Here is a 72,089-nt window from a genome sequence, read left to right as displayed (position 1 = left end):
GTTTATTTCGACTGTTTCGGCCAGAGCCTGCCCTGGATACTTGCGAATGTACATGTTGCTTGCGCTCGTATGTATACAGTCTTGTACAAAAAACGAGAAAGGAAGCAAGAAAGACATACAGAGACGAGAAGAAGAAGGGGGGGGGGAGAAAAGGAAAAGAAAAACAAAAGCATGCGCCGGAGAAATTTCCACGGGCCACTGCGTCGTGCAAGTGGCGTCGTCAATGCTTATATCTCTGGAAGCATTGCGTTCTGTGTGTGTTAGGTTGGTGGTACCTTTAATGTCGACGGCGTGTATGAATAGCCGCCTACGGGAAAGGCTGGTGTTTGCGGAAGTGCACGTATAACGACTTACTCGCGTAGCAAGTATTCGTCGATAACCTTTTTTTTTTTACCGACAGTCACCATTCAGTTGTCGGCGGCCTTGACTGGACGACAGTGGTTGCTTAATTAGTTGGGGTCTTTCGTCTATAGTTCCCTCCCTTCGCATATTGTTCCTCAACAGGACGGCCACGCGGCTCCGGCGGGGCGGCGCGGGCAGAAAAGGTTCATTAAGGAGTTTAGATATAACTCATTACTACGGCCACGTCTCGCTTCGAGGGGGACACCGCGCATTGCCGCAAGGAGAAGCAAACGGGCGCATTGCCGCAAGAAGAAGCAAACGGAGGTTTAATGTAAATACCAGTGTGTTCAGGAATTCTGCGTTGGGGGGGGGGGGGGCTCATGGGTGTGTACGCGGTGGCTGTTAGACATGTCAAGTTTAAAACCATTGGAGGGTTAGCCAGATAGAGATGGAAATAGACGACAGTAGTACTCAGATGCAGTAGTGACAATAAAAGATATTAAAAGACTCACGGAGAATCCACTTCACTGTTTTCAATGCTACGGCCACTTTTCGCCACCAGGCCTGCCGAAATATATATATATATATATATATATATATATATATATATATATATATATATATATAGATGCTGAAGTGAAGTGGACGAACGAACGAAAAACGATGCTTTATTGCCAACGTTGCGGCCGGGGACCGGCCTTCGTCAGGGCACACATGCATATGACTGTAATGCGTACGTCTTAAATAAGGACATGGCAGGGGGCGCCCCCATTGTGCATATTCACTGCTAACAAATTTTTACACAGAGGCATTCACTGTTAACAGACAGATATTCAGACATGCGCAGTATTTTGTATGGTGATAGCATAAATAGCGAAGTAGCAGTACATATTGAAAATGTGACAAAGCAAACCCAAACATAAAATAGCGATAGTATGTAGGGTGGTTGAAATATCACCACACTTGTGACACAATGAAAAAATAAAAAAAATAAAATCTATACAATGTTGATAAGTCACATTTGTTTGCAACGAAATGTACACGAGCAAAATACCAGCGTCGACGTCACATTATGATAGCAAGTTTACATGCGCATTCTGGTCACCTGAATGATTGGGCTGATGTCACCGAAGATTCGATCACGGCAGCAAACAACCGTGCACGCGCACTACGATGATTAATTTATCTCTTTTACTGGCAATAATGTTAACCTGCCCGGATTCTCGTTGATCCCAGATGCTATGGCATTAAACTTATGAATCAAAAAGATTCGCGAACCTCCTTTCGTAGTGCGATTTAAACCCGGATTCGAGTATTGTGGCGGTTAGGTTGTCAAAAGAGTGGCCTGGCGTAGCGACGTGCTTGGACAGGGGAAGGCTAGGCAGGCCCAAGACATGCGACTTATGATTATTAAAGCGCAATCGGAAAGGGGTCTCCGTTTGGCCAATGTATTGAAGGTTACACGTTGAGCATTCTAGCAAGTAAATTACATTGCTCGTGTCGCAGTCGAAATTGCCTTTTATTCTTAAAGTAAAGTTTGATGCAGCGCTCTTAACTCTTTGCGATGTCGTCATTTGGGGGCACACCTTGCAACGTGTCTTGTTACACGGATGACATCCCACATGGACAGGCGTTGTTACTTTAGATGATGTTAGTATGTCCCGTAGGTTTCTCGATCGTCGATAGACTGCTCGTGTAGGCTCTGGAAAGACGTCTTTGAGACGATTGCTCTGCATTAGTATGTTATAGTGCTTTTTAAGAATGACGTTAACATTTGGAATCGACGCGGAATGTGTCAAAACTAAATTGGTGTGTTTTCGTTGCACAGTTTGTTCGCCCGGTTTTAGAAGCGCCCTGCGGTCCATCGCATCGGCGCGCATGATCGCGTCATTGACTATCTGAGGCGGATATTTTTGTTCAGTTAGGGCATCGCGAAGCCTATCGCAGTTTTTAGCAAAGTCCGCATTTTCAGAGCACAGCCTCTTGAAGCGAAGTGCTTGACTGTAGGGTATACTAGTCTTACAATGTTTAACATGGCTGCTTTTAAAATGAAGATATCGGTGAACGTCGGTTGGTTTCCTGTATACCTTCGTAGCTATTTTTTCGCCACATAGCGACACTGTGACATCCAGAAAACATATGGATTTCATCGAGTACGACTGCGGGAAAGTAATGGACGGATGAACCTTGTTGAAATCTGCAATAAAAGTCAGGAGTTCTGCTTCGCCATGGTGCCAGATGAGGAAAATGTCGTCTATAAAGCGTTTATAATAGTAGGGCTGTAATTTACGCGTGGAAAGAAAACGAGTTTCTAGATGGCCCATAAATATATTCGCGTAATTGGGACCAATTTTGGTGCCCATTGAAGTGCCACTGACTTGTACGTAGTGTACACCGTCGAACTCAAAATTGTTAAGCTCTAGGATGAGTTTTAGTAATGTGGCTAATGTAGAGCTATCAACAGATTTGTCAAGGGATGAGTCGTCGTAAGCATCTACCACTGCACGAATGCCGTCGTCATGCGGAATGTTAGTGTAAAGTGAGGCGACATCTAATGTTACCAGCAGTGAATCACCAGGCACATTTAGGTCGATAATGTCAGCCAGGAAGTGGGAAGTGTCCTTAAGATAAGATGGAAAAGTGGGAGGAAACATACAATAAGGCTATCGACATAGCTTGACAGCACTTTACACTAACATTCCGCATGACGACGGCATTCGTGCAGTGGTAGATGCTTACAACGACTCATCCCTTGACAAATCTGTTGATAGCTCTACATTAGCCACATTACTAAAACTCATCCTAGAGCTTAACAATTTTGAGTTCGACGGTGTACACTACGTACAAGTCAGTGGCACTTCAATGGGCACCAAAATTGGTCCCAATTACGCGAATATATTTATGGGCCATCTAGAAACTCGTTTTCTTTCCACGCGTAAATTACAGCCCTACTATTATAAACGCTTTATAGACGACATTTTCCTCATCTGGCACCATGGCGAAGCAGAACTCCTGACTTTTATTGCAGATTTCAACAAGGTTCATCCGTCCATTACTTTCCCGCAGTCGTACTCGATGAAATCCATATGTTTTCTGGATGTCACAGTGTCGCTATGTGGCGAAAAAATAGCTACGAAGGTATACAGGAAACCAACCGACGTTCACCGATATCTTCATTTTAAAAGCAGCCATGTTAAACATTGTAAGACTAGTATACCCTACAGTCAAGCACTTCGCTTCAAGAGGCTGTGCTCTGAAAATGCGGACTTTGCTAAAAACTGCGATAGGCTTCGCGATGCCCTAACTGAACAAAAATATCCGCCTCAGATAGTCAATGACGCGATCATGCGCGCCGATGCGATGGACCGCAGGGCGCTTCTAAAACCGGGCGAACAAACTGTGCAACGAAAACACACCAATTTAGTTTTGACACATTCCGCGTCGATTCCAAATGTTAACGTCATTCTTAAAAAGCACTATAACATACTAATGCAGAGCAATCGTCTCAAAGACGTCTTTCCAGAGCCTACACGAGCAGTCTATCGACGATCGAGAAACCTACGGGACATACTAACATCATCTAAAGTAACAACGCCTGTCCATGTGGGATGTCATCCGTGTAACAAGACACGTTGCAAGGTGTGCCCCCAAATGACGACATCGCAAAGAGTTAAGAGCGCTGCATCAAACTTTACTTTAAGAATAAAAGGCAATTTCGACTGCGACACGAGCAATGTAATTTACTTGCTAGAATGCTCAACGTGTAACCTTCAATACATTGGCCAAACGGAGACCCCTTTCCGATTGCGCTTTAATAATCATAAGTCGCATGTCTTGGGCCTGCCTAGCCTTCCCCTGTCCAAGCACGTCGCTACGCCAGGCCACTCTTTTGACAACCTAACCGCCACAATACTCGAATCCGGGTTTAAATCGCACTACGAAAGGGAGGTTCGCGAATCTTTTTTGATTCATAAGTTTAATGCCATAGCATCTGGGATCAACGAGAATCCGGGCAGGTTAACATTTTTGCCAGTAAAAGAGATAAATTAATCATCGTAGTGCGCGTGTACGGTTGTTTGCTGCCGTGATCGAATCTTCGGTGACATCAGCCCAATCATTCAGGTGACCAGAATGCGCATGTAAACTTGCTATCATAATGTGACGTCGACGCTGGTATTTTGCTCGTGTACATTTCGTTGCAAACAAATGTGACTTATCAACATTGTATAGATTTTATTTTTTTTATTTTTTCATTGTGTCACAAGTGTGGTGATATTTCAACCACCCTACATACTATCGCTATTTTATGTTTGGGTTTGCTTTGTCACATTTTCAATATGTACTGCTACTTCGCTATTTATGCTATCACCATACAAAATACTGCGCATGTCTGAATATCTGTCTGTTAACAGTGAATGCCTCTGTGTAAAAATTTGTTAGCAGTGAATATGCACAATGGGGGCGCCCCCTGCCATGTCCTTATTTAAGACGTACGCATTACAGTCATATGCATGTGTGCCCTGACGAAGGCCGGTCCCCGGCCGCAACGTTGGCAATAAAGCATCGTTTTTCGTTCGTTCGTCCACTTCACTTCAGCATCTATAATTCTACCGAATCCAGGAAGACCTTCTACATATATATATATATATATATATATATATATATATATATATTTGCTCATAAGCCCTGACGAAGACCGGTCCTCCGGTCGAAACCGTTGGCAAATAAAATTAAGACAACCGCTTAGTTGTGTCTCTTCTCTTCCCAAGTACGTTTGGCCCATTGGAAAAGCTTCTTCAGTATATACAGTATATATATATATATATATATATATATATATATGCGAGGATGCAGTTCATTGGATCCGGTGGGAGATGCAGTTCAGAAAGGAAGACAAAACGTGCGAAACAAGTTTTACTAACTTTTCGGCAAGGGGGCCTGCCTTCGTCAGAGTGAATGTGAAAATAACTGTCACTCTGACGAAGGCAGGCCCTGCTGCGTCAGACTGACATGACATTTCGTCATGCACTGAATGTAGGCTTCTAATGCATTCACTATTCCTTTAACAACAGCGTCAGGCAATAGAATCCTAACAACGAACACTTGTGCCATGCCAAACGCCCGTTAAATCACTTTTTTTTTTCTATAGAGACGGTGTTATTCTATTAGGTGTCTTGTGTTAAAGGTTTGAATGAAAAATACCAATCAGCACTTGTTTTTGAATGGCTCCAATTAATATTATTTTAATCCAGTTTCCTAATGTGCAAGTTCAAAAAAGAATTCATTGCCTCAGAGTGGCTTCCATTCCACTCAAACTAAGCCACACTTAAATATCAATGGCATCAAAAATTCTAATCACTCGCGTCAACACGTCTCATTATTTTCCAGCGCACGCTGAACCATCGACTAATGTAGAGAGTTGGACAGAACAAATAGGCTTACTGCATTGCTAGAGAAGGTCGTGCCTATGACAACATTGTCTCATTCGCCGACAGAATCTATCAAAAGTAAATATTGCAGCCGCTGAGCGACGTCGCTCGCCTGCAGTAGCATGTGCGTCTGATATGGAGTGCTTATTTTGCCAATCCTTTTGCTATATGCTTGTTGCGTTGGGAACCTTTACTTTATGCAGTTGACGACCGATGCATGGCTTCATCTTCGCGCAGTTTCATATAAAGTTAGGACACTGTCTTCGTGTTATGAAATAATCGGCGAAAAGATAGAACGCTTTTGTCTGTACTCTTTCTCGCTTTCCGGAAGATGGCGGCGTGCGTAGACCAAAACCTCAGTGTCGCCTAAGAAGGAGCGGTGTATTTTAAAGCATTAAAGCGGAACTTCTTGCGCCTTCTGTGGACTAGTGAAAAAAAAGTAAGGCGTCCGCAGAAAAAAAAAAAAAAACGCCCGGTAAATAAATAAAAAAGCTCACAGGGTCCTTATGAATTTGTCTACGTCAACTCGTAGGTGAAAGGCACCCTCTTCTTCTTTGTACCTCTGTTCGCTGTAGACTGTATGCATCCCCCCAGAAAGCTTTCTGGGCCTCACGTGGTTTTGCAGTACCTCCTGGATCGAAGCTGTTGCAAGCTCTCTGCACCTCACCTGGTTTCGCAGTGGCTCCGTGATCGACCCACCTATGACCAAGCGGCGACTATCATGTGATGAAGACATCACGTGACCTCAAGTCGTGTCGCGTCATAGTTACGTCAGAAGATTTGGCGATCTGTGACTTTATGATGATGTCATCACATGATGTTCGTTTTTTTTGCTTTACTTCATGGAGACAGTGACGTCGCCGACGGCCACTTTTTTCGTTTGATGAGGCATCTAAGGCTATCGCCTCGCTAAGTTTTCTTCGCAGGGCGGGATTTGAACCCGGACCCCCATGCACCCAAAGTGATTGACTTAACTGTTGAGCCAAACACCCATGTTTACAGGCGATGAATATTATGGCGAAAGCCTTATATGCCTCATTAAACACGAAAAGTGACCGTCAGCGTCAAAACGATTGATGCAAAAACTCATCTGAATAGATTGCGGCTTGATGACGCCAGAACTTGCGCAAATAATGTCTTCACTCTGACGTCATTATAACGTCACATCCCGCGAAATTATCGCATGGTCCAAAGTGGGCCATTCAGCATGATGTAATAGATTTTGAGGGAGCACGATATAGATTGCATAAACCAAGACCGCTGAAGTCAGTGATATGTTGTTCTAGAACTACAGACTTAGAATAGCATAGTTAAGAAAATATAATTTAGCAGGGTGGTCAAAATACTTTGAATATCTTGACAAGACCGTGGCATTGAATTAGGTGCGTGATTGTTAGCAAGAATATTAGGAACAGAGCTGTCACTTTCATGTTCTAATACTAGCCAGTTAATAATTTACCAATTATCGCGAAATCTGGGGAATTTTGGCATCAAAAATAAGTAATTACTTTGAAGAAATATTTTTTTACTTTATAGTCCATTTGATTTCATCGTAATCCTTTTGGGATTTGTACTATACTTTGGGTCATGGCCAGGGCTGCTAGACATGTATGGGCTCAACAAATATAAGGATTCGAAGGGGACTAGTTGGTATGCACCATTATTCTGTTGACTCACTACACTGAAACATCAGCACAAAACGAGAAAACAGGACACATGTGTGCGCAACATGCGTCCTGTCTTGTCGTTTTGTCTGGTGTTTCCGTATACCGCAGCAACCGAATAACTCAACAAATATGATTTTATTTTATTTCATGCACGTCGCTGTAATCTAATTCTTTATTTTTCTCATCTATTGCAGGTATTCGAAATGAGCTATTTAAACATTGTCAAATGGTACAGGTGCAGCATCATTTTTTGTCAAGAACGGTTCATAGAAAATGTCGTTATAATTATTAGGTGGCGTAGGTTTTGGTACTTTCCGATGGAGCAACAAATGTCGTAAAAAGTATCTGTTCTCAAATATACCCAAATTAAAGGGGTGCATTGCAAAATGTATTTTTCATGCTGAAACGCATTTTTATAATAAAGGAAGGGTCACTTCCTCAATTACAGTGCTTACATTTGTACGCTAGTAATAATGCTAATATATCCACCTTTAATACAGCATAAATATAAACACATTGAAAATTTAGCAGACAACATGCATGCCGGCCATTTATTGCCGATATTAATCATTGGTATTTATCATCATATTCTTGGAGAAGGCACTGGAAAAAAATTGGCCGCGTATCTGCGTGCTTCGCTGCAAATGTCGTGTAAAGACGATAGAAGAGGCGCTGTGTGAGATATGGACGCCATCTGGCAATACGTCGGGAAACATGAGTGCTGTGTTGCGTGCTGGTAGTCCCGGCGCAGCAGCAGGCGAAGACCGGCGGTGACCAACGCGACCGGCGGGGACGCCAGCCAGCCCGAAAACGCGGTTTGGCGCGAAGCGCTGACGCAGAGAAACGTCCGCACTCAACGAGTACTCTCCACACACTCTTTTATTTACACGTCGCCTGGGTAAAACAGGAACGCCAGAGCGGCGCCCACAACCGGCAGCCTGAAGGCCGCCCACAACGCTGCTTTTTCATTTTTTAAATATTTTTTTTCACCTTCTTGGCCTTCTCAAAACTAAAGTTTTTCAACACCAACCCATGGCATTCGTACAGTGCAATACAGAACCGAAACCGAAACACAACCATGAGCTCGTGCGAAGGGCACGGAGGAAGGAAAATTTCAGCGCATTCGCATTTTCAGCTTTGTTGAAACAGCGCTCACTAGACGACGACGAAGTAAAAGAAGGCACAGGACAGGCAGCGCCTGTCCTGTGCCTTCTTTTACTTCGTCGTCGTCTAGTGAGCGCTGTTTCAACAAAGATGAACGCATACCAACTCGCTCAAGCTTCCATTCTTATGCATTTTCAGCGCAGCTTAAGAAACTAGGGTCCTTAAAATTACGTATGTATGCATTTTCTATTAAAGGAACACGCCACCTAATACTTACCTAGTGATGTTGCACCGCAGATATGCATGATATTTACTTTTTGATCGACAACGTTCACAAGTATGAACAGCCGTACCAGTTCAAGACGGCTGGCCCTTGGGCAAGTGGTTCAACTTTGGCCGAGTGGCTGAATCGAGGGACGTGCCGACAAACAGAAAGACAGACAGACAGAAAGACAGACCAAAATTTCTGCGTTTAAGTTCCCCAAGAAAGACTATCGTTTTAAAAACCTGTCCTTTATGGAGAAGGCTTGATGAGAACTCATAAGTCCGTCGACAGAAAACAATTTCTACGTATTCCCCTGTCGAGTGTACTGAATTTGCCAACATCTACTATGTGTACACTGCTCGACATGACCAATGATATACACATGGGTCAACAGATTGCGTTCGACGCTGTATAACGGGCACATGGCTTATAACACGCGTGCGGGATAAAGCGGCAACAATTATAACACGTGAAATTTGCAAGTTTTTCTGACGGCTGACCACTCTTGGATGCATTTTGTATGCCGAAGCATGAGCTTGTACATCGGCAAACGTTTGAATAAATGTCGACGGACTTCAGCTCTCAGGAAGTGCACTCTGCCTAAGCTTTACCCTACCGATCATATCACTCAAGCGGTCGTTGACAAAAAAAATATGACGCGGCAAATGATTGCAGATGCACACTAATGCAAGCGAGGAATCTTTCTCATTGTCCAAGTTGAATAAAGGCGTCTCGAAGAAGAACATTCTTATCGAGAGTGCAAACGCGGGGCTCACACAATGAACTGCACAAACGTGCTATGCGAGTGCGATCGGATGCGGCGTGGGCGCTGACTCAAGAAACCGAGGAATCTGCAATCAAATTAATAAGTACTCTCTGGGCTACGTCACTGCTGTTTATGCGCAACCTGTTTAACTTCAATTGAAGTGCAGCGAAATTATTTCCCGTTAATATTGATTTCATGTCTGTGGGATGGTGGCTGCAGAGTACTCGAGATGGCGATTGTGCAACGCCCAGAACTCGGTCAGTGACGAAAGAGTTAAGCAATTACCAAACGCACTGTTTACAGCGAACCATGCACCCTAGAGAGTTAGTAACACGGTTATGCGCTGGAATTCCTGCCCCAATAAGGACCTGGTTGATTGATCTGCGATGGGGTTAACTATTTGAACAAGCGGGGCAACATCGACCTACATGCAGGCGTCATTATTCACAGGCCTTTTAAGTCCCCACGGGGAATAGAACGTGGCCGCTGAACTTGGGCACTCGCGCTGCGTTTAGGACCCCATAGGTCCGATAAGTGCGTACTGCACATTACTGGTGCAGTGAAAACGCATGATAGGATAAATATCAAACAATGCTACCTCGTTCCCCTTGCATGCATGGCATTTCGCAGCATACTGTACTGTATAATCACTCCCTATATCACTATGTACAGAGCGTCCAAAATATCACGCAGCACAATTAAAAAAAGACGAGCGTCGTTACGCGAAGCACATCTACTACATATTGTTGCCAGTATACTGTAGTATTCACTACTAATTTTTTCGCTGATGAGTTTTAGTTAATTAGTCCTAATTATGTTTCGGACTCGATAAATACTCACGTAATCATTAACATATCAATGAGGCGTGTGTAGGCACGCTCAAATAACATCTAACTACGCCCTTTTCAGCAATGTACTAATTAAGCGCTCGTTTTTGTTTCGGCTGATAAAAAAAGAAAGCACGCGAAATATGAAAAATAACACGTGACCACACTCCCACCCGCAAAAGGTGGGAGCGTAGACTCCTACGTTTTGGGATGATCCTGTTTCAGGGCACTCCTTCCTCATGCGCGCTTGATAGTCACGTGCCAATTCGTGGGCTTTCTTTATCGGCCGAAAAAAGCGAACATGCAACTAGTACGTTGTTGAAAATAGCGCAGTTAGATGTCCATTGAACATGCCTACATATGCATCATTGACAACGTAATACCCAAGTGAGTATATGTTGAGTTATAAGCACAACGAGTACTATTTAACCAAACTTCATTAACGAAAAAATTAGCAGTGTCTACTACAGTAAACTGGCAACAATATGCACCAGATGTGCTTTGCGTATTGACGTTGCTGTTTTTTTTTTTTTTGAAATCGTGCTGCGTGATATTTGGAAAAATCTGTATAGCACTCCCACCTAATTTATGACAACCATACAACCTAAAATCAGCCTCCACGCAAAAGTGGTTGCACGATCGAAAGGTGTCATGGAAGCCAAACGTTGAAGACCTCTTGTAGAGTGTACGGTCAGAGTAGTTGCAATCCCGCTATTCTACAGGAAGACATGTACCGGAGAAACATGTCTTTAGCTGAGCGGGCGATTCCACGAACATCACAGCAATCGTCGTCAGAAGCAGGGCAGCAAAATGTCATTCCACTGCGGCGCGCGCACCCTAGATTTCGGAAAATGCAAGGTCATAGGAACTTACACCAGCGTGTACAGACGTCTTACAGCCGGTGCCTTTGCTATCAACCAAAGGGGCGACGCTTGATTAAGCGTTCCGTCCCAAAGGCTAAGCGAAGGTCTCGGTTATACGGCATCTGCCTTATGATGCTCCGTTTTGGAATTGTACATTTGTAATCTTTTCGTAGCCTCTGTAGCTATTGTAATCGATTGAGAGCTTGGGTTCATGAATCATGGCTCAGGCTTGAAATAACACATGTCTTTGGTTTCCGCCAATTTTATTTTATATTGCGCCGAAGCTATAAAACTTTCACTTGGTCAGGCAGAGCCCGTCTCGCATGTTCCCTCGCTTGTGCTTCGTCTTTTTTTGCGCTGTTTTTTCCCATCAACCCATGGTGTTCACGTTTGACAGGTGCCTACAGGTTTGTCCCGTTCACTGCGCATTTTACGTGCAACACATTAACCTGCACAGACCGGTACTCGGCTTACTGAGACCAAGCACATACAGAGGTCAACATGCTTCCTAGAACGCCGGAGCATCGGGCACTAGACTGCACTGGCGAGCTATACAGATAACACGGGGTTTGGGACTGGTCACATCTTACATTGCGCAGTTTCCAAAGACGCCAAATAGCCTTGCTTTTTCTTTCCTTGTTTATCGCGGCCGCTACAACAGTAGTTTTGGCCGTCAGAAGCGTTGTCTGGGGTGTAGCACCTCAGAAAAAAAAAGAAATAAACTCGCCCAGCAGTCCGTACTTCTCAAATAAAAGAACGCGGCCTAACACCCGATGCAAACTATGGGGCACGATTATCCTCAGTTAGCGGTGTCATCATTCCGGCAGCCAGTTGCAGATATATCACCCGTTATTCTTTTTTGTTGTGCTACATCACCAACAGCGCTTCTGACAGACAAAACAGTTGATGCAGCCGCGGCGACAATCAAGGAAACAAAATGCAAGGCAAGCACGCCGTTGGTGCCGCGCATGCTCAGATGTGGCCTATCTCAAAACCTCGTGTTATCTGTAGATATCGTCCGTACATCCCCGAGCGCGACGGTCCGGCGTTGCAGACAAGCGTGTTAACCCTGTACAAGCAGAAACATGAAGAAAAAGTAGAAACCCAAGCAAGCAAAAAAAAAAGAGTGCAATATTCTCCGCAAATCGAACGCGATGGTGGGGCACAGACGAGAGCTCGGTATACTGATTTTGCTCAATATGTTATACAAATAAAGCGAGGTAAAGTGAACTCTTGCTGATCGCATTGCGGCAGCCTTTACCACCAATGCGGTCAGCGAGAGTTCAATGGTGGCGCAAGAAAAGCAGGCAGTCATTCAGGGCGATTTCGGTGATACGTGAAGGCACGTATGTGGGCGAATGTGTAGACTAAACTAGGGTGAATACGTGAGTTTACCTACATAACCTGTCTTTCTTACAATACGGAGAGCCAAACATCACTGTTCCTGAAATGCGCGCACTTAACAGTCACAAAAAAAAGAAGAAGGAAGCAAGCGAACAACATGGCACGCATATCAAATAAAACTATCGTTCACGGCGATTGCTCAGCTAATGCGCTATGCAAGTCAAATCGCATGCCTTCATGTCCAGCAAGCAGAACGCAGGCGTCAGGCCATACGAGATCCCGCATATCTCGCCCAGGAAGCCGATCGCGAACACCAACGCCACTAAGACACTAAATTGATTTTGCAATAACATTCGCCACGGCATTCAACTGGCTTCCTGGCGGATCCCGTCAGGAAAATGAGTTCCAATCAATAATAATAATATCTGGGGTTTAACGTCCCAAAACCACGATATGATTATGAGAGACGCCGTAGTGGAGGGCTCCGGAAATTTCGACCACCTGGGCTTCTTTAACGTGCACCTAAATCTAAGTACACGGGCCTCAGACATTTTCGCCTCCATCGAAAATGCAGCCGCCGCGGCCGGGATTCGATCCCGCGACCTTCGGGTCAGCAGTCGAGCGCCATAACCACTAGACCACCGTGGCGGGGCTTCCAATCAAGTGCTTTGGCATATGAACGGAGTAAGCTCATGATCGACTATTGTGAAGGGGTATACGATGGGGTGGTAACCATATACTCTGAAATAAACTGCTATCGATGGAAGTTAAGAAAGGCACAATTGATCCGAATGATTCCCTGCATGCATTGCGAGAAGGCAGCGGACAGAAAACTATTAAAGCGGAGCTGTATACGGTACGCAAAACAAAAATTCGTTTGTCCTATGCGCCCAAAACTCCTAGTGACGCAAAAATTGCGCAAGCCCCACTAGAAACCAATGGTCCACTGGATGGACGATGGAATGTACTTCATTTGGTCCTGGAGAACCCCGATCAAACAACCCCCAAAAGGGGGTCCGCCGCAGTTCCTGGCCGCGCCCACGCCGGTAGTGGGAGACCGTGGCCGTCCGCCCGTTTGCAGGCCACTAATAAATGAAGAATTCCTTCATTAGGAAAATAATGTGCCACAGAAATTGGGCCGATACCACTACTCACTACCTGTCCACCAGGACTGAAGAAGGGAGCACACGTGCAGAAACAGCAATTAGGGTTTCTAGAAGGATGTAACCAATAACTAAAGAAGACTGTGATAAGCACCGGGGCCGCACGTTTCAGCTTTGGCAGTTTCCGCATTCAGCTTCAAAATATATGTAGGGCGTGCTTGGCCGATGCTTGTTTTAATATTTTTTTAGCGGCGCCCATTGTGCTAATTGATACTGCTACGCCAGTTTCTTGTTTTATGTATTTGGATTTGACCCGGAAAGATGGGTAGCTTTGCGATTGTAATAGATCATTTTGTTAACATTGCGCGCAGGACGTGAATAGTCAATATTATTCCAGAGCTTGTGCGACCGCCAGTGATAAGGCTGGAAAGTTCGATGCGTGATGTGTAAAAGACGATGCGACCCAGCGATCGTCTGATTATCGACGGCCGACGCTCTGTTCGCCCCTATCAGTATACAACGTTCCTTGCTTGCAGTTTCACTTTTCGTTTCGCGGCCACAAGTTCGGCCAAACAAACAGTTACGCATTTCCAAGTTCTCCTGGAGTCATCTTCACCGTCACGACCACGTGACAATACCATTGGTTCTTTAGCTTACGCAAGCAGTAGATTTCATACGATCTGCAAGGTCAATTAAATAGGTCGCGAAAGTCGGAACGAAAAGTGGTCGGAAACCTATTGCGACAAACATCAACACCAGCGTGACGATTAAAGCGTTACTAGGTGAGGGGAGGGGGGGGGGGCAATAATGAAAACAAAAAATAATTAAACGTTTATTTTCATTACTTTTAATTTTATTTGTCACGAATTAAATTAGTAGATTGCTTTAATCAAACTTTAGTCTTGGGTATGTGGTTGAGTGGCCAATTTTTTTCCTTTAATTTCAGAAACAGCGGACACATGCAGGCAGTCTGGTAACATGGGCCAACGGTTTTGCGTATTTTCAGATGCAAATGGCGTCGCTCGTTTTTGCGCAGTAGGTTTGTGCCTGTCGTCCGTAGGTGATTTCCTCGCATAAGCGTTGTTTTCTAGTCGTGGTACTTGGCAGAAGGTAATATAGCCCATCGCAGCCATCGGGAACCGTTTCAGTGACTGTGTTTTGCCAGCGCACGGCCGGCGTGCTGTCGCCCTTCGGGACGATGAGTCCGCCACGCTACGCGAAGAAAGGCTGCGCTGTCTACGGATGCAAGAGCAACACGTGTGCAAGGTTTGTGTGCACGTTGAATTGTTATGCTACTTCTGATTTCTGTGTTATATATTTTGGGGTAATATCCCGTTCAACTGCAATATTTCGCCAATAAAAAACAACTTATTTATCAAATCTGTCTTTTTCGTCTTCCTGTTATCTTGCAGGCTTCCATTATGGAACCGTCATAGTGATAAGAAAAAGAACGTGCAGCTATAAAAAAAGTAAGAAGCGGCACCCTGTCAAAAAATTTCATAATTTCGCGCCCATCGCGTTAAAACGTGACGTCATTTCCGCTTCCGGTTGTGACGTTATCTTTTTCTTTTTTTTAATTCTATTTGTCCCCTCCTCAGATAGATGGCGACTGTTGCAACAACTAGCCACCGGCTTGACACGTGGGCTTCTACGAAAGTTACGCTACCAGTTTACATATACCTTGCAATCTGTGCGAAGTTGCTCTGGGCGATCTCGCTTTTGGGAATAGTCTTGGAGGCGCTAGGTTTCGTTAAAAGAGCCCAAGTGATTTGAAGTGAAGAAAAAAATATAGGCTTTCACATGTGATACCTGTTTTTACAGTTCACAACATGAAAATATTTTGCTGTCGATATAAATGACAGAAGATTGACTGACGCGCTTGATTTGAGCAGAGTGTGTTCATTGAAACCTCATGTTCATTAGCATTAATGCTTCACTGTCCATAATAACAATAATAATAATAATAATAATAATAATAATAATAATAATAATAATAATAATAATAATAATAATAATAATAATAATAATAGTAATAATTGGGGTTTAACGTCCCAAACCATGACATGATTATGAGGGACGCCGTACTGAAAGGTTCTGGAAATTTTGACCACCTGGGGTTCTTTAACGTGCACCTAAATCTAAGTACAGCTTCATTGACCACGAGTCATTTAATTCGAAACCCACTAATTCGCATCGATCTTAGCTTCAAATCATTGTACCATGGAGGGTCCGCTTATTATTCTTGTTAGATGAAGAAGCTGCAACCGCCCGACTATTAACTTTAAAGCAGCGTTTTATGTTCTTGCTATCGTGGCGATAGGTGGCGAGACACTGGAAGTTATGAAGGAGTAAGTCTACTTAGGACAGGTAATAACCGCGGAGCCGAACCATGAGAGTGAAATAACTAGAAGAATAAGGATGGGATGGCGCTCATTCGGCAAGCAGTATCAAATCATGAATGGTAATCTACCTCTATCCCTCAAGAGGAAGGTATATAACAGCTGCATCTTACCGGTACTTACCTACGGAGCACAAACCTGGAGACTTACAAAGAGGGTTCAACTTAAATTGAGGACGACGCAGCGAGCGATGGAAAGGAAAATGATAGGTGTAACCTTAAGAGACAGGAAGAGAGCAGAGTGGGTCAGGGAACAAACGGGGGTTAAGGATATCATAGTTGAAATTAAGAAGAAGAATTGGATATGGGCCGGGCACGTAGCACGTCGGCAGGATAACCGGTGGTCATTAAGGGTAACTGACTGGATTCCAAGAGATGCCAAACGCGCGAGGGGGAGACAGAAAATTAGGTGAGTAGATGAGATTAAGAAGTTTGAAGGTATAACGTGGCAGCAGAAAGCACAGGGCCGGGTTGATTGGCGGAACAGGGGAGTGGCCTTTGCCCTGCAGTGGGCGTAGACAGGCTGATGATGATTTATGTTCTTCCAATATCCTGCACAAAAGACAAAATTTAATGACAAAGAATTTTTCGAGCTTCTTGGTGTGCTCGCTTTGAACAATAAAAAATGATTTTCGTAATTTTTCTTAAGGACGCACTCAATCATTTCATTGATAGAATAAAAACTAAGCAGTAAAGAGCCCCTAGATTGTAGTGATTAGCTCCAGGCGTTCTGATTATAGAAATTAAATTGCTAAAAAGCCCACCATATTGAATCTATAAACCAATATCGATTTGTAATTGAGATGATGGAGGACTTGAGACAGCCCGTATTGTTTTTTGAAGATTTAAGAGGTTCACCGAGGAAAAAGAAACAGGCATCCCTAAACGGTTATTATTGTGCTCACGCGTTAGCAAGGCCGCTCAATAAGTGGGTATCATTAGAAGAGCCGTTCAACCTCAATGACGCACAAGTAGAGCCTGTAATTTTATGCCAATTGAAGCAGCATCACCGAATTTTCGAATGAAAAATGGCGGAGATGTCTTCCCTAAAACAATTGAAAATATAGGGGATGTACAAACTACCGGCACCAGTGCTCGTAGAACGACCGCTACGTTATATCCCGTACACTGTCGGCGCCTGTTGGAATAAATATATGAATGTGTGTACATCTCCTTCACACAAGCCATTTTATCCCACCGAGGCATTTCCCTGTTGCATATACAGAGAATTTCTTCCAAACATTTTGTGCGCTGGAAACGCCATTTCCTCGTATGCCACGCTGTTGGTACATTAAATATACTAGCGTTGCATAAAAAATAAACAGCAGCGCATCACATAGCAAAGAAGCGAACCATCCTGTTTTATAGAGTCTTTCGCCTTGCTGTATTCCTTAGTGGTTAGGATTGGGAGTGGATTATTTAGTTTTCTTGCTGTTCTTTGCATCCCTGCCACGATATCTCTTTGAGGCCTAAAGTGGCAATCCCGGTAATACGTTTCACGAGGATGGCCCATGGGCTTTGCTGGGACGTCAGCTTCGAGGGAGTTTATTTTCGTCCCGATAAGCCGAATCGAGCTGCCTGCACACCCGTTCCAGTGAAACGCTCGAAAAGTAAATCAGTGAAACAAACATCTTAGCTCTCAAAGCTCCATGATTGACGCGCATGCCAATAGGACATTTCGAGCTTCCAAGATTCTGCACTGCGTTCAAGGTAACACATCATATTGCAAAAAAAAAACAATTAATAAAATATATGAGGAGCTCGAGCCGGCTGGTCGTTTCCGTTCGCAGGCAACTGGCATTGCATTTGAAGTTTATTCAGCGAGAATAAAATTGCATTCTATACTTCAAAGAAACAACGTATTTATCCGCGAGATGTCTCTACAAGCGAGCAAGCTTTCGAAAAGGCGAAAGAAAATAAACGTTTGTGAAAAGACCCCGCTGTTTCTCGAACAGAGTGCTGTGCTAAGGATAAACGTTCAGTTGCGGTGGATCTGTAATCTCAGCTCGAATTGATATTGCCGCTTTATAGTGCAGTTCTCACGGGCGCGGTCGTTTAAATAACACCCGACATCCAAGAAAACTTGCGAGAAAATGTTCGCTTAATAATTAGATCCGTTTCTTACGAACGGTAGCCGCTGAGTTTTTTAGCGGCACGAGCAATGAGTGACCCTCTTGTTTCTTTTCCAAACACTTGCAGTCGAGCACTCACTTCCGGTTTTCCGAATATTCAGGAAATGTGTATGAAAAAAATTAAACTGCTGTGAAATCGATGGCTCTGCTTCAAATTAAGAGTTGCCTTGAGTACATGATATCGTAGAATAGGAAGGAATGAATGAAAACGAAAGAGAGAAGGCAGGAAGGCAGAGTTTGCCCAAAATAAGGGTCATGTAAATGTCGCAACAATTAATGGAAGTTAATTGAATGAGTTGAAAGAACGGACGCTAGCTTTGTGTGCACCTGGCAGCGTCACGGCACCTGGCCTCCGCCATGCGCTTCTCTCTACACGGCCTACCTGATTCACATCTTTACGCATATCGCGAAGGAAAAGATGTAGATGTACCGACTCGCCCTACTGGTTACTGTACTATGAGACCCACATCGGCAACGCTCAAAACACGAGGTTTGCACAGAGAATTCTGTACCACATCCGAGCCAGAAGACAGCACCAGTAAAAAAAAGGCTGGTCATTCTGAACATCCGAGTACAGTAGGTAAACATTGAGGTATCCCACATCATTTGAGTTTCAGCGTAAACTTCTCGAATACATCTATAGCGTTTATACTTTGCAGATGACCGTATTTTGGCGATTGCTTAGACGATAGGATTTGTTCAATGTATTATCGAATTTGTATCTGTTATCCATTTTAGCACATTATTAAAGCTAATAGGGCTTAGTACATTAGTTTGTCAACTTCAGAGCATATGACAAATTCCATAATAAAACGCTTTTGTGTCATCCTCGAAAACGCGAACGTACGTGCATTTCATGTAATGTTGCAGCGTGCACCAAAAACATGTAGTATTAGATGGCGAGAGACGCAGAGTGGGAAGCTAATGTCTGCGAAAGTTAGTCGTTTGAGGATAATCATCAACGTTAATATCATGGCTGATGTACATGTTGTCACGTGGTAGTGACTATTACGGAGGCAGCAGTTGGCGTGTTCAAGGCTAAACTTTTTAAATGCGAAGCATTTCTTAGCGAACTTCTGCGACTTTGAGCGTATCTATCTATCTATCTATCTATCTAGCCGCCTACGACTTTGTGCTCTCCTGGTCGTTTCGTTAATCGGATGTATACCAAAATCGGTGTGTCATAACATGGCCTTATTACGAACATAAATGACAGGTCATATCATGAAAGTCATGACACGCATGCCATGAACAGCATGATTTACAGACCACGGCCTTTGGGCTCCCTGGCCGTTCCGTTAATCGGATGTGTACCAAAATTGGTGTGTCATAACATGGCCTTATCACGAACATAAATGACAGGTCATATTAGGAAAATCATGACACGCATGTCATGAACAGCATGATTTACATTCCACGGCCTTTGGGCTCTTGCGGCCGTTCCGTAAATTTCATATATACAAAAATTGGTACGGCGTGACAAGAGTTCATGACGAACATAATGACAGGTCCTAACATGCAAATCAAGACGCGCATATCATGTGTAGCATGATTTAAATGACATGGTCTCGGGGCGCTCACGGCCGTTTAAATGAAGGGATACATACGAAAACTGGTATGACGAGACATTTCTGTATGACGAACATAACTGACAGGTTGTAACATGAAAATCATGATATGCATGTCATGTATGACATGATTTACATGCCACGCTCATGGCGCACTCGCGGCCGTTTCGCTAGATTGATATACACCTAAATTGGTACTGTGCGCTTTGACTTTATGAAGAACATGAATAACAGGTCGTAGCATGAAAACCATGACATCCATGACATGATGTCATGATTTACATGCCACGCTCATGGTGCATTCGCGTCCGTTTCGCTTGCGTCATATACACCTAAATTGGTGTTACGCGACACGACAGTATGACGAACGTAAATGAGACATGTTAGCATGAAAATCATGACATGCAAGTCATGTACGACCTGATTTACATGCCACGCTCATGATGCGCTACCGGCAGTTTCAGTAGATTGATATACACCAAAATTGATATTGCGCGATGTGACTGTATGAAGAACATGAATGACAGTTGGTAAGATGAAAACCATGACATGTATGTCATGCATGTCATGACTTAATTGCCACGCTCATGATGCGTTCGCGGCCGCTTCGCTAGCTCGATGTACACCAAAATTGGTATTGCACGAAGCGACTGTATGAAAAAGGTAAATGAGACGTGGTAACATGAAAATCATCACATGCATGACATACACGACATCATTTACATTTCATGCTCATGACGCACTCGTGCCGTTTCGCTTGCTTGACATACACCAAAATCGGTACTGCGCTACGCGATCGCATGACGAACGTAAATGAGAGCTGGTAACATGGAAATCATGACATGCAGGTTATGTATGTCATGATTTACATGCCGCGCTCATTGTGCATTCCCGGCCGTTTCGCTAGCTTGGTATACACCAAAATTGGTATTGCGCGACGCCACTGTATGACGAACGTAAATGAAAGGTGGTAACATGATAATCATGACATGCATGAAATGTACGACATGATTCACATGCCATGCTCATGGCGCACTCGTGGCCCTTTCGCTAGATTGATATGCACCAAAATTGGTATTGCGCGATGTGACTGTATGAAGAACATGAATAACAGGTGATAACATGAAAACTATGACATGCGTGCCATGTATGTCATGACTTACATGCCACGCTCATGGTGCATTCGCGGTCGTTTCGATAGCTTGATATACACCAAAACTGGTATTGCGCGATGATACTGTGTGATGAACATTAGTGACAGGTGGTAACATGAAAAACCATAATATTCATGTCATGTATGGCATGATTTACATGCTCTGCTCATGGTACACTCGCGGCCATTTCGCTCCTTTCATATACACCAAAATTGGTATTGCGCGATGTGACTGTATGACGAACATAAATGAGAGGTCTCAACATGCGAATCATGTTATGCATGTCATGTACGGTATGATTTACATGCCACTGTCATGGTGCGCTTCTGGCCGTTTTGTTAACATGATATATAGCAAAATTGGTATGCCATGACACGAGTGCGTGATGAACATAAACAACAGGTCATGCATTTATATACCAGAATATGCGTTTCATTGGCATGGTGTACACTAGATTGCGCATGCATGCGTGCATGGCAAACATACAACTCATCAACAGACATGTGCGCTCTCCGATTACCAATATAAACTTAGTCTATAATCACCATGAATAATCGTGTAAACGAGAATTATTTTCATTTTGACTATCTGACAACTGTACTTTGTCCGCATTTTTTTTAAAAAGCTAAACGTAGAGCACGTTAACGTGGCATTTAGGCCCCTGCACCGTTTAGAGAATTAAGATGTGAGATGAAGAAACAAGCTTGTGAAAACTAATTGCGGTTTTGGGCATATTATTGCATGTTGCGTCCAACGCGCAGAGTACACAATGCGATATAAAATATACCGGGCTGAGGAAAAATTGCTGCGGCATCCTCCTTTTTTTTATCGTATGAAACATTTCGCGACTTTCTAGCAGAAGCCTGCTTCCCAGACAGTTCATGTGACATATATTTCGCTCATTCCAGGAGCACTTTTTAATGAATGCAATAAAAAACATCGGGAAAATTCACGAGAAAATCTATTATTCTTCTTTATTCCTGAGAGCAAGCTTGCGTTCTCGATTTGAGTGTACGTGACAAATGGCAGAAAAGACGACGAGAGGCCGTAAGACGAAATGTCTTACAAAAAGCACTTACTCTGAGTGGCCTTACTTTCAGAACGTAAGTACGCTAGGAAGGAAACCATATAAATGATTGCGAGAAAGCTGATCATGGTTTCTGCCTTCTTGATCATGGTTTCTGCCACTTCTTTAAGCGCCATCTATTGCACAGGCTCACGGCGAAGGAACTGTGCACCAGGGGTTCCCTTTGTTCGCTTTTTCCCGCAAGTTTTGCAATGAAGACTGCCCCGCTCGAATCAGAACCCATGCAAAAGCTAACTCATGTGTGTTTTTTTCTTCTTTCATCTCTTTCTTTCTTTTTTTTATGGGCCCCGTATGTCTACAGGAAATGACATTTGATTGGTCGCAACAGACTCGATGTAGTAGCTTAGCAGTTAAAGATTTGGTCTGTTCAGCTTCGAGATGCTGGTTTGATTGCGGACCGCGGTGGCCGCACCTCTATGTAGGCGAAGTTCAACAATGCCGGATTGGTTGTATTATTCACGCGTTAAAGAAACCCACGTGGTCGAACGTAAATCGGATTTCCACCCTTACGCCGCACCACACAATCATATCATGGTTTCGGCACCTTACACTTAGTGTGCAGTTTTCTGGTGAAGAATAAGACACAGATAATTGCGCTTATCACTCATTGTGGTTTGTGTTATTCGTTTACGTATTCACGTCCAATGCCTGCATATCAAATTGAAATTAATACGTCATTCCGCAAGAAGAAAAAGAAAAGGTACGAGAAGGGCAAGTTAAACTTCTGTGAAGAGCATGAGGGGCGCTGGCACCCTAGCGCACGGGATAGCATAAAAGCATGCTGCTAACAGAGTAAAACCTATTAGAAGAAAAATGTATGTTACTGAGCGTCGCTACGAAAAAAAGGGTTTTGAAAGCGTCATAATGGAAAATTTTGGCAGATCCGAGGCACTGCGGAATCGATTTCATGCGAAGCAGTTACCCGAGTAGCAGCCTGCCGCATTTTCTTCTTGAAGCTAGACATTACGAGGTAGATTGACGTCTTTGTATACACAATGAGTAGTTGGGCGCATGTCGTGGTCTTTCCAGGAAAGTCGACTATATTGGCTTCTAAAGGGCACCTGGATAGTCCGACGTAACATCGGCGCTCGCGTTAGCGTACAGACGTAAGTTTTATCGAAACGAGTTGCCCGCTACGGTGCGAGGTGCAAATCATAAGTAGCGGTCTTCGACCTATTATTCCGGGTTCAGGCAGTTTGCATATAGCTTGCTGAGTCAAAGGAGTCATATGTAATGTTTGTTACTATTTTATGAAAGAAGGTAGCGAACAATGTCGACACACATCACATTGCCCCGACCTGACGCCTGCACAGGCTCTTTTTCCGATGTTGTTTCAAGCAGTGGGGTAGCTATTTGATAAAGTAAACCTGGCTGCCACGCCGAACGCTGGGTTCGATTCCTACTCGCATTGTATTCGCCTGGTCGAGGCATACGCGTATTCGTCATACGTGTCTGAAAGAAAGGATTTCATGTTGTACGCGACGGGCATATCATGTCAGTCTTGTCATGGCCTCTTAATCATGTTCACCATACACTCATGTTCTCCTGCGCCATTTTTCGTACATACCAAGTTAAGGAGCCGACAATGAGAGCACAGATAGATAGATAGATAGATAGATAGATAGATAGATAGATAGATAGATAGATAGATAGATAGATAGATAGATAGATAGATAGATAGATAGATAGATAGATAGATAGATAGATAGATAGATAGATAGATAGATAGATAGATAGATAGATAGATAGATAGATAGATAGATAGATAGATAGATAGATAGATAGATAGATAGATAGATAGATAGATAGATGAAATCTGAAAGAATTTACACTGCCGTTGCCTGTGGCACCTGCCATTGGGTACACGTACTAATACTAACAAAATAAACTTGCAAAGAAAATGAATGCTTTTCAGGTGAGGAGGGTTTGGTACTATAATCAAGCAACAGTTATCTGACAATTAAACCAAAACAGAGCTAACGGGGGGCAGGTCTCGCACAATATATGTCACAGCCACCTTTATGACTACGTCGCAGATACTTCCGCTTTTGCCTTTTCCATAGCCTACCGTCATCCATCACTGAGTAGTGAGCTCATTACACCTCCTACTTATCATTCCTTTCGGATTAACCACAAACACAAGGTTAAAGGTGTTTTTTGCTGCACAAACACATTTTCTTTCTCCTTCATACCGGTCGCATCGAACGAGTGGAATCAGCTACCAGGTGACATCGTTTCCATTTCTGATCACTCCCTCTTTTGTCTTTCTTTATCAGCTCACCTACTTCGCGATAGCCCTTCCTTGTCATATGATCTATTTCCCCTCCCTACGACTTTCTGTCTACACGTGTCACGATGCCGGCGTTTTGGCGTTGATTTTTTTTCTCTTCGTGTCATTCCTCTTAACTTTGCATTTTGTTGCTAGTACTGTATAATTTTACCGCATTCACTATTTGCTTTTTGTGATTCTCTTATTTTTTATGTTTCACTTGTGTTGCGTTTCATCGAGTAGAGATGTTATTTGTTTTAGTCTTGTTCATGTATAATATAACGCGTTTTGTTTCGTAATTTTTTATTTTTCATGTTGCAACCCGCTGCCCTCTGTAATGCTTCGGCGATTGAGGGTAACAAAATAAATAAATATATAAGCGAAATGGCTTGAAATAGATACCACATATGTAACATTTATCATGAGACTGCCACTGAATATGATACGCAATTACAAATAGGCTCTATTTCCCCGCAAACTGAACAGAAAAGCGTTGAACACATCGTTGATGCACTGCAAGGGCACCTAATCGAAATTTCCATGCGCGCTCTAAGAATCCTATGTTCGCAGAGATGTGAGATGATATTTGTTTTCCTCACCCAACGAATGGTTTCGAGAGCAGCTACATGCAATCTCGGCCCCATTTCTTACGCCTCAGCGTTTGACAAGAAGTAATACAGCACCGCAAGTAAATGCCTCCAATTTTCTTCAGTTCATCCAGTTTCCTTTATTCTTCTTCGGCGTATAGGCTTCATCATGCTGCCAAAAAGTCGAAGTAACGATCGAACACTCGCTTTCTGAAGAGCATATTTGATATGAATGTCTTCTCGAATACTATTTGGTTTTTTTTTTTGTCGCTGGAACGAACACGCGATGCCATTCAGCTCTGATATACGTCGGTAATGCATTTGCCAGGAGGCCTTGTTGTAGAGAATCTCCCGTAGGCCGTTATCAATTTTTCGAAACGAGTTCGGCAAGCAGAGTACGCATGAAATAAATTTAAAAAATCAGCCATTTCTCTGAAAGCTTTTTTCGTTTCTTAACTGCTGTTTGATGTGGAAAGTGAAATACGACCAAAGCTCTCTGTGTTTGATTTGTATTCGCTTAAAATTGATAGAAATATAATGAAATCATGTCGCTCTTTCAGCCATTTTGCCAGAATACGATTTTCATAACAGCGTCGACGGGCTTTTGAAGAAAGCTGTTCTTGCAGTGGTCTCGTGTTTTCTCGTCCGTGTTAGTGTCTTCTTTTTGTTAGTGTCTTCTTTTTAGTGTTTTCTCGTCTGTGATTCAAGATCAATATAATGACCTCAAATGTAACGTTCCTTCATATTTAGGTCGAAAAGATGTTTTGTGAAGGTTGTCCGTGGGATTTGTTGCTACTACTTTCATGCCGCTAGCACCCAACGACATTGATTAGGTTCCTTTCAAAGCACCCCAAATTTACCACCTAGTTGGTTTCTTCATAAATTTCTATAAACCGAAAGCGATAATAAAAGAACATAAAAAAGACGTGTTAATGGTTCTATATGATAGATATGATATTGGCGCATTAGTCTTGTAGAGAAGAAGGCCAATTAACAGGCTTAATTTTAATAAGAATTATTTGAATTGTGATAAGTGCCCATCACAAGTGCACATTTGAACACACTGCTATAAGATTATTTGGCTTCACTGTATGTGCACACTGGTACGCCCTAAGTGAACATGCGTTACAAAAAGAGCGCTCCAAAGAGTGCCTTCTTAGTCCCACAACAATAATCGTAATCTGGCTTGCTCGCGTTTCCGTTATTGAAAACTCGGCACTCGCCTCTTCCCTATAAAGAATGCTATGTCATGTTGATAACGCGCGCACCGTTCATGATCTCAAGGTACTAGACACACTGGGATAATGCAAAAAAAGGTCCGCAACACAGGGGACGATTATTGTTGTGGGACAAAAAGACACCCATTTTAGGCGCTTTTTTTCTTATGAGTGTAGGAAATTCATGTTTGGGCTGTGTGGGCACTTAGCACTTATGCGTGGGACTCGTATGCCCTTCGCCTCCCCCTCGCTCCGTGCTAATCAGTGTCACGAAACGTCTTGAAGAAGAAGTGCCAATAATAAACTAATTGATATTTCACTTCATGAAATGACAAAATCTATGCATTAAGTAGGGCAATGACGATAGCGGTATCGCAACAGACAGAAACGCCTCCAACGGAAACTTACTTGCATAGTGGCATGTCAGAGCAAATGCTTGCCAGAGAAAACGCGCCATATCAGCTCGATCTATGGCTTCAAACGTTCGTAAGCAGGTTTCATCGGCATCTAAACACCTATTGTGTGTTCTTATATTTGCCTAACCTGTATGGAACTTTTCTCCTGAAGATATCGCTGAATACACATTTTTTGTAGCTGCATATGGGAACGTTGCGCTTGAACTTGAATGATAGTTACGCATTGCCGCTTACCTACAACATGCGTATTCGTAAAATAAATAACGTACGACGTTTTTAAGAAGTGGTGCTGTGGGAAGTCACTCTTCGGGGCAGCCGTCGTACGACAAATGCTATTCTTAGTTAATAAAGCGTTGCCGAGTAAAGTTAATGAAACCTTATTAAAGCCATGTGAAAAAAACAGTATATAAATTAATTTCCTGTTTTCTGTACAATGCCCCTTACTTAAAAACAAATAAAACGATATTTAAACAATGTGGACGTTTGCGCAAGCGCACATTTAATATTGGGTGTCAAACGCAAAATAGCATTGAAGAACCGCAGCTTCGAAAGACGGTGCAAGGAGTGGTGTAGTAAATAAACACATTTACAAGAATGCTACGCGACCTATAGTACGATGCTACTTCTGCATACTGCTGGTCGACTACGAAGAACGGCACACAACAGTGCCTTAGGTGAACACTTTTGTGTGTTTTGTGTAGTTCTGTTGGCAAGACACGTAAGAGGGATTTTCTGATATTTGTGTATCGAAATATGCGGACGCAAGAGCTGATCATTCTCGTCTTTCGCAGAACCCTGATAAACCTGCACATTCAAATTTTCGCCGACAACGTCACTACGAGTTATCGTTAGCGAACATGAAAATAGCAAAGAAACCTTCGCCTGCACCTATCTCAAAACTACACTGTAAGCAAAAGTTAGCCGAGATTGGGCTTTTTGCGGCTCATTACCTCTGAAAACTCCCTCGCTTCTAAAATTACTACCTCATGTTTGAGTAAAAGACGGTGCATGACTGTGATGAGTGAGTGCGCGAATAATGCGGGCGTCATGTATTCGCCGCTGTGTCCTGGTGTTGGTGGCGCAAGGGTACCAAACGCGGTGGGTGATGCTATAGAAGCACCGCGCAACGGACACGTGCGACACATCAAAGAGGAAGACGTCGGCGGGGCATGGCACGTGTGGCCGCCGCTAATAGGAAGATGGCACGGCAGACGGGTGAGAAGAGGAAGAGGAGGATATAGAAGGCAGCCAGTTTTGACTCGGACAGCTCGGACGAGACGCTGGTGTCAGGGTCTGTGCCGTCGGGTTTCGGACTCGAGCACAAAGGGCCCGACAGCGTCTGCCTCCAGGCGTCCTCGGAGACGGACAAGCCTGGAAACGGGGCGTTCCCATCGTCCGAGCAGCGGATCCGGGCAGCTGAGCCACCGTGGAGCGCAGAACTCACTGTCCCGGTTGCCGAGAGGACCCCTGCTGCGAGTTGCTAGTCACGGGACGAGCCCGGGTGCCTGCCGCCAGATTCCACGCTCGGTACGTGGGCAGGAAGGTGGCCGGCCGCTTTGCCAAGACCGCCCCCTCCTGCAACCTCTGCGCCGACTCGACTTCTCGTCCGCTCCACGAGTGTCGTCGCCGTCAACGTGTCAGCGACGACTCCGCCGCCCGAGCCACCACCAGCGACTCAAAACCGGTGACTTGTTTCTTTCGAACGTCCCCTGAAACTTAGATACATTTGATAGCCCCGGACACCATGATATTAGTTTAGACATAGCTTGACTTTATTTGGTGCTGTTATGTTTTTTTTCCTTTTCTCTTCTTTCCTTTGTGTGCTATAAAGTTTTTTTGTGTGCGTGCATTTAAAATGGCTCCTTCCTTCCCGGTCAGAGGCCTTGCCTCAATTGAAAGAAGTCGCAACCCACTAAACCTGCATAACAAATTGGCGTCCGCTACGACAGGACGGGACAGGTCGAAGCCATTTTTGTTCCTACTTGCACAACTAGAGAGTCACCGCGATGAGTTTGGCAGAATTCATAGCGTTGGGCGTGCGCATGGGGTTAGAGGGCGCGGAGTTGAAAGAGTGGTCTGAAAAGCAAGAAGCTCGAGCGCGCGCAGAGATGGCCGCAGAATTGGAAGAAGAAAGGAGAGCGCGGATCGATGAGTTAGAAATTGAGGAAATAAAGCAGAGGACACTTCTGCTCAAGCTAAAGCTTGCAGAGGTTTCAAAGAGGCGGCTAAAAACTGAGAACCATGCTATGCCGTTGGTTAGCTCCGGTGAGCAGGAGTTTCAGGTCTGCGCTCGAAACGGTAGTTGCAAGGGTGGGTTAGACTCTTTCAATAAGAGTGACCTTGATCTCATCACAACCTTTCGCTAGAGCCAGGTGTTCGGCTTAAGGATGGAATAGAGACGGGTAGTCAGGGAACTAGGAAAAGCCTAGTTGAGCTTCACAAAGCAGTACACAGCTTCGGGAGCGAGGAACAGAGGAGTTCTATTAAAGATGAGCTACGCTTTACAACCTCTAGGAGGAAAAGCACATGCATTGGAGAGGCAAGGGTACCTCTGAATAAATCCATTGAAGGAACACTAAGTGTTCTTGAGAATGAAGACGGCGAATGCTGTAGAGCGAACTCTGAGTTCGACGCAGATTCGCCAATGGTGCTGGATGCTGCGGCATTAGCTGATTCGGGCATGGTGGAGGACCATGCAAATAGCTCGCCGTTGAATACAGGCAGCTTCACTTCACGGCTTAGTGGAAATGAGGTGTGTCCGAGAGAATCGGAAGAGAGTGCAGAAGCACACATCAAAACAAGGAATCTTGACTCACAAGTAGAGCCTTCAGCAAACGCCGTTGTTGGCTCGCGTGATGAGCTAACTGGCATGATCAGTTGTGTTGAAGAGCCGGCAAATAAATCTGTAAGAGATAGGAACAGAATGTCTGTCCATTGCTCTTTGAACAATAAGAAAGCCGATGCGTACCTTGTGGCGTCTTCGCAGACAAAAGGTAGTTGCTCTGAAATATGGCATCCACGGCCATATGATCGCTCTGGTAACAGCGTTGACGCTCCTAATGCAGTCACTCGAACGCCTCTGAGGCACGCATGGAAGCACCGCGTCCACTCGTATTGCCATCTTCGCTCATTAGGGGCTGCTAATTCTGCAGGGCGTCCAAGTATTGTCGTCGAGCTTTTCAGAAAGACGTCTGGACAGAAACGCGTCCAAGCGGCGCTGTTGGTTAGCTCCAAGTGCAGCAGATGTGCCGTTCGCCTCGTGTGGGACGCTATCACTTAAAGCGTCGAGGTCATTGACCGGTGGCTTTTCTGGGTTAGGATTCTGGGCAACGGACTGATATATCCGTATATATTTGGATTTTCGTGGTCTCGCCTGTGAACTTTCCATTTAAATATTTCGTGCAGTACTTTACCTATGTAGTGAACTGGGGTGAACTGCACGGAGTTTTTTTTCCTAAGTGTATATTCTGCCGTTAAGTGTGCTCATTTGAATTGCATAGTGGTCTCCATTGAAAACATGCACATAGCAAATGACCATGTGTGCATGGCAAGACACTTTACTCTGTTAGCCGTCACTCATCGAGCTCCAAGTTTTTTTGTAAAAAAAACTCATCGAGGGGGGGACTCTTGTGATGAGTGAGTGCGCGAACAATGCGGGCGTCATGTATTCGGTGCTGTGTCCTGGTGTTGGTGGCGCAAGGGTTCCAAACGCGGTGGGTGATGCTATAGAAGCACCGCGCAACGGACACGTGCAACACATCAAAGAGGAAGACGTCGGCGGGGCATGGCACGTGTGGCCGCCGCCAATAGGAAGATGGCACGGCAGACGGGTGAGAAGAGGAAGAGGAGGATATAGAAGGCAGCCAGTTTTGACTCGGACAGCTCGGACGAGACGCTGGTGTCAGGGTCTGTGCCGTCGGGTTTCGGACTCGAGCACAAAGGGCCCGACAGCGTCTGCCTCCAGGCGCCCTCGGAGACGGACAAGCCTGGAAACGGGGCGTTCCCATCGTCCGAGCAGCGGATCCGGGCAGCTGAGCCACCGTGGAGCGCAGAACTCACTGTCCCGGTTGCCGAGAGGACCCCTGCTGCGAGTTGCTAGTCACGGGACGAGCCCGGGTGCCTGCCGCCAGATTCCACGCTCGGTACGTGGGCAGGAAGGTGGCCGGCCGCTTTGCCAAGACCGCCCCCTCCTGCAACCTCTGCGCCGACTCGACTTCTCGTCCGCTCCACGAGCGTCGTCGCCGTCAACGTGTCAGCGACGACTCCGCCGCCCGAGCCACCACCAGCGACTCAAAACCGGTGACTTGTTTCTTTCGAACGTCCCCTGAAACTTAGATACATTTGATAGCCCCGGACACCATGATATTAGTTTAGACATAGCTTGACTTTATTTGGTGCTGTTATGTTTTTTTTCCTTTTCTCTTCTTTCCTTTGTGTGCTATAAAGTTTTTCTTTTTGTGTGTGCATTTAAAATGGCTCCTTCCTTCCCGGTCAGAGGCCTTGCCTCAATTGAAACAATCTGACAACACTAAATCCTGCATAACAATGACACAGTTTTACCACCAACCCTGAGGAACGTAGTAAAATGATGTCACAATCCAATTTTACTGCGTGCGGAGTTTCCTGTCACGTGATTTTTAACTTCCGTTTGAGAGTTTATTACAATGTGACCTCAAGCTCCCCCCGCTCCCCCTGCTTCGGCGGTTTTTGTCCGCCGATGAGCGCCCCTTCCAGTTCCAGTGAAGATATGCGAACACCACAAATGTTTTTTTTTTTTTTTCATTTTCTCAAAGTTGGTACGGCATTGTCGCACCTCCTGGTTGATCCTCAGCCTACGCACTTTCACTGGAACTGCAGCGGCAAAAGCCCAAAGAGCGAGAAAAGCAGTCAGTAAACGAAAGGGCTTGCTCGAAAAAAAAAAAGCCTGCAGGAACGCCGTATTGCAGATTTTCGCAAATCGTTGGCGTATGTAATCTAGTGGCCCTGGAGACAGGTCAGTGCGTTACGTTTGCTAAACGGGCACGCTAACCTCAGTTACGGCTAACCGTGGTTGCTCCAAACTGAGGTTGACCACATCAGTTAAGGAAGCTAACTAACAAAATGGCGGGCCCAAGTCGGCGGTCGAAGGCAGCGCGGTTCCACTGGAGGCTGAAACGTCTTCCCAAAAGCAAGTAAACTTGCCTTTCTCAAGAGCAGAAGCGCTGACACGCGAAACTGTCCGTCAAAACAAACCACGCACCAAACACGGCGATACCAAACGTATCAAGCAACGGTTTGTCTTGGCTTTCGCACCGACCATGAGTTGACTTCGCCCATTGTTGCGAGACTAGTCCTTAATTAAGCGAAACATTGTCAAAACACTTGATGGAATACGCTCGGGGACTGCAGATGCAAGGAGAAAGGATTTATTTTAACTGAAATACATTGTATTTGTCAGTATTTTTTATAAAAACCAGCTAAATGTTTATATTTTAATCGTGAAACTTGGTGTCACGTGACCTGCTTAAGCGACCCAAACTAAGGACAACATTTCGCGTGTAACATGTGCCAACCGCAGTTGGCGCTAACTACATTTTACTCCGACTGACTGAGGTCCATCGTAACTGAGGTTAGCGTGCCCGTTTAGCAAACGTAACTAGGGTATAAGAAGCTTGGTTGCGCTGATGGCAAGTTCAACTCACGCTGGCGTCGGGCTGCGCAGCAGCGGGCTGGATCTCACGTGTTTAATCTATCATCGAGGGGCCGTGCAAGTACCAGCGCCAGCCTCCGAGCGTGGACACCACGGATAACTCGCTTCCATGCGGAATCGCGAAGAGCACTGCCACCGGTAACACATTCAAGCTGGTGTGATAATCCGTGGTTGCTTCCTGGAGAGTGACCGGCTACGACTTCGAAGCGATGAGAAAAATGCTTCGCTACGTCATCGGCACCGGCCGGCGAGCTGCCTGTGTGAGTGCGTCGCCGGAGCAGGTCAAAGATGCGTCGGATATAATTTGTTTCACAGAAAACAATGTCTGCTGGGGTAAAGTACAGTGCGAACGGTGTCTTTCGCTCCATGCGGCCAAGGCTATGAAACATCTAGCGCGAAGGCAAGCACCGATACCAAGCAGACCTCTGCTTGTCGGCCTCTGCCGAGGAAAGTCGGTGTCTGCCAAGGCCAGTGCAGGACGCCTGTGCAGCACGCCTTTGGGGTGGCAAGCCATCAAGTGACCCCTCGCGCGGATACCGCCTTGGAACAGAGGGTATGCGATGCTTCGCGTGCGTTCAGTTCTCAAAGCGAGTCTTGTGCTGAGGCCGAATCGACGCTGTCTAGAAGACAGCCTATTTGAAAAGCTCACACAGCAACCTTCTCAGCAAAGCAGATCTAATGTGCAAATAAATGTATACTTTTTCTCAATTCACTGGTGTTCATTATTGATTCGAGTGATTTGCCTAGGAAGGAAACAGAAAAGGAGAAGGCAGGAGGTTAACCAGAAACACTTGTGGTTGGCTACCCTGCACTGGGGAAGCGGGGAAGGGGAATAGAAAGACAAGAAATAGAGAGGAAGGAAGAGAGAGAAAGAAAAAAGAAATGAAAATTTTACACCATTTCCCGCTAAAGGGGATAATGAGGCGATGCGAAGCCGGAGCAGTTGCACGATCGCGTTCCGTTGGCGTTCGTTGGGAATGCTACCGACCTCGCGTCATGGAACGCGAAGAGGAACGCTACGCGCGTCTTGTCTTCCCTCTAGCCTGGCCGTTAATTCTCACAGGGCGAGCGGGGAACGCGGTCGACAAGCGTGCGAGAGGGGAGCAGCGTAGGAGAGGAGAGAGAGGGGGAGGGGACGCGCATGCGCTGGTGCTCATCGCGCCGTTGTGCAGTAGAGAATTTCGGCATGTCCAGCCCGCGTTTCAGAGGAAGAGTGGAAAGGGGGAGGGGAGAGATGAAGTGGAGTGGGGTATGGAAGAGGGGAGAGGGGAAAGGAGAGAGGGGGATATGGGAGAGGGGAAGAGGACAGGAGGAATGGTGAAGGGGGAATGGAGAGGGGGTGTGTGGAGAGGGTATGCGCAGGCGCAGTAAGGGTGGTCACGCCGCACACCACCACCACCACCACCAGATTGAACTCCGCCATAAGATACTTCGCATCTAAAAAAAGGAGAAGATACGCAGTGAATTCACTGCAGCGTGTGGGATTGCACCACAAGTCAGAGGCGTTCGTACAAGCCCGTCGTTCTCAAAAAGCACAAGAGTGCTTTCACCGCCTTGTGGGCCGTCGAGAGACGTGGACGGTGCTGTAGTAGCACCTGTGCGGAAAGTGGCCGATCATCCAGTCCCGGCGCAGTACGTTAGGCAGTACTTGTCTCTCCCAGGCAAAACGAGGGCAGTCGCACAGCAAGTATTCGATGTTTTCTTCGGCGCCTCAAACATCGCATGGCGCACTGTCAGTCATTCCTATTAACGTTGTATATGCCTTTGTAAAAGGCATATACAACGTTATAAACTACCACGCATACAACGCATATATAACGCATTTATACAACGCATATAAACTTCCAACCAAAGGCGATGGAGAAGCGAAGCTTCGCGTCGATGAAGGCCGGATGGAGGTCGGAGTTGCAGTGAAGGGTTCAGTTGACGTAGTCTGGTATGCCTTATGTTACAGTGCGGTCAGTTCTCCGACGCGGATGTCATGAACAGTTGGCGTATGAAGCCGTGAAACTTCACAACCACGTAATACAAGAAGGCCACGATATTGACTTTCAGTGGTTACCTGGCCATTGCGGTATCAGTGGAAATGATTCCGCAGATCACGCTTGCGCGCATCACACCAGGAAGCAAACATCGTTCCAATTCCGCTTTCAAGGACAGACGCTGCGAGTCAAATTCGACAACTGGCCCGCAGTCTCACACTGACGGAGTGGAACGCACCAAACATAAGCGATTGGAATAAACTATGCTATTTCTAGCATAGCTCATTTCGTTGTCACCAAGTATGTCGATTTCGGTGTACAGTGCTCGTTACTGTTGTTGCGAAATAATGTAATTTTTATTGCATCTGAAACGCAATTGATCGCAATTGCAATTTGTCATTATTACCAATTATGTACTTTGTAAACTCCCCCGCTCCCCAGCGCGGTAATGGGGCTGACGGTACTGTAATAAATAAATAAATAAATGAACTGAAAGTTTCAATGCGCTGCAACTTTATTTACAACATTATGCTGCACTTATAAATGTCTTTGCGGAGCATGAGCATCCTTGAAATAAAAAAAGGTATTCCACTATCTGTATTGCTGTATTTGTATTCCGGATTACTTGTTTGGTCTAATTGCAAAAGTATCTCCGAAATATCCCGTTACGTTAAAGGCAAATATATCTCAGTATCTGTATTTTAGGCTTCCAGTCCATGTATTTCGATATCTGTATTCCGTAACAGTTTTACGAGTATCTCTGCCCAGCCCTGAGTCAAAATACAGCAATACACACTGCACATTGATATCGGCGAACAGAACGTCGGCCCTCTATAATCTGATGATCGCTTACACGAGTCGTCTTTTATACATCATGCATTGATCTTTCCAGCCTTACCATTGGTGGTTGCGCAAGCTCTGGGGTAATCTTGACTATTCGTGTCATGTGTGCAATCTTAACAAAATGTCTTGATATATAGGCTACTGAGTATGTTCAGCGCAATGAAACGAAGACAAGAGAAGACACACAAACGACATAGCCAGGCGCTGACTTCCAACTCAACTGTGTCTTCTCTTGTCTTCGTTTCATTGCGCTGCACATACTCAGTATATATCAAGACATGTATCAACTCGCCCATCAACGGATCCTTCTCAACGAAATGATCTACTACAATCTGGAATGTTTCCACACATTCTGGCGCGGCTTGCGCAAGCCAGTATTAACACGTTTAAGGGGTCGTTTTCAGAAAACATAGAAAGAAAGGAGCGCGTGTGTCAATATAACGAAGTTTCGCACTCGTAATAGCAGCATAATAAACTTGGACCACCTCCCTGAAGGGAACCCTGATGGGATGCGAAGCAGCAGCGGTGCGCACGGCGTTGACCCGGTTGAAACGGGCGTCGACGCGGGTGCTGGGAGAACGGTTTGAAGCGGACCTCGCTGTAGCGTTTACTCGAGTAAACGTTTCTTTGAAACGCAAAGACACGGGAGGCAGGTTGGGTTTCGTGTAAGTTTCATTAAAGCGTTTGGGAAGACTTCGTAGTCGTTGTTTCTTCAGAGTCGAGACATGGGCGCAAGACCGGAGCAGGCGCGCGTTTCGCCGTGACTACCACGAGTGAAGCGAGATAGAAGTGACACGTTCACAGGTGTTGCGAGCGGGCGGAGCAGCCGGCAGCTGCGGGCGCTACGGCGAGCATGCTGCGGGTGAGGAAGAGAGTGACGTCAGCGCGCACCTGCGAGGGAAGCGTGCGAAGGGAGCGTGACGTCAACGCAAAGCTGTGGCGTGACCTACTTGGCAACGCTCCAATACCTACGGCGAGGGGAACGCGTTGCGGCGCATTCGTACGGACGCACGTAACGTACGGCGTTACACACGTGAGTCAAAGAGCTGCTTCGCATGTAAAACAACGGGACAAAAGAAAACAAGCTCGCAGGACAAGTGCCTTAACGCTACTCAGTGAAGAGTTTCCTCCTCGGATACAACCAACGAACTCAAGGGGAATGCATGAATGGCGAGAGAAAAGATAGGTGTACCAAGTCTGAGTCGTTCGTCGGCCATGGAGTGCCTATGCAAACGTTAACGAGAAATATCCCTGAGTGTCCACGGGTGCCAACAGCATACTATGCGCTGAACAGCAACAAAATCCCATTCTCGTCGTACTCATTACAAGCTAGCTTGATATGCATGACGAAAAAGCTTATATGTCCGAGCAAGAAAGATGATTGCGACGGGCCTACTAATGGCTTGCGCTGCCAACGCCTACGCTAGTATTACAAACGTGCTAATTCTATTCCTCATGGAGCGAAACAAGCTTTGCATACTTCGGTGGGTGTACGAAATCTATGCTCAGGAGCCCATTCCTCATCGTGTTTACCCAATACATCCCTCATTGTGTATAGCCAGAAAAAGGAGGCACAAGCCCGAATCAAATCTATTGATTCGGCACGAAAAGGTCGGCCTCGTTAGCAACTACCGTGGTAACAGCTAAAGAACTAATGGTTGGTTGACGTTAGACAGCGTGGGAACATGGTCGATAGAGCAGGTAGTCTACAGACATCACTATTACTAGAGATACTGCGTGCCGACCCAAGATTTCGAAAGTTCTTTGGTACAGCGCTGAGAATACTGAATTACTTCACTTGCCATGGCAGGTGACTTTGGTGAATACGTGTATGTCTTTAAAAAAAATATGAGAAATCGCACTTTAAAAGTGAGAAACGCGATATAATTTTATTTCTTACTTCCGCCAGAAAAAAGAAACACTGCAAGCTAAACGCAATCGATTCGACAGAGATGTATTTTGAATTGGTACAATTTACCCGTCTTTGTTGTAGCTCATGGCATGCGTGATTATTCGGGCGAGAAAGAAAGCAATGTATTAGTTAAAAAATAAAAAAGCATGTTCGCACAAAGAATAATTTCACACATATGAAAAAATCAAAGAAATCGCTAGGAAACATATCGTCCGATCAATGGCTGGCCCTAATTTAGTGTTTTAACCTATCGGTAACATGGGCTTCGTCATGCAAAATTGCTCAGATGGATATGCGGCGCAGGAATTGGGCGAGCCCCACTTCCGTGTACAGCAGATACGATCGTTAAACGACAATTCTGCTTGGCGAAATGAAGCACGTCATAGACGTGAAAGAGACAGAGAGAAAGAAAGAGTTAGATGGAAAAAGAAACAGAATATATATAGAGAGAGAAAGGAAGAGAGTAAAAGATAGAGGGAGAGAAATATACGATAGAAAGCAAGAGAAATAGAAAAATAGATGAAATAAAGGGTATAAAGACATAAAAATAGAAAGACCTAGAAAGACAGAAATAGATCGAAAGAGATAGAAATAAACAAAGACGAAAAGGAGATGGAAAGAACATAGAGCGAGACAGAAAAACAAAGAAGGAGAAGCAGATAGACGGAAAGAAAAAGATCGAAAGAGGAAGCGATAACTTGAGAGAGAGAGAGGGGCAAGAAAGAGGACGAAATAGAGAGAAACAAAGAAATAGAAAGAAAGGAATGGAAAGGAACAGATACAAAAAGATATGCGAGAAACAAAGAAAACGAGAAAAAAAAACGAAGAAAAACGGCACATTCCAAGTCTTGTGAGAATCGGTTTTATGCGAAGCAGTCGGTGAGCAATTGTATGCGCTGCATTTTAACACGAAAGTGTTTTATGCCGGGGTCCACCAACACTTCAGTGACGTATTTCCGTCACGGAAATGACGTCGAAAAAATTTACACGATCGGATGGCAAAGAAAAAATGTTCCGTCAACGGGCATCGAACCCACGACCGCACGGTCAGCTGCAACAGATACCGGGCATGCTATCCACTGCGCCACGGTCACAGACACTAGAATCTTTACAAACGCGCCTTTTATATCTACCACTCTCCCGGTCGGCGGGGTGGTGTTGCGCGCTGGGAGCGGTAAAGTAAAGTAATTCGTCATTACTGTGGCCTCCGCAATTAACACTTGCAACACGTTACGCGTCCGTCCCATTGGGCGCGTTTTCAATGGAAGTTCAATTTTGTCAATGTCACCGCGAGGTGGTGATCTAAGCGCAAGCGTCGTAAAAGCGTCTCTGCGACGCGCGCCTGCCTCACCTTGCTGTTACACCGCGTTCCTCGCTCACGCGCTCGCCCCGAGAAAAATTGCGGCCGGGGGGGGGGGGGGGGCGGCACGACGCGCTTTGCGTTTCCCTTTAGTCGGGCTAGAGTACTAGTCGGGCCGTGGTGTTCAATCATCGCATTTTAACATGCCGCGGGATGGCGACCAAGTTCTGCGTCCAATATGCGACGCTCTTCTAGCTATCACACCTCGTTCTCTGATTACGCTTTCACCGTTTACTACAGCTACCACAAGGTTTTGTGTAATCATTTAACATGGACGTTAGTCGTCGGGATGGAGATGTACCACTAATCATCAAAGTGGGTGCATCCACGTTAAACGGTGCTATAGCTGCCAGACATCAATATACTTAGTGCAAACTCTCTTATATCAATGTACAGTAAACATTCAGTTACTTCTGTAAGGGCACGCTTTACTTTCGTGTTATTCCGATTCCTATGACGGAGGGATCAACCATGTTTTTTTTTAGGGGGCCAAGCGTTACGAGGTGGATCGGCGTGTTTTTGTAAGTGTAGTAGCTATGTGCACGTAGCGGTCTTACCAGGAGCGTCGACTACACTGGGGTTTAAAGGGTGACTTTTCGCATGTCGTAACTTCACCACACACTTAGAGCACAGACATCAGTATTTTCGAAACGAAGTGCAATGTCATACGCAACTTTTCTTAGCGTATTCCTCTGGGGTCAAGCGATGTTTGAATATATCTTGATGAATCATAGGGATACAAATGTAATGTCTAGTAGACTGCTAAAAAAGCGGAGCCAACACTGGAACCAGACATGACGCCTATCTATCTATCTATCTATCTATCTATCTATCTATCTATCTATCTATCTATCTATCTATCTATCTATCTATCTATCTATCTATCTATCTATCTATCTATCTATCTATCTATCTATCTATCTATCTATCTATCTATCTATCTATCTATCTATCTATCTATCTATCTATCTATCAGGGTTATCATTTATGCTAGCCGGTCGCTGTCTAAGGCAGATGACAACTATTCCACAACAGAAAAGGAGTGCCTCACCATCATCTGGGCTACGTCAAAGTTTCGCCCCTACCTCTACGGCAGGCCCATTCAAGTTGTGAGCGACCATCAGGCCTTCTGTTGGCTAGCTAACTTAAGGACCCTTTAGGTCGCCTCGCATGGTGGAGCCTAAGACTTCAAGAATTCGACATTACCGTCATGTACAAGTCCGGAAGGAAAGAATCCGACGCCGAATGCTTGTCTCGTGCCCCCGTCGACCCACCACCGCCCGACGACCAGGACGATGACAGTTTCTTGGGAGCCATAAGTGCCGACGACTTCGCCAAACGACAGCGAGCCGACCCGGAACTTAAGGGTGTAGTGGAGTACCTGGAGCGCCGGACCAACGTTGTCCCAAAAGTATTCAGGCGAGGATTGGCATCATTTTCCTTGAAAAACAACGTCCTCGTAAAGAAGTTCTCTCCGGCCCGAGCCAGCTACCTTATCGTTGTACCTTCGGGAGCGCGACCAGAAATTCTGCATGCCCTGCACGACGACCCAACGGCTGGACACCTCGGACTTTCCCGAACGCTCGCACGAGTACAAGAAAAGTTCTACTGGCCGCACTTTGCCGCCGACGTCACTCGCTACGCAAGGACGTGCCGAGACTGTCAGCGATGGAAGACACCACCCACAAGACCAGCAGGCTTTCTTCAGCCGATCGAGCTTCCTCGGCGACCATTCCAGCAGATCGGGATGGACCTCCTGGGGCCGTTCCCAACATAGACTTGCGGAAATAAATGGATCGTCGTGGCTACCGACTACCGCACCCGCTACGCCGAAACAAAAGCCCTGCCCACAGGCAGTGCCGCTGAGCAGCCAAGTTCTTCGTTGAGAGCATCGTCCTTCGACACGGCGCCCCAGAGGTTCTCATCACCGACAGAGGTACGGCGTTTGCGGCTAACCTAACTCAGGCGATCTTGGCATACAGCCACACAAGCCACCGCCGGACCACCGCGTACCACCCAGAGACCAACGGCCTCACCGAGCGTCTAATTAAGACCATCGCCGACATGCTGGCCATGTACGTCGACGTCGTACACAAGACGTGGGACGCCATCCTTCAGTACGTGACCTGCGCGTACAACACGGCCGTACAGGACACGACGCAGATGACGCCATACAAGTTGCTCTACAGACGGAGCTCGGCAACGACACTCGACGCCATGTTACCAAGCGTGACCGTCGAGGAAAACACCGACGTGACCACCTACCTACAGCGCGCCGAAGAAGCACGACAGTTCGCCCGCCTACGGATCAAGAACCAGCAGACGAACGACAGCCGCCGCTACAACCTTCGATGACGCCACATGGAATACCAACCCGGTGACCATGTCTGGGTATGGATGCCAATACGCCGACGGGGACTTAGTGAGAAGCTTCTTCGACGATACTTCGGAACGTACAGGGTACTTCGACGCCACGGCGCACTCGACTACGAGGCTCTCCCTGACGTTCTTATGAACTCTCAGCGGCGCCGTGCGCGACCTGAAGTCGTCCATGTCGTGCGCCTCAAGCCATATTACGCGCGTTAGTTAATCTGCAAGACTGTACTTTTACTTTATTGTATTTTCTTGCTTGTGCTTACTTTTGTTGTACTATCTTGCTTGTGCTTGTTTATTGTACTTTTGTTGTACTATCTTGCTTGTGCGTGTTTATTGTACTTTCTTGCTTTATAGTTGGTATTTATAGTTGCATGCATTGCCCAATACATCCCCCCTCCCCCGTGTTCTGTTTTAAGCATCGGGACGATGCTTTTTCAGAGGGGGGCATTGCCACATGCATTTCTTATTAGCACGTTTGCTGTATTCGGTTTTCGCCCACAAAGACTGTCAGCAATGCTCAGCGCAAACCGCGCCTGATTGTTCGAGAAGCTGCGCGAATATTGTAGATCGTTTTGTTAAGATTTCACGGAAGAGGCGAACACTGGAGGTTATTCTAGACCTTGCGCGACAACCAGCGAAAACGCTGGAATATTCGACGGCGCATGTATAAATGCCGACCGGCTTCACCGCTTGTCAGTCGATCAATGTTCGACGCTCTGTTTGCCGCTATCAGTGCATACCGCGTGTAGTGCTGTAAATTAACTGTCCGCTTCTCGGCCACAAGTTCGGCCAAATAAAGAGTTTCATCTTGTATACCTCGCCTGCGGTCTTCGTCGACGTCACGACCACGTGACAATATGCACCTTTGAAGACAATGTTTTTTTTTAGAAATCTTCCGTTAATATTCAGTAAAAGGATATGGGACACGCAATTTCGCATCATAATAGTCAGCAAAGGCGAACGAACTAAGCGAAGAACACATGATAGTTGAAAAAGAAAAAAGAGCTGCAAGAAATAGGAAAAATCTGAATTGAAAAGCCTATGAAATACACGGATAATAAAGAAAAGGGGAAGTTTGGTACACCAAACAATGCATTAAAAAAACCAGTGAAGAAACAAACAGAATAGAAAAAATATCAGGCATTCTAAAGTCCTTCTTAATAGACATCAATTTGAAAACTTTTTCCCCTTCATTGTCCCTTCATTAAACCATTCCTTGAATGTCCACCTTATTCTTCACGTCTCTTTCGATGAGGCGCGCAAGTCGTGATGTGACGCCGGTGGTGATGTGGTGGTTAGCTGGATATATCCAACGCCTGTCAGATCGTAAGTGCAGATGTACCCGTACCCCTAGTAATGAGGTTACCAAAACACAATGCGCTGGAGAGAGTACAGAAAGAAGCATATACAAACCAAGGTAGAATGGAAAAGAAAGTTATGATTAGATGCGATCGTTCAAGCGAGTAACTGCAGTGCACACTGCAATGTCTCCTCAAATGGTCAACAAATATATGTGTGCACGAGTATGCAGGACTGAGTAAAAGGCACAAAAAGTTTTTCAGGTGTGTTAATGGGAAGTATAAACTTGCGGACGGGCGACTGAAAAAGATGTAAGGCACTGCAGAAGAAAAAAAAAACATCAGGGAAGAAGAGAATAGACCAGTGAACAGTGAGACCTGCTTCCTTCGCGCGGAAGCGCTCTGTTTAACTTCTGCTGGTTATGAGTATCGCGAACGCTGCTGATTTAAATTGCACTCACGTTTCTCGCAGTCCTTTCAGTAAACGAATATTCTTTCAAAGCTCATGTGTTTCCACCTAAACTGATTTAGGTCGCCCACGCAACTGCTCTTCCGAAAATCTGCGCACTGCCGTTTACATAGCAAATGCTTGTTGCCTTTCGAAAGCTGACCAAAAACGTTGAGCGTACCGGACGTTCTTCAGGTTTGTGCATTTGCCTCCCTCTTGCGGTTTCCGTATGCACTTCACGTCGGTGTTCGAGATGTGCTTTGGGGAAGGACGCTGAACGAAGGCCTTTGAATAAGTGGTGCAAAGGAATTAACCAAAATAAAAGACATGAAACGAAGAAACAAGATTAAGTATGTAGGAGCCGACAGTTTGGCGAGCATCTGAATCTTGCCACCCTCGAGATGAGTGCCGGCTCAGGCAGCGACGTGAGTGTGGTACAAAACTTGCTGTGTAAAAACCCCTATGTTGTTCTTCAGTTGCCGTACATACTCGACGACTTTCGTAGACATAATTGGTATTAACCACGACAGCGCACTAGACTTTCGCTTTCCGAGTGCGCACTGCACCGGACGTTGGGAAAGAAACGCCAGGCTGGCGCGGAATGCACAGCATATTAACATCGAAAGCTGGAAGAGTGGCCTTTTTAGAGCACGTTGTAAACGTTATTGCGGAAACTACTACTAGCTCACTTTAAAGGTACCCCACTACTCCATGGATCATAATTTTTGCGAAGTAGGAAAGCACCCACTATGCCATTAGTCTTCGTACTGCGGAGAAACGAGGTACCCGCGGCACATCTATAAGGCATTGTCTGCATGTTCTCTCTCTCTTTCCTGTCCACATTTTAATCTCACCCGCGCTGCTCCCATGTGCAGGGTAGCAAACCGGCTTTCCTAAACTGGTTAACCTCCCTGCCTTTCCTTATGTACTATTTCCTATCTTGTTGGTATTGTGGACGATGACTGTTGTGAAGAATTATGGCTGAGCACTTTTTAGTGGTGGGGGGGGGGGGGAGGTGGAAGCATTAAACGACTCACTCGTTGCGGAATTCGAGTTATGTGACTCTGGTTGTTATTTCAATCTTCTACCAAGCTATATTACATCTCTGAACGTGGTTCCTTACCTGACCTGACGCCTTTATAGGGTCGTTTTGCAAAGGAGTTTCAAGCACCGGTGTGGCTCTGTGGTGCAATGCTCGACAGCCACGCAGAGGGTTTGGGTAAAAATCCCCCTATGTCCTATTCCGCCGCCGGTGTCGTCGTGGACACCTGCGCCATGAAAATCGGCTGCTGTTGTGATCGAATACACTCTGCAAAAACCTTTGGAACATTGGATACAGAAATTTTAGTTCTCTTAAGTGGTGATAAACAGCGCGGAGAAACAAATTGTCTTCGTTTAGCTCTCTTCGAGTGAACATGCGCGTGCTAATCAAGAGATTCCGAAATTCCTATGTACCGTTTTGTTTTACGAAAAGAGAACGGGCCGGCCGGACGTCTCCTGGACGAGACAGGAAAATGAGTCGCATTACTCAGGGACCAATAGCTAGTAGCTGAAAACTTAGAGGCCGACTGCAAAACATTAAATGAAGAGCACATGCTGAACGTTCTCGGCCTATCATGGTTTCGGGACCGTAAACACCAGATATTATTATAAAACTTTCATCTTACTTAAACTGGATTTCATTAAGGACGCTTTGTTATTGCTAAGCCAACCACTCTTATCAACGTCAATAAGCTACTCTTGCAGTGCGTTTAATCATTCTTTAAAGAACATTGCTTCGTGGGAGATCAGTGCAAGCTGCTTTGAAGAGAGATGAGATTGCTGTATCCTCTTCTATAGAATGATGTGGCCGGTTCCTAAGTATTCACGTGCCTGACCGCTCACGACGAAGACAGAGCTTTAAAACAGGAACGGAAACATTATTTCTAGGCTGCAAATGGAAAGTCGGGAATCATTTTCTTATCCAGGTACAGAGCGCCTGTTTTAAATAAAGGATCACCTCTTTTGGCTGTCCGAAATCATCCACTATGGTCCAAGTCTGGTCGGATTAACTCTAATGTACACGCCATATAAGGCGTAACACATATGCGCGTGCTAGTGTACTTTATAAGCGTCGGCGCCGGAACGTGCATATTAACAAATCGTTTCACTAACACGGTCGTCTATTCAAGGTGCGCGTTTCGGCTTGCCGGTGCCTGTGCTTGGGCCTTCCTTAATGTATTTAATAATAGCCGACACGCCGAGCAACGAGATTTGATGTATAGAACGAGACTGCACAAGCGAGCATGCCGTCATAGCCCTGGGGTTGCCGGCTTTGGTGAAAAGGGCGTGCACATTTAAAGCGCTTGCTTTGATAGATTCGTCAATCAGTCCCGCCAACCGCTTACTGAAGCCACAATTTCGAATCTCATGTAATGAAGCTGTTCCATGAATGCATGCGAATTTTGAGTAGATGACGTCCACTGAGATAGCACGTTTGACCAGTCCCATGCGAAGCATTTACCGGCGCACAAAACGAGAGCTAATGGTGATTCTTTTTGATAGGGCAAGTGGACGACAGTACGCGAAATGTCAGTGTTTGATTTCTGGCTGATACAAAGTGTGGCCGAATTATGGCATGTGTAAAAGGCGACAGAAGTAATGCCAGGGGCCATGACTGATAAAATAATGGGGTGAAAGGACCTACGAAGGCGAAAGCCTTATATGCTTCATCATCATTATCAGCCTGACCACGCCCACTGCAGGGCGTAGTCATGTTCCGCCAATCAATCCGGTCCTGTGTTTGCTGCTGCCACGGTATGTCCGCTAACTTCTTAATCTCATGTGCTGGACTAACTTTCTGTATCCCCCTCGCGCGTTTGTCATCTCTTGTAATCCAGTCAGTTACTCTTAATGACCAGCAGTTATGTTGCCTACGCGCTACACGCCCTGCCCATGTCTATTTTTTTTTCTTAATTTCGACTAAGATGTCCTTAACACCCGTTTTCCCTTTACCCACTCTGCTCTCTTCTTGCCCCTTATGGTTGCAGCTATCATTTTCCGTTCCATTGCTTGCTGCGTCGTCCTCAATTTAGATGCTTCATCAAACACGAAAAGAGACCGTCGGCGTCAGCACCAGTGATATAAAAAAAAGCCTCATCATGTTATGAGATCACCATATGAAGTTATCGTGGCGTCTCATGTCACCAAAAATTGTGACGTCATCGGGAAGACGTAGTGATGCCGCTATGGTGTCGCATAAGGGGACGTCAAATGGTGACCCCATCGCATGGCATCGTCGCTTGGCCGTAGGTTGACCGATCCCGGAGGAACGTTAGGTGCAGAAGGCTTGCAATGTATCTGATCGCGGAGGCAGCCCAAGAACACGCTAGGCGCAGAAAGCTTTCAGGTGCAAGGTATCAGCACAATCGACTGAGAATAAAAAAATTGGCCGCGTATCTGCGTGCTTCGCTGCAAATGTCGTGTAAAGACGATAGAAGAGGCGCTGTGTGAGATATGGACGCCATCTGGCAATACGTCGGGAAACATGAGTGGTGTGTTGCGTGCTGGTAGTCCCGGCGCAGCAGCAGGCGAAGACCGGCGGTGACCAACGCGACCGGCGGGGACGCCAGCCAGCCCGAAAACGCGGTTTGGCGCGAAGCGCTGAAGCAGAGAAACGTCCGCACTCAACGAGTACTCTCCACACACTCTTTTATTTACACGTCGCCTGGGTAAAACAGGAACGCCAGAGCGGCGCCCACAACCGGCAGCCTGAAGGCCGCCCACAACGCTGCTTTTTCATTTTTTAAATATTTTTTTTCACCTTCTTGGCCTTCTCAAAACTAAAGTTTTTCAACACCAACCCATGGCATTCGTACAGTGCAACAGAACCGAAACCGAAACACAACAATGAGCTCGTGCGAAGGGCACGGAGGAAAGCAAATTTCAGCGCAGTCGCATTTTCAGCTTTGTTGAAACAGCGCTCACTAGACGACGACGAAGTAAAAGAAGGCACAGGACAGGCGCTGCCTGTCCTGTGCCTTCTTTTACTTCGTCGTCGTCTAGTGAGCGCTGTTTCAACAAAGATGAACGCATACCAACTCGCTCAAGCTTCCATTCTTATGCATTTTCTGCGCAGCTTAAGAAACTAGGGTCCTTAAAATTACGTATGTATGCATTTTCTATTAAAGGAACACGCCACCTAATACTTACCTAGTGATGTTGCACCTCAGATATGCATGATATTTACTTTTTGATCGACAACGTTCACAAGTATGAACAGCCGTACCAGTTCAAGACGGCTGGCCCTTGGGCAAGTGGTTCAACTTTGGCCGAGTGGCTGAATCAAGGGACGTGCCGACAAACAGAAAGACAGGCAGACTTACCGGAGCATTTATATGGGAACATAAAGCTGCCAAGGTTAAGACTAGTTGCCTCAGTCTGCCCGTAGAGCGCGGCGGTCTAGGTCTACCGGATATTAAGATCTTCTCTAGAGCATTGGCAGCAAAAACAGTCTCTAGGTTGTTAGCTGATCCGGACTATCCAGGAAAGAGCATTCTAATGTACGGGACAAGTACTCTAAAGGCTACGTTTACAACGGAGAGATACAGTGGACCGCAAGCTGAGAAACCGCTCGAGTTTTACAAGAGTGTGTGCGACTTTAGGCGCACAGTAGATCAAAAAACGGAGGGGAAATGGTTTGAAGAACTAGCGCCCATAGAATTAAGTTACTTTCTGACGGAAGAGACACTAGTAGACGAAGATAAAAGAAAAACGAACCCAAGCCGATGGAAGACTTGGAAGAAAAGCGAAGTCCCTGACTGAAGTGGTTCGCGAATTTGACTGGCTGAGAAGATGGAGCGTGTTGCCGACGCGTCAACGCCTCGCCAGATTCCACGTGACACCAAATGATAGATGCGTGAACTGTGGGCAGTCCGAGACCACTAAGCATGCGTTATTCGAATGCGTTGCTACAAAGGGTGTATGGTACCTTGTTTGGCGCACCTTTGGAGTTAGAGCTACATCGCTGTCCCAAAAGAATAACGGCAAGTTTGCCCAATTGATACTATTGGTGACAATGTACGTGATCTGGAGACGTCGGTGCCAGGCAGAAGCTCGTCGGCAACCACAGCGTGCAGCGTTCCCAGCCATGCACCGTATTTATCAAATTGTATTCGGATACCTAGTTGACGAGCTGGAAGCGAGTGGTGTTGATGCCTTCTTGAGGCGCTGGCACACACGGTTTTTCGCATTACGAGGGGAGAAACTGGAATTTCCAGCAGCGCCATACTGAAGTCAGAAAAAGAAACAAGTTACCCCACTCCCCGTGCTACACTCCCCCCCCCCTTTCTTTTCCTCCCCTCTTCTTCCTTTTTTTTTTTCCTCATCTCCTTGAGAAGTAAGATGCTTTAGTTAATTTGGTTGTTGTTTTATAGTTCCTCGGTAGCGTACAGTGTATTACCCCAGCCAGTAATTGCGTCTAGCGTTTGTATAAGTTACACTGACGCAATTTATAAGTATTTAGTTTATAACTGTCTCTCGCGCTTGCGTGTACATGTTCAATAAACTTTCCGTTGTGACCAAAATTTCTGCGTTTAAGTTCCCCAAGAAAGACTATTGTCTTTAAAATGGCTTTCGGGTTTGAGCCACCTTAGACGAATGCATTAGGCACCTTGTGTGTTTTTTTTAACGTTATGGGCTGTTCGTAATCCAGATGCTCCCTTATTCTATCCTTTCAGGCCCCAGTATTTTTATCCTGGCCCCTATATTCTAGTTCGGTAAATATTATGAATACATAAAGCGCAGTGGAAACTGCTCCAATGAGGGCAACCCTCATTCCGGCTGGCTCTTTGTAGAGTTTCAGTGCCGCATGAGAATATAATGTCCCGCGCGCATACATATAATAAACAAACACCGAATTGCAGCAAATACCAACATCAATGCCAGATATCTTGGACATGTCTGTATTTCCCATGCAGTGAAGCACCTCCTTCGGTCGCAAATGTGGTTCCAAGGCCGCCAGTCTCCCTTTGGCCAAGGTCGACCGATGTCGTGTTATATGCGTGGCCGCTTTCATACGGAAATGTCCGCGGACGGATGCAGCGAGAAGCGCACTGCCATTAGAGTGACAGCGATGACTTCGGAAGTCGCGGCCTTTGCGATAGTGCTTGAATGGCAGGCAGAAATACGCACAGAACGAAGCGCGATGCTTATACGTAACAACGCGCCGGCTTACGAGGCTAAGTGAGCAGCGCCAGCTCCGTATAAACTGACATGAATCGAGCCTATCGGTTGCGCACTGAATTTGTCGTGTGTCAGCAGCTTTCACAGAACAGCAACCCGGCCGTCTTTGTGCGTGTGCCTTTTCTGTTTACCGCTCCTAGGACAGCATTAGAGATCCTTTCTACGCGTACAACACGCTTATGTGTGATGTTGTGGAAAGATGAATAAAGCTGTAATACCACCCACCGGGACCAACATGAATATGTTAGACATCGAGCAGTCTGATTTCCTTTTATTTCTTTTTCTACCGTGTAGCAAATGTTTCAGTAGGTGTCTAAGGCAGTTGAAAATAGATTATACGTAGAGCATCTTCTCGACACTCGTAAGATAAATACTTGTAATGTTTCTGTGTCGAAATACTAGCAGTGACCAATTAGGTTCACTCACAAGAAAACCGCTGTAAAAAAGGATAATACGTGCACTGATATATCATGGTTCGACTGCACTGATGGTGTATGGCGAGAAACTGAGAGCGCAATTGCCAGAACGTTGAGTGACCTACTATTAAGGAATACATGAATGAGCTGGATCGCGATCATTATTTCATTGTTTGGCTTTGTTCTTTGAACGAACCCTTACGACAACAGCAAACGATAAATTTTGTAAGTTGGGCACACTAAGCTATTACAATAAATTGTATGCAAATTGGAGATATCAGTACCATAAGCAAACAACTATTATTACGTGACAGTTTTAAATGCGAAGCATTACTTAGCGAACCTCACGCACTTTGGCCGTTTCTATCTACGTATCTATCTATCCATCTATCTAGCCGCCTACGTCTGGGCGCTGTCCTGGTCCTCTCCATAACTTATAAGATACCAATATTGGCATAGCAGGGGATCAGTGTATGACGAACACGATTCAGTGGTCATGACACGAATAGCGCAAAATACCTGTCGCGTACGTCACGAAACCCTTTTTCCCAGTCACGTGTGGCACATAACCGCATACCAGAGTTCACGTTATGCAGGTATGTGTCACAGGTGATACAGAGTCTCAACCACTACAGTAACCGCGAACACAGACATTGACACGCAAGGAAAGTGATAATAATAAGCGTTTGGGTTTTATGCACCAAAACCACGATATGATTATGAGAGAACGCCGTAGCAAACATCTCTGGAAATTTTGACTATCTGGTATTCTTTAACTTGTACCGAGATCACACAGTACAGGGGCATCTAGCGTTTGGCCTCCATCGAAATTCGACCGCCGTGGCCGACATCGAACCCGCGACCTTCGGGTCAGCAGTCGAGCACCGTAACCGCTACGCCACCGCGACGGATGCGAGGAAAGTGAGGAAGCTGAAGACAGAAGACCCTTGGAAGACGCTGAAATACCATCCACTCGTCCACGTGGTCCGCAACGTGGACCACGTCGATTACGCAAAAACCGGGATAAGTGCTTCCTCCGATAAATCTGCTGAGAGAACCAGGACTCTCATCATTACCGGTGACTTCAACATTGATTTATCAAGACTCAACGGCGCCTGGTCCTTATACTGCGTGAATTACGACTTAGATGTGGACAGGACATCAAAAGACCTCGCTGCCGTGCCAAGACAGGAGGCATCATACTGTATTTCATGGTTAGAAGCGTCCAGGATTTCCACCAGCTGTACTATACCTCGCACTTCACTACACTTAGGCCCCTCGTCGCCGCGATCACGAATGGATCCAAATAACAAGTCCGGTCTAGCTGCTGGTGCTCACTGATCACAGTGATGATGACCTTGTTCAAGAACTGTCAATAACCCCTTCAACACATTCACACGGGTTCGTGAACCGTGCCTGCGTTCTCCGTCATAACATACAAGTATAAGCACAACAGCTGCAACGCAACTGTAACAACTGCAACTGTGACTGTAACGTACGTGCAGTGCGCCTGCGCGTGCCACTCGGCTGTGTATATATCTAAGGAAACTTTCCTTAATGAAGCTTAGCTGCGAGTAACGCCTGTACTGAGCATCTGTGTTCCTTTTTTGCCCTGTTCGGATTCGCGCTATCCACTATTGAAGAATATAAGCACTACATATCACCTCACCACGTATAGTGTTGGTAACATCCATGTTGCTCTTGGCATCGTTACGCAACTATAAAAAACTGCTTATATAATACATATGTGACTCTTCAACATATGAGTGCGCGTATACCACTTCTACATTTCTCTAACGTCATTCTGTAAGGTTTCGCTCAATGTGAAAAATTACGCCACAGTCACCTCCCCGCGCATGCTTCCCATAACATCGATTCCCACGGTAAGTGGGATCTGCCGAATTTTTTTCCTCTATGAAATATATTTTTTTTATTTTACTCAAGAGTGGTATGGAGCATTGGAAGGAAAAAAGCGCCAGGCATTTCAACAAAATTACCACAACAAACAATTAAACCGCCGTAGGATTCTCGCCACTCTCGCCACCAAAAGTAAGAGAAAATTTCCAGAGAAATTCTGAGTCATCAAGCAATTGTTTGTGCATGAACTGATAAATTGAATGAATAATCGCGATGCCGCACGTAACGCTTAGGTAGTTAATCATTCAATTATTCAGGTAACCATTTATTTGTTTTCTTTCATCGTGCAGATGTACAAGTCGTAGGATAGGAAGTTCTCATTTGGCAGCTTGATCTTTCCGCAGTTCCAGCTACAAGAATTCGACCGCATTAGCAGAGACGCAAAGTTCAATACTAGATGATCAAAATAAACACGTAAGCAAAGTAGAGATCCGTAATTTCAGAGATAACAAGGATAGTAATACAATGCTAAATTTTCTGTACCACAAAACTAGGCCCACGTCTATTGAAAATCCTGGCGTGCTGAATGCCGGAATCTTCGGTGGATAGGATTGAAATAATAGTCTTTGTGGCGGAACCTGTGGTGGTCAGAATGGTTGATAAAGGAGAGAGTGGAAAAAAAGGGGGCAGATGGTGGTGGCGGTGGCGAGCTTCTTTTGATGTTCGAAATTGCCAATGATGCTGAAAGTGGAAAATGCTGGCTGATGATGGTGATGCAAAAATGTTTTGGTGTGGCGGCTTGGTGATCAAGCTGGATGACCATGGCATGATGGAAACATCGAGTGCACATGGCGGTATGTGAAATCAATTTTCATTTCTAATGCTTCCCTGTCGTACACGTAGAAAATGTGTTGAAAATGCGATGAAAATCCAACGCCGATCAATACGCCTTGTTGCACGCTTTTGTTTTGTTTTTTTATAGTGCGACCTCAATAACCGCAATAGAGTGAACTTGGGCGTGTTGGTTAAGCATGATGAACCACACAGCGCGAGTAAACAACGGGGACACAGGAAGGGAACACACACAGCGCTGACTTACAACAAAATTTATTGGAGCAACATTTCACATATTGTCACGTGGTCGTGACGTCGACGAAGAAAGCAGTCGGCGTTTGCAGAATGAAACTGTTTATTTGGCCGAACTTGTGGCCGGGAAAATGAGGACTAGAACTACAGCAATACACGCTGTACAATGATAGCGGCGAACAGGGCGTCGTCCGTCGATCAACTGACAAGCGGTGAAGCGCGTCGGCATTTAAACATGTGCCGTCGAATATTCCAGCATTATCGCTGGCAGTCGTGCAAATTCTAGAATAGGCTCGGGTGTGCGCGTCCTGCGCGCAATCTTAACAAAACGATCTACAATGATCGCGAAGCCTCTCGAACAATGAGGCGCGGTTTGCGCTGAGCGTTGCTGACACTCTTTGTGGGCGAGAAACGAATAAACCAAAAGTGATAATAAGAAACGCCCGTGGCAATGCCCCCCTCTGAAAAAGCATCGTCCCGATGCTTAAAACAGAACAGTCCAATGCATGCAACAATAAATAACAAGAATAAAGCAACAAAGTACAATAAACAATAAGCACAAGCAAGAAAGTACAATAATAAAGCAAAATGACAGTCCTCAGATTCGCTAACGCGTGTAATATGGTTTGAGGCGCACGACATGGACGACTTCAGGTCGTGCACGGCGCCGCTGAGAGTTCGTAATGCCGTCAGGGACAACCTCGTAGTCGAGTGCGCCGAGGCGGCGAAGTACCCTGTACGGTCCGAAGTATCGTCGGAGAAGCTTCTCACTAAGTCCCCGTCGGCGTATTGGCGTCCATACCCAGACACGGTCGCCGGGCTGGTACTCCACGAAGCGTCGTCGAAGATTGTAGCGACGACTGTCGGTGCGCTGCTGGGTCTTGATGCGCAGGCGGGCCAGCTGTCGAGCTTCTTCGGCACGTTGTAAGTAAGCGGCGGCGTCGACATTTTCTTCGTCGGTGACGTTGGGTAGCATGGCGTCCAGCGTCGTCGCCGGGCTCCTTCCGTAGACCAACTTGTACGGCGTCATCTGCGTCGTTTCTTGGACGGCCGTGTTGTAAGCGAAGGTCACGTACGGAAGGACGGCGTCCCACGTCTTGTGCTCAACGTCGACGTACATGGCCAGCATGTCGGCGATGGTCTTATTTAGACGTTCGGTGAGGCCATTGGTCTGCGGGTGGTAGGCGGTGGTGCGGCGGTGGCTCGTCTCGCTGTATTTGAAGATCGCCTGAGTTAAGTCCGCAGTAAAGGCGGTACCTCTGTCTGTGATGAGGACCTCTGGGGCGCCATGACGCAAGACGATGTTCTCCACGAAGAACTTGGCTACCTCGGCGGCACTGCCTTTGGGCAAGGCCTTTGTCTCGGCGTAGCGGGTGAGGTAGTCAGTTGCTACGACGATCCACTTGTTGCCGGAAGTCGACGTGGGGAACGGCCCCAGTAGATCCATCCCGATTTGCTGGAACGGCCGGTGAGGTGGTTCGATTGGCTGCAGAAGTCCCGCTGGCCTAGTCGGCGGTGTCTTCCGTCGCTGGCAATCTCGGCAAGTCTTAACGTAGTGGGCTACGTCGGCAGCAAGGCGTGGCCAGTAGTATTTTTCCTGTATTCTGGCGAGCGTGCGGGAAACACCGAGGTGTCCAGCCGTCGGGTCGTCGTGTAGGGCCTGGAAGACTTCTGGTCGCAATGATGAGGGCACGACGAGAAGGTAGTCAGTTCGAAGTGGCGAGAAGTTCTTCTTCAGGAGAACGCCGTTCCGTAAGATAAACGACGGCAGTCCTCGCTTGAATACCTTCGGAACAACGGCGGTCTTGCACTCGAGGTACTCAATAAGGCCCCCCAGTTCCGCGTCGGCCCGTTGCCTTTCGGCGAAGTCGTCGGCACTTATGGTTCCGAGGAAGCAGTCATCGTCGTCGTCTTGCGGCGGTGCGTCGACGGGGGCACGAGACAAGCAGTCGGCGTCAGAGTGTTTTCGTCCGGACTTGTACACGACGGTAATATCGAATTCTTGAAGCCTCAGACTCCATCGTGCGAGACGACCTGAAGGGTCCTTCAAGTTAGCTAGCCAGCATAAGGCGTGATGGTCACTGACAACTTTGAAGGGCCTGCCATAGAGGTAGGGGCGAAACTTTGACGTAGCCCAGAGGATGGCAAGGCATTCCTTTTCTGTTGTGGAATAGTTTGCTTCCGCCTTGGATAGTGACCGGCTAGCATAACTGATAACCCTTTCAAGCCCGTCAGTCTTTTGCACAAGGACGGCACCGAGTCCTACGCTGCTTGCGTCGGTGTGTATTTCCGTATCGGCGCAATCGTCGAAATGCGCGAGTATGGGTGGCGTCTGCAGGCCGTCGTTTAAGTTCTTGAAAGGCTTGCACCTGCGCCGTTTCCCACCTGAATTCCACGTTATTCTTCGTGAGAAGCGTCAGTGGTTCGGCGATCCGTGAAAAGTTTTTGACGAAGCGTCTGTAATAGGCGCATAAGCCGAGAAATCGGCGCACGGCCTTCTTGTCAGTGGGTGGCGCGAAGTCGGCGATGGCAGCTGTTTTCCGCGGGTCTGGGCGCACTCCAGACTTGCTGATCACATGACCCAGAAACAAGAGCTCGTCGTACGCAAATCGGCACTTTTCTGGCTTCAGGGTCAGTCCAGAGGCCTTGATTGCTTGAAGTACTGCCTCAAGCCGCCGGAGATGCTCGTCGAAGGTTGAGGAAAACACGACGACGTCGTCCAAATACACAAGGCACGTCTGCCACTTCAATCCGGCCAGTACGGTGTCCATGACACGCTGGAACGTCGCAGGTGCCGAGCAAAGACCGAAAGGCAGGACCTTGAACTCAAAGAGGCCGTCGGGTGTTATAAAGGCAGTCTTTTCTCGGTCTCTCTCGTCGACTTCGATTTGCCAGTAGCCGGTCTTGAGGTCCATCGACGAAAAGTACGTCGCGTTGTGAAGTCGATCCAGGGTGTCGTCTATTCGTGGGAGGGGGTACACGTCCTTCTTCGTGATTTTGTTCAGGCGCCGATAATCAACGCAGAAACGCAGTGTCCCGTCCTTCTTCTTCACTAACACCACGGGTGACGCCCACGGACTCTTGGACGGCTGGATGATGTTGTCGCGTAGCATTTCGTCGACTTGTTTCTTTATCGCGTCGCGCTCTCGAGTAGAAACTCTGTAGGGGCTCTGACGGAGTGGTCGAGAATGTTCTTCTGTTATAATGCGGTGCTTCGCAAGGGGCGTTTGTCGGACCCGCGATGACGACGAGAAACAGTCCCTGTATTGCAGGAGCAGGGTTTTCAGCTGGTCTTGCTTGGCCTTAGGAAGGCTCGGATTGACGTCAAAATCCGGTTCGGGACCTCTGTTCGTCGAAGCAGGTTCGGCAGCATCGAAGAGGGCGAAAGCATCGCTGGCGGCTACACATTCGTCGATGTAGGCAACCGTCGTACCCATGTTGAGGTGCCTATATTCGTGGCTGAAGTTTGTCAGCAGTACCTTTGCTTTACCGTCATGCAGCTCGGCGATACCTCTTGCGACGCAAATTTGACGATTCAGGAGTAGGTGCTGATCACCCTCGATGACGCCTTCAAGGTTCGCAGGTTTTTCGGTGCCGACGGAAATAATGACGCTGGAGCGCGGCGGAATGGTCACCTGCTCTTCTATCACATTCAATGCATGGTTGCCTGGCATCGCGTGGGGCGGGAGCGCTTTGTCTGAGGTCAGTGTTATCGACTCAGACCTCAGGTCGATGACGGCGCCGTGGTCACTTAAGAAGTCCATTCCAAGTATCATATCCCTGGAGCAGTTTTGTAGGATTACAAAACTCGCAGGATAAGTCCGGTTATTGATGGTGACTCTCGCCGTGCAGACACCAATCGGTGTTATCAGGTGGCCTCCAGCTGTCCGGATTTCGGGTCCACTCCAAGCGGTCTTTACTTTCTTCAGCTTGGTGGCGAATGGCCCACTGACGACGGAATAGTCGGCTCCGGTGTCGACGAGAGCTGTGATGCTGTGGCCGTCGATAAGGACATCGAGGTCACTAGTTCGTCGTCTTGCGTTGCGGTTAGGTCGTGGCGTCGGATCACGGCTTCGTCGATTTGTCCCGCTGTCTCTACGTTGCGTCGTCAGGTTTTCTTCGGGCCGCGACGTTTCGTCGTGAGGGCTCCGTCCGGTTGGCGTCGTGTTCTGAAGGTCTCGTCGCGTTGTCGTCGTCGGCGGCCGCGGAGGATCTTCGGCATTTCGTCGCACAGCAACCGCACCTCCATCGGTTGCTGCCCTTAGTTTCCCGGATACGGGCTAGGCGACCGGCCCCGGTTCGGGCCAGTGTACTGCCGGCGGTGCGGTGACATGTAGCGGCCGGGCGACGGCGAGCGGGAAGCTCGTCGTTCTTCCCACTGTGTTCCGGTGAGGTAGTCATCGATGTCGCGAGGCCGTTCGCCTGGCTGCGGGCGCGGCGCGTTAACGGCGAATCCGCGTAGCCCCATCTGTCGATACTGGCATCGGCGGTATGTGTGGCCGGCTTCCCCGCAGTGATAGCAGAGCGGCCGGTTGTCAGGGGCACGCCAAACGTCGGTCTTTCGGGGGGCGCAGCGTTGTCCTGTCGGCGGGCGGTATGGCGTCGGTGGTGGTGGCGGCGGTGCCTGGCGGCGGAACTGCTGCGGCGACGCGGCGTCTTGACGTGGGCGAGGGGGTGGGGCGTTGCGTCGGGCTGCAGCAGCATAGCTCATTGCTTCCGGCTGAGCCTGCGGTGCTTCGGGAATTCCAAGCGATTGCCGGACTTCCTCGCGGACAACGTCGGCGATTGAATGCACTTGATGCTGCGGCGAAGGTAACAGTTTGCGCAGCTCTTCCCGCACAATCGCTCTGATGGTGTCACGCAGGTCATCAGACTGCAGCGCCTGAACCTCCCCGTAGGTCGTCGTAGGAATGCGGCGGTTGTACTGCCTAGTGCGGATTTCTAGTGCCTTTTCGATTGTGGTGGCCTCTGAAAGGAATTCCGAGACCGTCTTCGGCGGGTTGCGCACAAGTCCGGCGAAGAGTTCTTCCTTCACTCCCCGCATCAGGAAGCGAACTTTCTTTTCTTCGGACATGGCTGGATCGGCATGGCGGAATAGTCGAGTCATTTCTTCGGTGTACAGTCCGACGTTTTCATTGGGGAGCTGTACACGGGTCTCGAGAAGGGTTTCAGCCCTTTCTTTCCGGATGACGCTTGTGAAGGTGTTGAGAAATCCGGTGCGGAAGAGGTCCCATGATGTTAGCGTGGACTCTCGATTCTCGAACCAGGTCCTTGCGCCATCTTGAAGGGCGAAGTAGACATGGCGTAGCTTCTCGTCGCAGTCCCAGTTGTTGAACGTGGAGACTCGGTCGTATGCCTCCAGCCAGCTTTCTGGATCCTCGCATGGTGATCCGCGGAATGTCGGCGGCTCCCTCGGTTGATGCATGACGACCGTTGTAGGCGCCACAGCGGTTGTCATTGTGGCTGTTGTCTTCTTCGTTGTGATCGTGGTCTTGTCCGGTAGGGGTCCGTATTGTGGGGGTAGTCCTTCCAGTCTGCGGCTGGCTCGACTGCCGCTGATGGTGTCGGTGTCTTCTTCGCGACGTGGGCTGGGTTCAAGGCTTGTCGGGGGCGTCCGGAACATGAACGAGCAGCACCTCCACCAGATGTCACGTGGTCGTGACGTCGACGAAGAAAGCAGTCGGCGTTTGCAGAATGAAACTGTTTATTTGGCCGAACTTGTGGCCGGGAAAATGAGGACTAGAACTACAGCAATACACGCTGTACAATGATAGCGGCGAACAGGGCGTCGTCCGTCGATCAACTGACAAGCGGTGAAGCGCGTCGGCATTTAAACATGTGCCGTCGAATATTCCAGCATTATCGCTGGCAGTCGTGCAAATTCTAGAATAGGCTCGGGTGTGCGCGTCCTGCGCGCAATCTTAACAAAACGATCTACAATGATCGCGAAGCCTCTCGAACAATGAGGCGCGGTTTGCGCTGAGCGTTGCTGACACTCTTTGTGGGCGAGAAACGAATAAACCAAAAGTGATAATAAGAAACGCCCGTGGCAATATATACAGGGGATCAGCCAACCACTGCGCATGTCATAGCAGATACTTTCTAATCAACTTGGAAAAGCCGACCGGAGAAATTGCAATTCTTTATCTGATAAAAATATTGACGGCGAACTAACACATTTGTCACCCAACCTTTGAATCATCTCTGCTTCAATTATTTCACGGACATATTTATTTCTATGTTTACAAACCACGTCAGCTTCCTGAAAGACTGGTTTGCACGTGCAGTCATTACAGTGCAGAGCGAGAAGGCCTCCCTGTCCTTTCGGTGACATTGCTGGCATGCTCACGGAACCTTTCATTGATACATCGGCCCGTTTGGCCGATGTAATGTTTACCACAACTTAGCGGTATAGAATAAACTACGCCTACTGCGCAGTCTTGAAAAGGCGCTCGGTGTTTCTTTGCGCAAGAAACTTCTTCATCGATAGCTCTGTCTGGTTGAGTTAACCTACACAAAGAGGCCAACTTAAGCGGCGCAGAGAATACAGTTGGAACATGTGACTTCTGAGCGATTCGTTTGAGATTGTGTGCCACCTTATGAATGTAAGGGATGACCACTTTCTTCTTCTTGTTAATCCTGAATCGTTGTATCGTTCTTGTTGTCCTGAATCGTTCTTGTTGTCCTGAATCGTTGTAGCGGCATGAAATCTGTTCTAAATGTAAGAAATGTTGCCTCATTATTGGTCGATAAATCCCTGTGTGCACTCGCCGCAGACAAAGAAGGCGGTTTTTGTGTGCTAACGCATAGGTCCTTCAAAGAAAAGGCCAATAAGGCCCTTTTGGCTGTTTTTGATGGCCATGACGATGTGTCACTGAAAAAGTTGCGAATGCAAGCGAAAAAGTTGTGCAATACTATGAACCTTACTGGTTTGGCAAAAGCTATCAGTAGTAGCAAAAGGGACCACCTGAGTGTGTTCTTCAGTGCTAAAACGCACAAAATTGACTGGCCATTAAGGGTCATCATTTCGGAAAGTGAGTCTTGGCAAAAGGCAGTCTCATTGTTTTTAAAAGAATGCTTGAACAAGCTGCCTTGTAATGACCCTTTTGCCCTCAAGAACTCTGATGAGGTTGTCGGGTTTTTGGAAGACCAGGCTTCAAGAAACATCAGTGCTTTTTCAATTGACGTGAAAGACTTATACTATTCACTTCCACAGGCCGGTTTAATGCGTAGCGTTGAGGCAGCTATTGACAAATATGGAAGCATTCCTTTCCAAAATGACACTGGCATCCATGTTAGCGGATTTTTAGAACTTTTATCTTTGTATTTAAAGTCTACCTATGTAATTTGGAATGGACAAGCGTACTTGCAAAAGCAAGGCGTGTGTATTGGGTCGGCCATAGCACCAGTGTTAAGTGATTTATTTTTAGCAAACGTTGACAATGACCTGTCCAGAATGATTGAACAGAGCTCTGTTAAAAAAGTTTTTAGATTTGTAGACGACTACTTGATTTTATTTCAGTCTAACTGCGCCTCACTTGAATCAGATGTTGCTGACATTCTTCATATGACTCGGGATTGCTTCAATCCTTTAAACATTACCCATGAACTTCCGGTTGATGGAAAACTGCGCTTTCTTGATTTGTTGTTGAATTTTGGTGCTGAGCACGTATGTTGGCGGTATGATCCTAGGGCCGGTAAACCGCTACTGCCTTTTCAGTCAGCTCACTCCAAATTGGTGAAAAGAAGTGTGGCTTCTTTTTGTTTCAGAAATGCTGTGTCAAAGTCATGTGCCCATCTAATGATAGAAGCAGTGCAGCTCCAATCTGAGCGCTTATCTCTAGCGGGCTATCCGATGCATTTGCAAATTTCAGTAGCTGAAGGTCTGCTCAAAAACTGGTGCGACCACCTGAGGCGCGACCAATTAACAAGAAGAAGAAAGTGGTCATCCCTTACATTCATAAGGTGGCACACAATCTCAAACGAATCGCTCAGAAGTCACATGTTCCAACTGTATTCTCTGCGCCGCTTAAGTTGGCCTCTTTGTGTAGGTTAACTCAACCAGACAGAGCTATCGATGAAGAAGTTTCTTGCGCAAAGAAACACCGAGCGCCTTTTCAAGACTGCGCAGTAGGCGTAGTTTATTCTATACCGCTAAGTTGTGGTAAACATTACATCGGCCAAACGGGCCGATGTATCAATGAAAGGTTCCGTGAGCATGCCAGCAATGTCACGAAAGGACAGGGAGGCCTTCTCGCTCTGCACTGTAATGACTGCACGTGCAAACCAGTCTTTCAGGAAGCTGACGTGGTTTGTAAACATAGAAATAAATATGTCCGTGAAATAATTGAAGCAGAGATGATTCAAAGGTTGGGTGACAAATGTGTTAGTTCGCCGTCAATATTTTTATCAGATAAAGAATTGCAATTTCTCCGGTCGGCTTTTCCAAGTTGATTAGAAAGTTATCTGCTATGACATGCGCAGTGGTTGGCTGATCCCCTGTATATATGTGAAATGTTGCTCCAATAAATTTTGTTGTAAGTCAGCGCTGTGTGTGTTCCCTTCCTGTGTCCCCGTTGTTTACTCGCGCTGTGTGGTTCATCTCAATAACCGCCTTACTTTTTGAGGAGCACGTACAGCAGCCGTAAATATTTACATTTTTTTTCACCTACTTATACCAGTTTGACATCCCTGATATGTTGCAGTGATGGGATGTCTATAAGCCTAGCGGTGTCGATGTGAACGACAGTAAATTTGCTACGTCGCCACGCAGTTGTCGGGAAGTAAATTAGCTCTGGCCTCGCAGCCCCTTCCAACGCGTAGTCCATAAAACAGCCGCCTCTTGATATTGCTACTATAGAAACGCATCCATGGCATCCAAGGAAAAGAAAAGTGGAACGGCAGAAAATCTCCCTAAATACAGTTCACATCAGTAACAAGATGACTGCAGCAAACCAAACTGGAGAAAAAAGATCTTTCTTTTCTTCTGCTGGCGTAAAAAAATTACTTTCCGTAGAGCATACGCGTGGCTCTCATGACCGCTAAAGCTAAATGTAGAAAGAAAAGTGATATGTAAATAGCAAATAACGGAGGCGAAGCTTTACCCGTGCAGGCATGATTACAACAGGCATGAGTACCTGCTTACAGAGCATGACGCAATGTCCTGTGTAGCGTTTCGAAATAGCCGACTTTGGTGCCTGTGGGTGTCGGTGGTATAGGATAGGTCATTACGTTATTAATCTCTAGAGAATATGTGTTCCGGGCTACGATGGCAACGGAAAAAACACAGTCTCGGCAGTCGGCGTACCTTCATGGTCATTACAGCTTAGCGTGACCTGTACGAGCGCCTATAAAGGCAGAATGGTATTGCGAACGGTAAGAGAACTTGTTGCGAATCGTGTACCCGGGCCTCGCCTGGCGAAGGCCCGGAAATTGGTTTTGTCGGTGCGCCAGAATAGCAACCCGACAACGCACATAATTTTGCCCGGTACAAAATGGCACCCATTTCAGCCATGTCACTTTCGCGCGTAAGTTTCTTCATCTGCCTGTCCCGTACAAAAATATATGTGCATAGTCTATCGACTGTCCAAAAATGGGTTCAGACTCTCTAAACACATTTTTGTAAGGGTCGCGTACCGTCTAAGAGCACTGTATAAAGAAACATCCACATATTGCACGTTACTGCGCGTCGGGGAATTCAGCGAACCAAACTCGAGTGAACAGGGCGGTGTGTTGCGTGCACTCTCAAAATTACCACGAGACGTGAGCTGGACGAAACGCAGACTGCGGTACCTTTCGCATTGCAAAACACAGTGCTTCGCGTAACTTCATTGTGCCTGTAATGTTCGGTCGATTGTGGGTACTCTCGTTTACGCTAAAACCTCCTAGACACCTTTACAGGGAGGTAAATATATTGGGCATGCGGAGACCGGTTTACAATGTACGACTCGTATTACAATCCTTCCATGACATTCCATGAGTGACATGCTTAGGTGAAAATCAGGAGGTAATTAGGCCAAGAAAGGAATAGGCGACGTTAATTGTACGGTTTTTATGTATGCTGTAACAATTGTGATATAGGTGAGAAGAAATAAAGTAGACGAAAACAGAACTCGCCGCCGGCAGGGATCGAACCTGCGACCTTCGGACCCAAGGTCACCATAAAAAACATCAATCCATAAATTTTTACAAACATTCATTGGTGCCGTTTCAGCGTATGATGCAGGAATATGGGCTCATATTTTACATACTTTTACCCCTCATACATACAGCGGTAAAAACTGCCATAGTAATTAAAAAACGTTTGGGTAAGCACTCAATGAAAGTGTCCCAACAGCTAATGGCCCAAGGCATTTTTTTGTGGTTCTTGTCAAAACAGGACATACGAAGTCCTGTGTAAAATGTGTAGGCTGCGAATTTGAAGATGTACCGGCTCAATAATACTGTAGCATTGCCTACAGTGTTTTAATGATTAGATCGGCATTTACCTGATCAGCAGGGGCATGTTTATCAGACTGCGTTCATTCCTCGCGGCTCGGAAGCTGCGGTTTGGAAAGCGCGGAAATTGCTGATTTGCGGCAACTAATGCAATACTGGCGCGATGGGCGGCCTTTTCATTTCCTGAGCTAGAGACAAATGTGGTCGAGTATAAATCTGTGAAAATTATCGAATTATTATACCATTTATATAAGCGGTAAGCAGAGAATGAGGCATCAGCCGCCTGTCCTGTTGTGTATTTTGTTAAAAGAGGAAGTAGACATAAAGTTCACTATAACTAAGCCCAATAAAATTTTAGTAGACGCGTGGGTAGGAATAAGTCGTAAGTATTGGCCCCATTCAAAATAGCTGCTGGTCAAAAAGTGCCTTGTGGTAAACGTCTCCTTACAGGCGATCTCAAAGGATTACTGCATGTCCTCAACATCATATGCGAGCTTCCGTAAGCGCCATTCTGATCGTAGTATTCTGTGATGTTGAACTTTGAAGTTGAGCTGATAAATCGTATGCTGTGTAGAATTCACGCACAGTGATAGCGTGGTTACCAAGGCCCGTAGGTACACAGTAAACTAGCGCTAATACTGTTCGTTAGGAAATATTTTGGCCAATTCTGATGCTCCACATGCCAAAAGGGAAGCCGGCCGGTCAACGACAAAAAAAGCTCTTGCGAAAATGAATTCACAAATTTCGCCTCACATCTACGCGATTGTCTTGGAAGATAAGAGTGTAGAACTGGGCATGTTGGTATAGCCATTTTACAAATTCTTAGCAGCGGCTAAATTACCCTAGACAAATCGAGCAAGTTCTGCAAAGTATCCGTCCCTGTATATACGTGAAAATAGGATGTATCATCAACCATAAGAATAAATTTAGATATTGTGTTTCTAATGTGGTATAATGTGGTTAACGTTGTCATGTGGAAAATTTTACTTTGAGCCAACGGGTTGTTGTGTAAAGATTGACCCAAAGAGCATTTGTAAAGCGTTCTAGACAATGCTGGCTCTCTCCTGATTATAGCATGGCTTGTAAACCAAAGTTTTCACACTGCAGCATCGTTGCCAAGTTGCTGAGACGGGACTGCACGGGAAATGTTTCGCTGATTGATGGAGGTGTCAGCACGCCTTCTGTTGCTGCCCCTGGTAAAGAGAAGATATACTTATGGTCAATCACTTGTTGAACTGCGGTTGTTGTGTGCCGCGCATGGCTGTTCTGCGAGTGTGCAACTCTATAATCAGGTTCGAATTTGTAGGCGCAAAGAAGACACGGACGAGAAGGGAGACACACACACAGGGCGCCCTGTGTGTGTGTCTCCCTTCTCGTCCGTGTCTTCTTTGCGCCTACAAATTCGAATCATGCATTACCAACACGCCCAGTTGCTCACCCTCACATCTATAATCAGGCGAAGCGTTTTAAAACAAATGAACAGTTGGAAGTAGCTCTCTGTCTCCACTCTTCGGTGACTTCATGGTTTTTGCGCTGCTAGGAATTTGTAATGTCGGCAGATAACATTGTTTTGCGATAGGTACCGAGGTACTGAAATTGGTAAAAGAATACGTCTGCTTGGGCATATGGCGACCGCCGATGCGAAATATGACACGGAAGTATCCAAAATAATCAGGCGGATCACAATTGGCAGGTAATCTCGGATCATGAATGCGAGTTTTCCGCTATCCCTCAAGAGATGGGTATACTTGCATGCGGGGCACAAGCGTGGCGGCTTGGAAAATGATGCAACTGAACTTCAGGACAACGACGTTATAATGGTAAGTGTTGGGGTTTTACGTCCCAAATCCACGATATGATTATGAGGGACGCGGTAGTGGAGGGGATCCAGAAATTTCGACCACTTGATGTTCTTTAACGTGCACCTAAGTCTAAGTAAACGGGCCTATATCAATTCACCTCCAACGAAATGTGGCCGCCACGGCCAGGATTCAACCCCGCGACCTTCGGGTCAGCAGTGGAGCACCACAACCCCTAGACCACCGTGGAGGGTTACGAAGAACAGATATGACTGGTCAGAGAACAAATGCGTCTGTACTGCCTACTCATTTCTGTGCGTCAGCTCGAAGAAAGAAGAGGAACGAAGTCGGGTGCTCGCGAAGTGTGCCGTTCTCGCCGATCGCCATGTTGTCACAAGTCTGAGTGTATAAAATATATATTTCTGCATAGTGCCACTGAGTTGGTCACTCCGTTACCTACAAGTAGTGACCTCGGACGCTTTCGAACTGCAACTGCCACGCGAACGCACCGCGCATTCCGATTCCTCTGCAACAACCTACATTCAGAGGCAAGTTATGTTACATGAAGAATTATCGGAGAGGACTTCGTAATGGGTTGGAAGCATTCAACAACGCAACCGTTGCGCAATTCGCGTTGTGTGACGCCCGGTTACAGAATTCGCGTTTGTGTGACGCCTGGTTGTTATTCTACTCTTCTTCCACACTACATTACATTACATATGTTAATGTGGTTCCTTCCCGACATGAAGCCTGTATAGGGTCTTCGTGCAACGCAGTTTCAAGCACCGGCATGGCCCTGGGGTATAGAACACTGGGTTGCCACGCAGAGGGCCCAGGTTCGAACCTCGTTCCATCCTGGAAATATTTTCTTATTTCCTTTTATTTTTCTTATTTCGTCAGATAGAGGTTACGGACACCGGCGGCAGCGGCGGCGGACAACTACGGCGCCAAAAATGGCCGTTGAAATGATCTCATAACAGTTTTCGCTATAAAACGATTTAAATGCAGATCACAACGACGCCATCTAACGGCCATCCAAATCTAACAGTTCAAGTTCATTACTCTGCAGCATTATCGACGGCACGGTGACAAAAGAATGAGCTTTTTTCTTCATGTGAAAGGCTCCGAGCGCTTCTCGAGCCAGCGCGTCCCAGCGGCTTCGAAGTAGGCGCTCGTTATCAAACTGCGGTACAGTCAAAAGGCAAATGTGACCCTGTCCCATTCTTTATTGATAGTGTTCCCTTATTGATAGAAAGTGTTCCCATGGCGGTTTTCTCTTCTTTTTTGTTGCTGTTGTTACAAACCTAATGTTAGGACATGCACTTTGAACTACTACTTCCCTTCGATATGGAAGGTCTCCTCATATAGGAATGCAGGTAGGCTTATCTTCACCTTTTAACAGCGAACCTGTTAAAGCTGGCAGTAAGACTTCTGTTAACGAATAAAATAACCCCTGCGCCCCCTGTGCTAAAAATGGCCAAGCCGCCGCCACACCCAGGAGCAGCCGCCGCCGAGCCGTTGCCATACCAAACCGCCACAGTTTCATACACCGTGGCAGGGTGGCAAGCTTTGCGAGTATTTCTGATCCACCCATCGCCGTTTCTTGCCGGCCTCTTCTTCGTCGAAGCAAGCTGAATCCAATCGCCGCTGGTGTTGTGATTGCCGTGCTCAAGTACGACGAGCAGTCGTACCAGTCACATTACGCAATACCAATTTTTGTGTATACCAATCTAGCGAAACGGCCACGAGTACACCATGAGCGTGGCATGTAAATCACAACATGCATATCATGGTTTTCATGTTAACAACTGTTATTCATGTTCTTCACCCAGTCACACCACGCAATACCAATTTTGGTATGTCACCCTAGCAAAACGACCACGAGTGCGCCATGAGCATGGCATGTAAATCATGTCGTACATGTCATAGATGTCAAGATTTTCATGTTACCACCTCTCATTTATGTTCGACATACAGTCGCGTCGCGCAATACCAATTTTGTGTATATCAAGCAAGCGAAATGGCCGCGAGTGTTCCATGAGCGTGGCATGTAAATCATGTCGTACATGACATGCATGTCATGATTTTCATGTTAGCACGTGTCAGGTATGTTCGTCATGCATAAATGTCTCGTCATACCAGTTTTTGTATATATCCATTCATTCAAACGACCGCTAGCGCCCCGAGACAATGTCATGTAAATTATGCTGCACATGACATGCGTGTCATGATTTGCATGTTAGGACTTGTCATCATGTTTGTCATGAACTCTTGTCACGCCATACCAATTTTGGTATATATTCAAGTAACGGAACAGCCGCAAGAGTCCCAAGGCCGTGGAATGTAAATCATGCTATGAAATGCATATCATGGTTTTCATGTTCTGACCTGTCATTTATGTTCGTAATACGGTGATGTTATGCCATATCAATTTTGGTATACATCCTATTAATAAAACGGCCAGGAGAGCACAAAGTCTTAATCGGCTAGATAGATAGATAGACAGATACGCTCAGTCGCAGAAGTTCGCTAAGAAATGCTTCGCATTTAAAAATAAATAAATAAATAAATCTGTTTACGCGTGGAGACGTTATTGTATGCGTCAGGCCCGTAGCCAGGGGTGGGGGGGGGGGGCTGGGGGCTGGGCCACCCCCGTAAATTTGGCGAAATAGGTGTTTTTACCAAAAATAAATAATAAAAATAGGTATTTTCTCAAATAGTTAAGGTTTTCAGCAAGCGCCCCCCCCCCCCCCCCCCGATAAAAAATTCCTGGCTTAGGGCCTCGTATGCGCTAACAACAAACCTTCACGGCTATTTTCTGTGTGTACGTAGGTTAAATTCCTTTTCTCGTAATGTTTTTCTGAGGTATTGCGTGCTGGCTGTATAAAGAAAAAGTGAAAAGCTACATAGTCACTTTAAAAGCCTAAAAGAAGTAGATTGTACGTGTTCCCACTTGCGTGCTGATCTTCATCCTACAGCACTCTTTTCCTGAAGTCTTAACTTTGCTGTCCTATGCCCGAGTGCAAGAGATGAGTCGTACGCTCCATCTTACTAAACCTGCAGACGTTCGCTTTATTGCCGGCACGTACCTCTCACCAGCGCATTTGCAGGTCTCCCGCGAACATTAAAAGTTTTAAAGACGATAGTCTTTCTTGGGGAACCTAAACGCCTAAATTTTGGTCTGTCTTTCTGTCTTTCTGTTTGTCGGCACGTCCCTCGATTCAGCCACCCGGCCAAAGTTGAACCACTTGCTTACCGCCCACCCATCTTGAACTGGTTATGGCTGTTCATACTAGTGAACGTTGTCGATCAAAAGTAAATATTACGCATATCTGAGGCGTAACATCATTAGGTAAGTATTAGGTGGTGTGTTCGTTTAATAGAAAATACATAGATACGCAATTTAAAGACTTTGATGGTATGCGTTTAACGTTGAGACAGTAACGCTGAAGCGATCAGCGGTCCAAGCCGAGCAAGCGCGAGCGCCAACAAACCGTCTTCGTCTTCTTCTTTCGCAGGCGTTCTTGTCTGCGCCCTACCATGTTACAAATCACTCCCCCGCCGAAAAGGAGCCATCCTGGCGACCTAAGGAACAGGTACAACTGGTGGGTCATAATGCGGCTTCAGTCGATCGACGTGAACAGTCTCGCGGTCGCGACGACGGCGGTCCGTAGATGATTGAACAGGCTCAATCATATAGTTAATTGGGGATGCTTGACGTAGGACGCGGTAGGGGCCTTCGTACTTAGGCAGTAGCTTTGTGGAAAGGCCAGGAGCGGAGGAGGGAACGCGAAGCCACACCAACGTTCCAGGCGAATACGACTGAGGAGGCAGGTTTTCGTCGTGACGGTCCTTTTGGCCCTACTCGCCCTACAATGTTACTACCCTAGTTTCTTAAGGTGCGCTGAAAATGCGACTGCGCTGAAACTTGTCTTCCTCCGTGCCGTCTGCACAAGCTCATCTTGTGTTTCGGTTTCGGTTCAGTATTGCATTGTACGAATGACAGGGGGCGCCGCTCTGGCATTCCTGTTTTACCCAGGCGATGTGTAAGTAAGAGAGTTTGTGGAGAGTACTCGTTGAGTGCGGACGTTTCTTCTCCTTCGGCGCATCGCGCCAAACAGCCTGTTTGGGCTGGCCGGCGTCCCCACCGGTCGCGTTGGTCACCGCCGGTCTTCGCCTGCCGCTGCGCCGGGACTACCAGCCCGCAACACAGCACTCATGTTTCCCGACGTATTGCCAGATGGCATCCATATCTCACGCAGCGCCTCTTCTATCGTCTTTAGACGACATTTGCAGCGAAGCACGCAGACACACGGCCAATTTTTTAGATCTAACCTTTTTTTGCCCCTTTTTCTGCAGACAGGCTATTTTCGCAAAACGGACGCCGCATCCGGGGCCCTGTCGCAAAGCTATCATTCCGGGATTTCTCGGCAGAGCGAATTCGCAAACCACCACGATTACCATTTAGGTTGGTTTCTTGGAAATTGCTTGGCCGGTTTTGTAGGTCGTCAAAGCACAGCTGCCAGAAATAAAGATTGAAAGTCGCTTTTGCCGTTACGTTCCGCCCATTCGCAGGACGACATATCCGCAAATTTTTGCTGCAACATTTTTGAAGTGGGATTGCTGCAAAGTGTGGGCCGGAGTCCGCGGTTTTACTATACATAAGGCCAATCCAATAAAGGGCTTTAAGAGGGTTAGGGAGTGAGCCTCGTGGTATGGCTTCGTGCCTGCAAAACAGCTCGAAAAACGAAGTGACAGGAGAACAGACAGGACCGAGCGCTGACTACCAACAAATCTTTGTTGGTAGTCAGCGCTTGGTACACTCTCTCCTTCCTGTATCTTCGTTTTTCGCGTTGTTTTTCATCCAATACAGGGCCACTGGCTCCATCAATGCGCTCGTCGTTTTCTACTTTTTGAGGGCAAGTTGGCAGCTGTATTTAAGATCTGAGCAAGTACGAATGGAGTATTCCCAGAAGGTATTCCAATCAAATTGAATATCGCATACCTTTGAAATATAGAATAGTTTTTCTTTAATTATTAGAAACTAATGCTAATATAACAGTATTTACTGTCTAGCGTTAAAATCAGACAGGGAGCATCAGTAACAAAGAAGCACACTCCTAGCGCGCGTAAACACCTTTAATATTTGGAGCCATCATGGCATAGCCGCTCATGTCTGAATGACCGAGCGAAGTTGCCGGCATCACTAAACGCAAACGATAGAACTGATCGTATGTTCGCTCCAATAGTGTGTTTACTTTGACGTTTTATTTATTTATTTAATACATGCTTTTGAGGTGATCGCAAAATAATAAAGGCTTTAGCGCGAAATCGCCTGCGTTGTGCACCGCTGGAATGCACGCTGTTGCTCGTATTTTCAGTTTTCCCGCCATGATAGATTAGTGTGTGAGGTGTCACACTGCTGGTTTCAGTTCCTGGCCTTGGTGGCTGTGTTTCGCTGCGGGCAAAATTCAAGACCACCGGTTCGCTGAGATTTATGTGCACCATAAGTACCCCATGTAGTAACAATTAACTCGCAGCCGCTGTGTAATATGCGGCACGCCTCATAATTATACTGTACTTTTTGATATCTAAAGTTTCAGATTTAATTCAGGCATAATCAAGTCTAGAACATCTGTTTAGAACATTAGTCTAGTGGTCGTTTAGTTAGTATACGCAGTGCGTGTATATTTAAAAAGGCCAGCCACGACACGCACACGCGCTTTTGTCTTCTTGGGACAGACGCACACTAAGTGGTGCCACTCGGCCTCAAATCGGCGCCGCGTCTTTTGAGGGCCGTTCAAATTGCAGTACCCGTGCACCACCGGAATTTGCGCTTTTCTGAACGGACGTGACCACTCGAACAGAGGGCTCACATATGTAGTTTGTACAAGGACATAGCGTGAGCACTAAGTTACTCCAAGAACACCGTCATTTTAAGCAAGGACACATCAAAGAGGGAAGCACGTATGCCTTTAATAAGCAGGCATTGCGTTGGTATACATACAAGACCATGTGATCGCGCGTGCGGGATTGCGGTGCCAGACGACACAAATGCTGCAGTGTTATTTTTATTTTGTGTCTTAAGCAAAACAAAAAGGCGAGCTGTGGGCGAATGTATTGTAGCAATTCAAGAGTGATTGAAAGAGTTAGTATGGTAGGCACATCTCCGAATAACGAGGCCGCACGAACGTTAGCTTAAGAGCAAGAAGGGATTGTGTTTTTCACGAATGGATTATAAAGGTTATTGATGGCAGAAAAAATGATGAGAGAACAATCGGTAGGTACAGTAATATCGGGAAAATTGTGAAGTGGTCTTCACATATACGCACATGAGTCAACTAGACATGAACAATCAATAATAAAAGTTATAGTAAGACGGAAGTTTCGCAACTGTGTCATAATACCAACGTCAACAACTTCCATTCGCAATAACAAATATGTTTTTCTTGATGAAGCAGCAGAAATTAGTGTTACCTCTGGTATTGCAATATTATTCTAGAGAAGCCTTGGAAAAAAATCTCGCAGAATGAATGTGTCATGATATACAGTAGAAGCAGGGCTTCCCACAATATTAATATGTATTTCGGCATAACAGTTTTCGCAAGTCATGTTATTGCGATAACACACCCTCGGTGGATTTGCGATGTCGCCATCATGTCCCATGCATCCATATATATATATATATATATATATATATATATATATATATATATATATATATATATATATATATATATATACATATATATATGCAAAATAATAATAATTCAAGACAAATTTCGAAGCGCGCGCCCGTGGTTTAAAACCTGCGCGCTGCCTTAATTGTGCCATGCGTTTTTTTGTTTATTTAAAACCTTAATTACGCCCTGCGTCATTCGTTCTCCTGGACACTAATAGCAGAATACTAACGCATGAGACGTTGGCTGAAACGCGCGAGAGGCCATACGTGTCGAAATTAAAATTACGCGAGACCGGGCCATGCTGCATCGTCGCCCGCGCTCCGTTTGCGTGGTATCACTGGCAAACCACGGTAGTTTTCCATTTTGGGATTGTAGCGCCGCGTCACTCGCGGCCCGTCGGCCAGGGAAAAAAAATGACCGTCCCGTGGCTCCTGCGTATTGACGCGAGCCAGTCGAAACGCTTTGTCCATTGTAGGCTTACGCCACAGGAAGGAAGAAGCGAGATGGCTGAACCAGAATCACAATATGTATCTTGCACCGTGACCACAATCTTCAGGCTAAAATTACAACGCAAACACACAAGACACCCGCGAAGAAAGGAAACGTACGGCACGAGCTCTGACTAACAATGCTTTATTCCTTCAAAGCAAATGAATATATAAGCCCAAGGCCACCTTACCGCACATGCACACACATAAGCTCTCAAACAAAACGTGTATCAAGGATGATAGTGTGCTAGATGCGCGAAGACATGAAATTATATTCACATATGTGCAGGGACAAAGAAGGAAAGAAGTTAGAAGGGGCAAAGAAGTGCGTTTGGGCTGTAATTTTAGCCTTAGGAATATGTACCAACTAGATCCAAATGAAGTTTGATTTTAGTGACCACGAGCAACGCCCGCAGGGTACGCGAGCCGTACCTTCATGTGCCACTGCCAAGCGCCGTCTTTACAACGCGAGCTCAACTGCCCGAGAGTGGCTTGCGTTCTGCGCATGCGCCCTGACGGCTGGCTAATTTCTGGGGTCTCCATTTCTAAATCTCTCTAGTGTTTCGCCAGAGTGGGGATATGCGCTCACAGTTGTACTTTGACATACAGGGCGTGGTCGACCGTGTTCGCGCGCTTATCTCTTCAGTGGGAGCTT

This window comes from Rhipicephalus sanguineus, chromosome 7 (genome assembly GCF_013339695.2).
Source record: "Rhipicephalus sanguineus isolate Rsan-2018 chromosome 7, BIME_Rsan_1.4, whole genome shotgun sequence".
Lineage (NCBI taxonomy): Eukaryota > Metazoa > Arthropoda > Arachnida > Ixodida > Ixodidae > Rhipicephalus > Rhipicephalus sanguineus.
The sequence above is the reverse complement of the archived record's forward strand: the minus strand, read 5'-3'. Positions refer to the sequence as shown.